General features: G+C 49.3%; 2 protein-coding genes across 4 annotated transcripts in view; both read left to right on the top strand.

Annotated features, from left to right (window-relative positions):
• Positions 1 to 19,086: 19,086 nt before the first annotated feature.
• Positions 19,087 to 49,901, top strand: APCDD1 (APC down-regulated 1). Of its 2 annotated transcripts, XM_068563473.1 has the most exons (5): positions 19,087 to 19,261; positions 30,872 to 31,055; positions 35,213 to 35,744; positions 47,627 to 47,948; positions 49,119 to 49,901. In XM_068563473.1, exons 1-5 carry the CDS (start codon positions 19,204 to 19,206, stop codon positions 49,568 to 49,570), a joined length of 1,548 nt encoding a protein of 515 aa, XP_068419574.1. In that variant the 5' UTR covers positions 19,087 to 19,203; the 3' UTR covers positions 49,571 to 49,901. The 2 variants fall into 2 exon arrangements, with proteins under 2 accessions (XP_068419574.1, XP_068419573.1); XM_068563472.1 differs by lacking the exon at positions 19,087 to 19,261 and having other exon boundaries at positions 30,722 to 31,055.
• Positions 49,902 to 69,334: 19,433 nt separating this feature from the next.
• NAPG (NSF attachment protein gamma) overlaps positions 69,335 to 71,025 on the top strand; it is a 13,851-nt gene continuing 12,160 nt past the window's right edge. The window contains exon 1 of one of the 2 annotated variants that reach the window (XM_068562483.1): positions 69,335 to 69,497. In XM_068562483.1, the coding sequence (XP_068418584.1) occupies positions 69,442 to 69,497 (56 nt within the window). In that variant the 5' untranslated portion in view covers positions 69,335 to 69,441. Of the gene's footprint in view, positions 69,498 to 69,650; positions 69,806 to 71,025 lie in introns of those variants that run through there. The other variant, XM_068562482.1, reaches the window with a different exon arrangement.

Genomic DNA, 71,025 nt, shown 5'->3' with positions numbered 1-71,025 from the left:
AAAATAAAGAAACAAGGAATAGAACAAGGAATAGTAAAAGAACTAACGGTGAGAAAGAAATCGTTTACAAAGAGAGCTACGCTCAACAACCCATGGTTACAACGTGAAATATAAATGTTCTAAAACTTAGAATCACGAAAGGACATAAAAGAGGAGGCAGGGGGACAGTAAAAGTATGCATGTCCCATTTTTCACAAAAGTGGATCTACCCTATCTAAAAATGAAACGTTCTTTATAACAACTAACGCCTCCTACCACAACGTTTTCCTGATCTTTTTCGTTAATTATGGAAGAATCTTTTGTGGAGAAAAAAACATTGATCTGAATTCCCGAAATCCCTTCATTTTACATAGGTTTCTGCTTAATTTAGGGAAAATTAAATTATTTTTTTAAAAGTAGGATGCACAGCACGATACCATGTTTATAAGACGATACTGTAAGTCGGCCTATGTTTTCATTAGTATCTATTCATGGAAAGATGGCTGGAAATGTATTCACATAATGATAATGACACCTAATTCTTTGTGACGAGGTTTGGGGTGATTTTTTCCATCTCTTTGTATTTTTCTGCATTGTGTGACTTTTTACAACAATTATCAATCATTTTCACAAAAAGTATAAAGTAGTTATTCTTAAAGGAAAAAAAATTGGCTTCAGGAGGTGAAAAATTGGTGGATCGGGAAGGAGAAGGCTGTATATTCTGATAGTCGGCTTAAAAGCTGCTCCCACAGGCACAGGACTAGACCCACAGACAAGCAGACATGGTGAGATTTGAAGGACACAAAAAGCTACCTGCTTGTCCAAAATTGTCGTCCCTTTGAATTATCAACTACGGTTACATCCACTTGGATTCATTTATCAAATCTTCTTTCAAATTGCTGGTGGCTGAAATACCAAGCCCAGAGGGATGGCAGAGGTGGGCTGGCAACCTGTACTGCGCCAGGGGCAGCAGTACCGAGGTCGGAGGAGCCTGGGGCCGGGGACACTGGGAAGATGAGAATGCGAGGGAGCAGAGATGGGGGTGGAAGCAGCATTGGCCAGAGAGCAGGTCTTTGCAAACTGGAGGCCCCAAAGGTTGAGTATCACACAAAAGGAGGTCAGTTTGAGAACAGATGTCAATGAAGACCTAAAGGGGCAGAGGATAACCAACAAGGACCTACTGTAAAGCACAGGGAACTCTACTCAGTGCTCTGTGATAACCTATGTGACAAAAGAATCTGAAAAAGAATGGATATATGTATACGTATAACTGAATCACTTTGCTGTACACCTGAAACTAACACAACATTGTAAATCAACTATACTCCAATAAAATTAAAATAAAGAAAAGAACTAAGGGACAGAGGGATGGAAGGATAAGGTGGAGATGGGGACTCTACAAGTAATTTCCTTCAGGTGAGAATTTTTTGCCAGACACTCCTCTGAAAGGCCCCTGGCTCACGTCATAGGCTCAACTCACCGATTTTGGCCCCTGAGGAGTGTAGTGATAAGGCTGAAATATCAGGCATGTCTGAGGTGGGCTAGCGTGGGTGGGCTCCCATCGTAGCCTGGGAGAAGCAGGAGGCGTCTGTCTCCACCGGGGTGGGGAGCAGCGTGGCCTTGAAAAGAGAGGGGCAGAGGGTAATTAAGCCCCAAAGATCAACCTACCAATCTCCACCCTTTGCCCAATCTCCAGCAGCCTTTTCCCAGGGAAACTGCAGGACACACCTCTTGCAATAAGCTAGGCAAAGGTGCCCAAGAGCCACTGGAAATGTCTCTTTGGGTAGCAAGTGTCTGGTCTCCTCTTGATGAGGGGAAGCGGCTGTCCCCTTGCTGGTCACCCTGCGCACAGCCATTTCCAAGACACTCACCTCTTCCTGAGTTTTAAACCTGTTAACCCTAGAGAAAAGTCAAAAGCCTGCTTGGCCCCTGTTTGCACAGCAGTCGTTTAGAAATGGCACTGAGCTCCTATCGGGCTGGCTGATTCATGCTGAAACTTGGGAATTATGCCCAATCAGCCGAGAAGCTTAGGAGAAGATGCGATGCTCCTCATCCTGCCTGGAAACCGCCCCCCCCCCCGCCCCCCGGGTCAGCACGGTTCACAGAGATGGAGTTTGGAGGCGCTCTCACTCGCTGGAGCCAAAAATGGAGAAGGGATTAATTTCGAGCGACAGACATTCATTTAAAAACCATAATTAGTCACTGTAGTGTACCCCCGAAGACGGGCAGAGGCCAGGAATGCAGCTGGCCTTACTGATGCGGAATCCGGAGCAAAGACCAGAGAGAACGGGCGTGCCCAGGACCAGGGAGGGGAGAAAGCCATGAACGAAATAGAACAGATCATGTTCGACCCCTGACACGAGGCAGGATGTTCCCTCCTTGAGGGAAGTCGGGGACCAAACAGATGCTCTGGGCACAGCTGCTGCAAACAGCTTCTCATCAAGGCCCCTACAAAGACCGCAGCACACGCACTGCTGCCCACCAGCAATGAGGACGTTAAGAAACACCATATCAAGCATTTGAGAATTTCTTCAGGGTCACTGGGTCTGACGAACTCTGTCTCTTAGCACACGTGCATCTTTTCCTCCTCACGCATCACACCGCAAACACCTTGCCTTTCTCCCTGAATTCATTGAATCCCCCGCCTGCGTTTCTCCCTCTTCTTGTCTGTCATCCACACGACTTTCAGAGTCATTTTCCTAAAACGTAACCTTATTAATGCTCCTCCTCTGCTGAAGCCCCTCTGACAGCTGCTCGTGGCTTCCTGGTCAGTTACAGCCTCTTGACCAGGAGTGAATGACGCCCACCTCTCTGGCCGCATCCCCTGCGCTTCCCAGGTGAACAACCTGTCAGGATCGCCCAGGACTGTCTTGTTTTAGTCGTGTTTCCTGGGAAACTTTCAGTCCCTGGAAAACCAGGACGACTGGTGTCCCCACCACTATGTACAGCTCCCCGAAAACTCCCTCGGGGCTGTCACCGCTCGTATTGTATGAGCTGAGAATGGTCCTCTCTTTCTCCTCCTACAAAACCCAGCCCACATCTCATCCCCTGGGATGGCAGGTGGGCACCGTCTCAAAGGGTGGGCTCCAACCAGCAGCTTTAGCATCCCCTGGGACCTTGTCAGAAATGGGACTCCTTGGACCCCACCCCAGACCTACTGATTCAGAAATCTGTGTTATGACAAGTCCCCCAGGGATTCCGATGTACCTGAAGGGTGAGAACCAGTGCCCCAGAAACCCTCCCTGAGCAGGGACCCCTCCCCAGCAGCCTCGCCAACCCCCTGCGATGTCTGCATTACTGTGAGCCTGGCCGCGTTTTTTTGTTTTTTTTTTTAATGTTATTTTTTAATTAATTAATTTATTTATTTATTTTTGGCTGCGTTGGGTCTTCGTTGCTGCACGCGGGCTTTCTCTAGTTGCGGCGAGCGGGGGTTACTCTTTGTTGTGGTGCACAGGCTTCTCATTGCGGTAGTTTCTCTGTTGCGGAGCACAGGCTCTAGGCATGCGGACTTCAGTAGTTGTGGCACACACGCTCAGTAGTTGTGGCTCACGGCCTCTAGAGCGCAGGCTCAGTAGTTGTGGCGCATGGGCTTATTTGCTCGGTGGCATGTGGGATCTTCCCGGACCAGGGATCGAACCCGTGTCCCCTGCGTTGGCAGGCGGATTCTTAACCACTGTGCCACCGGGGAAGTCCCTGGCCGCGTTTTTAATATCAACTCATGACACTCGAGTGCGCTTATTGGCAGACAATCTACCTCCCCATCCGACAAGTTCTTTGAAGACAGCATTGTCACTTTCTGCTACTCTCCAGGTAATATAAGTTTATATTTATAAATCCTTGGCAGTTTTATTAACTCTTTTATTAAGGCAGCAGACTTATTAAGTTATATTTAGTTCCCTAAGTCAAACCACGTTGCAGAGAAGTGTGTAATCCCTGGGGAAAGAATGTGGGAAAATGACAAAGGAGCAGGTGTCCACACGTTGCCCGGAAGCGTCTGTAAGAGTGAATTTTGCCCTAATTCTCATTAAAAGCCATGGGTCTTATCTCCCCTCATTTAATCATAATGATAGACATTCTTTTTGTGATCAAAGGATTATCACTACTTTTCACAATATCTTATCCCTTGAGCTCTAAGGCTACACATTGAAGTTTTAGACATTAAAAAAAAAAAACCCTCTAGGGGACTGAAAATTGATTTTGAATATTTTACAGCCTCTGAGCCCGCACTGTCTTTGTATACTTTTGGTCTCAATTAAAACCACCGCCACATGCCTGCTATTAATAATGACAGCAATTTACTTCTGTTGAAATTGAAAGCCTTCAGTTCTCTTTGAAAAACCTAAATGCGTTTCACATGGTTTACAGACATGTTTCAAAGCTTTCTTCTCCTTTATAGTTTTCTTTTCTTTTTGTTTTTTTGAAATAGACTTAATCTTCAAAGTTTATGATTGCCGTCGGGTGCCTGAAGACAGAGATCTGAGCGTACACAGCTGTACACATGTGTGTGTGTGTGTGTGTGTGTGCATTTACATGGATACCGGTATGTATATGTTGTGGTGAAATCATTCTGCCTTCCGAGACAACTTGTTATTGTTCATGTGAATGTAATTTAACTGATTTTTTTCCTAGAATTTTTCCTTGACATTTTAAGAGTCAGTGAAACTATGGAAAAAGAAAAAAACTTCCAATGAAGAAACATAATTGTTTTCAGCAAGCCACATGTGACATTTCAGATGTATGTTTTATACAGTATTGTCTTGAAAGAGTGTGCATTTGGGAAGCTTTCTTAAAGTAAATCATTGGAAGAAAACCTAAAACAAATCATTAACGTTCATCAGATACATAAGAAGAGATGGGATTTGGACCACGTCAAATGCCCAAATTTTCGTAGTCCAGTTTCATACCCTGAATATTGGAAAAACAAATTCTGATTCAAAAAGGATTACGCCCCGCCCAAAAGAAGTGCACATGTTGGCGAGTTGCTGGTGTGAGTGAGGGAAGACGTCTGGAAGCAATTGGGGCAAGACGTCCCTGACACTCAGTAGGAAGCAGACCCCATGCCAGGGCCCTGGGATTCTGAAGGACTCGCAAAATTTAGAGTCAAAATTAAGTAGAAGGGTTTTAAGTCAATAAGTAGGAAATTGCATTTTTAAATTATCTTCAAGCCATTAATAATGAAGTTTGGGGTTTTGTTTGGAACCCGTTCACTGTAACCGATCTTTGTTGATCATATTTGTTGAAATAGCTGTTCTGTGCCATTTTGCTGGATAGACACAAAATAAACCCATATACAATCAAGTGATTACCTACACTATAGTTCATGCAGAAAATGTTCTATATTTACAATGCATCAAATGAGCAATTTCACTTATTCATTTACTTATTTGTTCATTACTGAAACAGTGGTGGGTTCATTACAGATGATTGGATGTTTCAGGAATTGTTCAGGAACAACTGTAAATTACTGTATTATCTTGCATTGCATTCCTTTTTAATTTAACTTTGTGCGGGGGAGTTGAACAGACCAGATATTTCATGCCTCTCCAGTTCAGCTACATTCAGAGTCATGATGTGAAAAGAGCATATCGATATGGGTGGTGATTCACGAAAAACTAGCTGGAAGTGACAATGTGTTGATGGATCAAAAGTGAGCAGGTAAATAGGCAAAAGACCCAAATGCTGCTGTATCACTGGCTCCATAGGATTCTTTATTTAAAATCAAGTAAAACGTTACTCATAAAGGGCTAAATTAAAATAACTAGATTTCACTGATCATGTAGAATACATGAATCTTTGTGATAAAGTTAATGTGGCATAAACATTCCCCAAACTTCCACTTTAGAGCATCTGATTTATAGGAATCCTTACAAAAAAAAAAAGCTCCGACATTATTTAGTAAACCCTTATGGAAAATGTATCCAAATTAGAAGCTGAAAATGAGTCATTTAAGAGACATAGAAACTAAATGAAACAGGCTAGAATTCCTTTTACTATATTCAATTGGTCAACAGTTTCTGTTTCATAATTATTAATTTACTGCTACCAGCTATTTTTGACACCTGCTTTTCAGGTAATGTTTTTTAAAAAATTAATAATCAATATATTTATAGAGAGTTCAACAGGTGACATTATACACACTTTCTCTAGTTAATACTCTAACCTTTGTCCTTAACTTTTTATTTGAGACAAAATTAGCAAAGTTCAGTAATCCCCTCGAGGTTTTAAATTTAGCTTTATATGGTGCAAAGAAAGCAGCCTCTACCCTATGGAGAGAGGTTCATCTTCCATTTTCCTTGCCTGAAGGAAGGGATCCAATTTCTTCCAATTTTATGAAACATCTAGAGCTGAGGGCTCAACATTTTTGATCACATACCCCTTATTGGTTAAAAAAAAAAATCACTCTACTCTATCCTTAATAAAACATACACAAAGACTATGATTTTTAAAAGGATGAAGAGAGGATAAACTAAACAATCCTGAACATTATTAATGGCATAAACAGTATCTTTTTGCTTCATGATGGACGATGCTTCTTTGAAAATCTAACATATGAATAAAAGTAGGCAGAAATGCCGCTGTTTTCTTCCTGTCCCCCGAGGGCAATGGGGGGGCACACGTACCCTCTGAGTGTTTTTCCCAACCGTGTTCATGTGTCCATCCTCCTGTCTCCGATCTCAGGTCTGGGGAGAGGCATCGCCACGCGGTGGGATGCAAAATCCACACGTGCAAGTTACACCCGAGACTGTTGAGGTTGGAAACTCTTTCCTCTGTGCGTCACGGGCCCGGGGACAGGCAAAGTGCTTGGCTTTTCTGGGCCTCCCTGGGCTTCTGCAGGAGCAGACATTCCATGAGCACGGGAGGCGGGGGGTGGTGGCACGAGGGGTTTCCTCAACCCTCAGCAGCCCCCAAGGTCGGGGCCTAGGGTTGCTGGAGCCACGGGACCGGGACCACGTGTTCTGAGCTGACCTCCCAGCGACCAGGCTGCCAGCCCCACTCGGGATGAAGGCAGTTCTCCCGGGATCCTCTCTCCCCAGCACCCAGGGGCGTCTTCCATGTTCACACCCCACATGGCTTTCCATTCCCAATGTGTGTTTCCTCGTTTAACCCCCAGCTGCCTCTGCAAGGAGACCCCCCACACACACCCACCCACACACCCAGTTCCGGGAAGGCGGAGACCGAAGGCGGAGATCGGCCAGAATATCCAGAGTCCAGCCACCCGCGGTCCTCAAACACTCCTTCTCCTTGAGCCCCAGATCCCGGTGCTGGAATCCTCTGATCCCTGATCCCCGGGGCAGAATCGTAGCAGACACGCCCATCCTTCCCCAAAGAGGAAGTTCAAGAGTCTCAAGGACGCCAAGCCAACCCACCCACCCTGGGTTTGTAGCTGCAGCACCTGGTGACAAGGGTCCCCTGGGAGAGCGCTGTGGCGTGGTGGGGCCGCAGGGCTGGCAGTCCCCCATCAGGGATGTCGGGCAGCTGCTCCAGCGGCCGTCCCCGGAGTCCAGTGTCCTGGCGTCCACAGGGCCGTCTACGCTGTCTGGTCCCGCGACAGCAAGTGGCCATGACTTTACCAGACTGGTCCGTGCTTTCTGTTGAAATCAGCTAAAGTTGGTCTGTGTGGCTTCCCAGCTGAGAACCCTCGCTCGTACAATTAGTTCAAATAGGTGATTTCAAGGTCAAGGCGAACGGTTACCGTCGGCCCTGAGGACTGGCCTTAAGTAAGAGAAGAGAAGCCGGTTTCCACCCTTCGGGTCTGTGGGGCTCTCCCCCAGGAGCGTGTGGTGACTAAGGCCACCGGCATCTTATCTCAGGAATGCTCACCAGGAGACACTCAGAATCCTCCTCAGCGTCTGGTCAACAGCCTCCCGGCCAGTCCAGTCCACATCGGTGCTACCTAATGCAGCATGTCACTTGTCATCTGTCTCGAGGCTGGGCGATGCCACCGTGGAGTTGGGACACAGAAGATCAGGGCACTGAAAGCTCATTCAGCGCAGACACCAGCCCCAATCCTGCCTCCCTGGCCCTGGGCTTGTCCAGCACATGGTTGGGTTTGGTTTTACAGAACCGTGTTGTCTAACCAATGACACCGTCTACACTTCATAACGCTAGCTGGTTCTGCACGATATGGTTTTAATATTTTCCCTCTTTGTATGAATGTTAGTGTCAGAATGCTCCAGGAAGACTGTCAGCTGGCTGGCAGTATTCACTTGGCCCAGTACTGGCTTGTTTTTCCCCACTTTGTTCATATTACCGTGTGTATTCTGTGAATGTGGGAAGCAGGCAACACACACACACACACACACACACACAGCTTGGTTGTTTAGCAGCTGCCTGAGGATGACTTCATTGTGTAGTAAGTACTATGGTGTTTAATACTGTTATTATTTTTCTTTGTGTGTAATTGCAGGCTGGTTTTTAGCCATTTGGTATATTTGATGAACTGTAAGTTAAACTACACGCCCCCCAAAGGCAAATGCGTTAAAGCTAAACTATTTCATTTCTCCTTTGTAACAACTTCTGTCTCCACTTGAAATAAAATTAACTGAATAAGTTGAAGACCCCGCATCTTCATATTATGAGAGGAAGTTGTTCTACTTTGAAAGAAGAAGATAAACAAAGGGAATATCTTAAATAAACATGGATTAGCCTACCTCTCGTAGGACTAAACTTTTCTTTGCATTTCCTATTTCTTAAGGAGTCACAAAGCTTACTGCAGCCCAGGGAAATGTTTTTAGTTTTACAGTTTGTTTTCTGTCCTTTTATTTCTATTTATTTTAGCTTCAAAGAGTTTTGTATCCAAAAGGAATAGAAATTGGGAAAGATCACTTTGGAACTCTGGTGAGAAAATGCCTCTGCTTTCACCTGCCAACAGCAAACCTCTTCCCATCAGGGAAAGAAGCTATCGTAAGGTGTCTGTTAGACTCTGTCCTATTTGTGTATTTATTTAAGCCAGGTACACTGATTTTCATAATGAGCTATAAATAAGTTTGTGATAGCTGACACATCATACCAAGTCCCAGATGTAGAAATAGACTCCTATTTTCCTTAGGTAGTACTGAAGCAGAGTAATTTTCTTCAGTCTTGGGCCTCCATACCCACGTGCAGTGTGGTTGCCCCACCTTGAGAACCGCCTGCCAAGTCCATCTTGACCCAAAGTGCCACTGCTAAGTGGCATCAGCATTTTCCCACTTCATGGAGTGTCCTTGGACAACACAAAGGCCGTCAGTGCATTCAATTATGGGATCATGGACCACCTCTTGAAATGCATCAACTTCCCATGTATTATAGGAGGCCTCATGGGTGAGGCCACTGACCAGTAGCGAAGAGAGACCAGGAGTCCCAGGTCCCCAGCTTGCTGACGATGGAGAAATTGCCACCAGGAAACGGAAGGTACGACAAGAGGCCAAAGCACGGAATGAAAAGCAGGCAGAGCTTTTGGTGGCTGCCCTGTCCATCAGGTCTGTTCCCCAGCGGGACCTCGTAGAAGATAAAGTGGCAGCTCGTGTGAGAAGTCACCATCCCACGAATCTAAAGACCTGAGCCATGTCCCTCTCTTCCTCTGCTTTCATGTGGGAAAGGGGAGGGTTTTGCAACCTGATTCATGGCTCAGGTAATTCAGGTGCTGAATTTCTATTACATAAGATGGAGAACAGAACAGAACTAGATAACCTTGACAAGTCAGACCAGAACCCAAAGACGACACTCCCGTTGGTGTTACCAAATTCTCCACCCCCAGCTAAAAATCCTAAATAAAACAACCGGAGCCATAACATAAATGAAAGAGAAATCTGGCTTCCCCAGATTTCAAAATAAACACAGCAAAGCCAAGTCCCGCCACCCCGTCGCCCGCACCCCCGTGGGGAGCGAGCGGCCCCGCCCACACAAGCACAGAGGCTCACGAGGTGCCCTGGGCTCTGGGTGGTTGCTTCCAACCCAGCCCGGAAATTCTGCCTTTCTCGTTTCCATCCAGCGCTGGGTGTCAACTGCACCTTAAATGCTAGCTCTTTAGCCTTGTTATTTATGGTCTAGTATGAATGCTTTTGTGAGATCAAGTCTTGTTTGGTAAGGACGAAGGACAGAGGACAGGAGGGTCTTCGAGGAGGGGGTGAAAGAAGGAAGCCCAGTCAGATGGGAGCTGAGCAGGGCAGCCCCGGGGAGAGGGAGGCGGGAAATGAATCTTCATGAGGATCCCTCACCTAATCTGGCGCTCGTCTGTGTTTTTCTGGTGAAAATAGTGGTGCACTTGTGTAGACAGTGCCTGAAACAACGTGGGTTCTAAATAAATGCATATTAATGAATAAATGACTTAAAGTGGACACGAAGGCTGTCCCTTGGCCTGTGGGTTCTGTTCCCAGCAATAGTCATAGCAGGAGGCCCAGAACTCGGGGGATGTAAAGGAGGAAACCCAAGCTGCAACCCCTCAGGCCCCCTCCAGCTTCCTAGCCCTTAACATCCATTAGGGTCCTCCCAGGGCTCGTGCTTCACCTAATTCACACCCCTAATCCACCCTCCAGCCCCAGGAGGTAACAATTTCACTATTATGACCAATTCACAGATGAGAAGCCTGAGGCTGGGGCTGCCCAAGGACTCACAGACAGTAGGTGGTGGAGTCAGAAGTTAAATCTGCTCCGACAGAACCTGAGGCTTTTGCTCCAAACACAAGGCCACGCTGCCTCTGTCATTGTTGAGAAAGTGAAAATCATTAGCAGTGATCCCTGTGGATCTTTCTCCTCTCACCACGCTCGTTCAGAAAGGTCCTGGATAGAGCTGAGTGGACCCTCCTGGGAAATTTTAGGAAACCAGGAGGGTATCTGCCAGCCATCACTCCTATACACGTTTGATTATACTTGTAACTGCAGAGATTTTAATTTTCAGAAATATTCTCAAAGCTGCATATACTTGGAGTGTGTGTGTGCATGTGTGGGGCATGTGTGTGGCTGTCTGTGTGTGAGGAGGGCAGCAGAAAGAGCCAAGGCCCCGTGCCTTTGGGACCACGCGTGTCTCATCTGTGACTCCCCTCCCTTGCACTGTGCGTTCACAACACGTGGGAGAATCTCGGGGCGCTGGAGGCCAACCCACAGTGTGACCACTGTTCTCCCGGGTGTCCGGTAGTGGCCACCTGTTTCCACACACCTCATCTCCTGTGGGCGCTGCTGGTCCTTGCTGCCCTGCTAGCAGGTGTGTATGTACCGCATCTCCTGGAAGAGCACACCTGTCAAAGGCTCCTGTCCTCCGAGGCCCCGCCCCTCTCACACCCCCGTGACGAGGCTCTCCCCTCTCCCCGCTTATTCTCTGCATCACTAGTTGAGCCCAGCACAGGGCATAGTCGGGAGCATAGGATCTGGAATCAGGAACGCCTGGATCTGGATCCTGGGTCAGCCTCTCTGCCGCCTCCCAGCCTGGCCAGTTAACACCCGTGGTACTCATTTTCCTTGCGGGGCAGGTGGGGATGCTTAACAGCTCGCCGCTCACCAGTTATAAGACGTGGGTGAGTTAATTCAGTGCAGCTGGAGCTCAGCACTCAGAGGAACGAGAAGGACAGGGACAGAGGGGGGTCCCAGACCTTAGCCTGATGTCGACTGAAGTCTCCCCGCCCTCCTCTCTGCCAGGACACTGGGAAGTGGGGTGTTTGGGCTGGTCAAATTTCCACCCCAAATAAAAGGTTGCTGAAGCCAAATCAAAAGCAGGATAGGCATTAAACAAGCAACCAACCACTGTCGTCTTGGGTTATACATTTTCCATAGCTCATGGGCATGCCCTAGCTGTGGACGTCCTTGATTCTGAACTGAAAGAGGCTGAATTAAGATGTCATTCCCTCGTGCCAAAGGAGGGGAAAACTAATAAAGTGATTGTAAACCAGGAGCCTGCTGTCAAGTAGAAAATATTTGGATACAAGGGCAGGAGAACCTAACGTATCTCCAGAAGCAGCAAGGGCAGAAGTGATGCAATGAAGGAAAGTAGTGATGCAGAATATAAATTTAAGAGGAAAGCCAAACTACAATTAATTTAACAAACATAATGCCTTGTAAGTCCTGCTTTCCGAGTTTTGAATCACTCCGAGAGAGGAAGCACGGTTCTGAAGCACAGAGTGGAAGTGAGGATACTCTGAAATGAGGTGGGGGACCTGGGATCTTGTCCCCAGCTCTTGGGAACTTGGGAAAGTCTGACTTCAAGGGGCCTCGGTCTCCTCATAGCTCTGAACCCATCAGGGGTAGACGCCACCCCCCCGGGGGTAAGAGGACCCGCCTGGCATTTCTCCCACCCGCTTTATGGTCAGTCGTTTCACTTCTGACAGCTTTGGAGTTGTCCGCCCTGCTTGCGTTCCAAGATGAGAGAAGCGAGGTCTGGCCTAGATGCTGACAGCCCCACCACACGCCCGACCCCCTGCTTCATCTCGGGAGCACCTGCAGATGCTCGTGTCACGGTGACCTTGCAGCTGTCCTCGAGGTGCCGCAATTCTGCCCCGCAGCCCTAAGTCCACCCCCACTGATGAAGGGTCAGCCAACCTGTTGGCGTCAGGCTCTTACACCCGGAGAATCGTCCTAAACATGCCTGCCCCTTTGTTCTGGGTGAGTTTATCATCACGTTGGCTTCTTGTTCTGTGAGCCTAGTTGGTACACTTGAGTCTGTCTGTTTTCCACCCTGACTTGCCGGAGTATTGGAGGATCTTCACGGAACTCTAGGAGTCCTTTACAGTAGAACGTTTTGTTTCATCCCATCAATTGGGAGTCAGTGAAGAGCTACTAACTGGGCTGAAGCAGATGAAAAATCTAGAGACAAAATCTGAGAAAACAAACTATATACACAGGTAGTTTTCCTAGGTGGATATGGTTAATTTATTTTCGACTGAACTCTGGGGCTTTGTGAACGCTTGTGTCTGTTTATAAAAGTTTCCCCCCTGCTGTCTTTGTAAGGATAGAGGCAGCAAAGACACTAAAATCTGTACAAGAAAAGAAAACAGACTTGAAGTTAGGGCCTGATGTGCTCCAACATGAATAAAATACACAGTGTCCATGTGCAGAGAGGTAACATTGCTGAGTGTTGAGTGTCAGTGGGAGATATCAGCACAGACATGGTAAACCTCTCCAATTTCCAGTTCACGTGTCTAAGTCAGAACAGCCCTGGCTGTCCTCTGGCCTTCACAAAACTGCATGAAGATCAAAAGGAGACTGTGCCTTTGAAAGTCTTTTGAGAATTACAACGTGTTACACAAATGTGGAGATTAAGCATCACCGTGGACTTGGCGATGCTGAACTTGGGGGCCACAGGACTGTTTTGTTTCAGCTCAGCCCTGCCTTGGAGAGCTGGGTTTCAGGTAGATGGAATGTGATTGCGTGTGGCCAGGCCTACGCAGCTCGTCACTCTGACACACACAACCAAAGCCACGACAACACAGATATGCGCCTTCTACATTTGGAGACTCATAGTGGCGGGCAGCATTTCAGTGACCATCTGGTCAACCCGCCTGTTTTACACATTGCAACAATCTGTTCTAAAAACTACGACGTTTGGATATTTTACACATAAAACAGTAAACTGCAGACCCAAGCACCCAGATACCAACTGCAATAAATGTCCAGATAGCCTGTCTAGCCTTACCTTTGAGTTTGAATGTCTCAGAACTCATAGAAATAATTCTTCTACTTCTGAGAGGTAAAATGTATGTATGTATGTATGTATGTATTTATTTATTTATGGCACAGGCTTAGAGCTGAAAACAGCACCTTCCTGGGAATTAGAAAACCTACTGACTCTACCCCTATAAAGTTGTGTGACTTTTAGGCAAACGACTGAATTTCTTTGGCCTTAGTTTTCCCCTCTGTAAAAAGAGATTAGTAATAGCTGAAGTATTTAAATCAAAGATAAACAACATTGAATGTGATGTTATGATGATGTAACCAGATGGGAAAAGACCACTCCAGATGGCCAGTTGAAATGAAATATATTTGGTTCATATAATCAAAACATACCCAGTGAATTAAAGAAATGAAGTTATTGTACATGTTTGATATATGATTAATTATAATAGGAGTCATCTTATAATTTATTGTTTTCACACAGTGTTTCTCAAACTTTTTCTCATTGTTGCCCCCCAGGGGCTTTCTTAGACATTTATTCCTAATTGCCCCCGCCTCCCCCATTAAGTTGTAGGTAATGTGGATATACAGTTCACCTGTGATACACATTTCACCCTTTGGAGGGCCACAAGCCATTGTAGTAGCTGAGTCTTTTTCACACCCTCCCCCACCAAAAACAGATTTTGGGGGGCAGTTGTGCCGGGTGGTCCAGCCCACAGTGCTCGGTGTCGGAGGGTTATTTTTGGGGCACGCTTACACAGCGCTGGACTGTGTGCGGGTTCATGCTCCTATTACTCCCATCTCACAGCCGTGTTAAGTAGCTCGCCCAAGTTCCTGTAGGGATTTGACCAGAGCACCATCCTGTCTCTCATTTGTCGAGCGTGTCTGAGCATTGCTACGAGCGCACTGACAACCTCAGGCATGCCGGGGTTGAATGCCAGCCCTTCCGTGTCCTCCTGTCTCTGTCGTTGTGTGCTGCAGTGGCGGAGGGTGGTGTCAGCCTCATAGAGACTCTTTCTTGATGCTCTGATCTTATCCTGCCTCATGGACCAGCCCAACAAATGCCCTTTATGGAAAGACTTGTGAAGGGGTCGGGGGAGGAGATGTAACATAATACCCAATTTTCTTCCTGCCCTCAAAGAGCCAAATGATCTAGTGAAGCAGATAAAGCAGTTGGACATACAAGGCAAGCAGCCCTACAGGAAAGAATATTATAAGAGGACATAAAAGTACAGACAAAAACGCGACTGAAGTCATTTATTGTCTCCTGCCCCTGGGTGAGCTCGTATTTTCTTTCAGTGGGAAGGGCTCTCAGTCTTGTCACCAGCTCCCCAAACAATCTTGTGACACAGGATGAAGGGATGGTTAGACTGAATCACCCTCATCCACATCTGTCCCTATTTTCAGACATTGTACATAAGTATCCACTTGGCAGTTGGTTAGTACGTGTTGATGGATGGATGGATGGATGGATGGATGGAGCAATGAACAGACACTAAGCTCACAAACATTTGACTGGTTTTCTCTGATAACCACCATGAGTATAAAATGGAATGTAACCTTTAATTTCTTAAGCTCAGAAGACCGTGCCACTCCCAGATGCATCTAAACTGCATGTTATTTTCAAAATAGAGTTTGTTCTAATTAACGTATTTTAAAAATATAACCCAGAAGGACATCCCTTTCTAAGGACTCCTCAGGATAATTTTATTAGCTCTGCCTCTGAGGAAGCTGTATAGGATTTTTCAAATTTAATGTCTTTATCATTTACTTAAGCCCTGCTGTGAGCAAAATACTGGAAGCACTGGGTCAGGTGCTGAAAGCAGTAGAGAGGTGACCCAGCACCATTCCTGTCCTGCAGACACTTACCATCCCAAGGAATCACCATGGTGTCACGGGCTTGGAGCTGACATCTACCAAGTTTTGAGAAAAGTCTACTCCTGGTGCCATTGCCCATCCTCTGAGGACACAGAGGCAGGATAATGCTTTCAACCATATTCACAGTTGGACACATTTTGGAATTGATGTTTTAATTCCTCTGACCCTTCTTAAAACTATCATTTTGTTCACGAACCAAAAGGCCTGGGATCTCTGAAATTCCAAATGGCTTGCAGGATTGCACGCCTTTAGATCAATTTCACAGGCTGCATTAGGAAACCAGATTGCAGCACAGGTTTTAAAGGACTTTGGTCCTTGTGTCTCTCAAGATAATGGTGAAATCGAGCTGTCTACTGCTCTGTGCTCTCTAAAAATCAAGACACCCTTCCAAGAAAATCAAGCCAAGGTGACCACCCAAGCTCTGTGCCCAGCACAGTACATCCCAGAAAATTTCCTCATGATCCAGAGTTACTGGGGGAGAGCAAAGGACTGGTTCTTAAAGACTGAGCCAATTATAGAGGCTCTTAGGATCTGCAGTGTTCATGGGAAAAGACAACTTGGTAACCATGTGAGCAGCCTTGTGAGCTGGTGACTGAACAATCATGGGGTTCCAAGTGTGCCTCTGATTTGCTTTGTGGCTGGGAATCAGCCCCTTTGTGTTTCTCCTTCCCGATCAACATGACAGAAGTTGTTTACAAGTAGCTCCAAATAGTCTAGCATGCTTGCTGATGCTGCTAAGGGTATCTTGTCCAGCTGTCCCTGCCTGGGACTCTCCCATCATCACCAGGACCTGCTCAAGGCTTGGTCCTTACAAGTGGCCCAGGGAAGTTCCTTGTGCTGGTTTCAGGGGGCCAGATTCTGAGCTGCAGCTCATAACCACCATACTTCCTGCCTGGGAATGCCCTCCTCCCAATTCTGCTACTCTAAGCATGTATCCACATGTAATCACTCTAAGACAAACTTAAACAGTTTTTTTTTGTTTTTCACTATTCTCTTCCAGAAGTGAGTACACTAACAGCAAACATAAAAAGTAATGCAGAAAGTGAAACCTATATTGAGGACAAGTCTCCCCTTCCAGACAGGCACAAGGCAGTGAGGGTATTTCTGGGAGCAGCAACTCTGGCTGGATGTTGAGGGTCGAGCATTTAAAGCTATGACACCACGTGTGGAAAATAAACTGGCAAAACAAATTTCAAACTGGTGACATCATTCTGGCTCTGTTTCTACCACACCAGTAAAACCAGTTGGAAAAACAAAAACGGAATCAACTTAATTGTCAAGCTGACAGCAAATTGTGGCAGGCCTGTTGGTTTTCTTCTTCTTCTTTTAAATAACAAGATCAAATAATCGTTTATGTAAGTGTATTACCTAATTGTTCTGCTAACATGTGATGAACGACCTTCACATTTCAGTGACGATCGGCCCAGTTGCTTGCACATAAACACACCACCCCTAACACTCTCTCGTCATTTGCTTGTTTCAATTATTCCCTGATAGACTAAAAGTCATCCAATGACGAAACGCATAGAAAAGTAGACATCACCCACTATATGCTCTTGGTGACAAGGCTAAGTTCTGTTTAAGCAGCCAAATATGCTGTTTACATCATTCCCAACTGCCCAGCATTCACGAGGAAATCAAGTTCCTGCTTTAAACCCAACTGAACCTTGGGCAACATTCAAATCCCACAGGTCATAATCTGATACCCAAACCTAGTAACAGAGGCAAGCATGTGATTGGGAAGAGTTGGTCCAGAGAGATGCTGCACAGCAAGCCCAACTCAGATACTCTCCTGCTCCCAGGTTTTATGACACCAACCGTCCCTTCTTTCACACACGGCGTCTTTCATCTTCCAGATTTGCAAACATCAGCACGTAATCCTCACAACATCCTTGTGAGGTAGGCAGGTGGTGCATGTTGCAATCCCTCATATTAAAGATGGAAAGATGATACTGACGGTGATAAAAACTAAAGCACATCGAACAGTATCAGCACCATCACATCAAAAGACCTGTGGCTTTCTCAGGAAAAAAAAAAAAAGGGAAACTGTCACATGTATCCTCATCCATTTTACTGTTTTACACAGATGCTAATGTCCAGCTAGTTTTGAAAGTCTACAGCACAAAGAGTTGAATTACTACATTGTTCAAAGGGGCAGAAAACTCTCTTGGAAATTAGGCATTCTTTTTCAAGTATTTTATTTATGAAAAACACCAGCAGAGTACAGAAATGTTCTCCTGATTCCATGTGGTCCCTGGCTGCTCCTCAGCCAGCGTGAGGAGGTGACATTCAGCCTCCCCTACTGACAAACCCTCCTGGAGGAGAGCCCTCCAGCATCAGAGCGCGCCGGGCACGTCCGTCAGCAGGGGAGGCGCCTTGACTGAAACCAGCGCCTGGAATGGACTGAAGGAGACTGTCCCTGCCTTTGGGTCTTCAAAGTCCATGTAAAACTGAACTCCCCAAGACCCACAAACCTTAAACAGAACCAAGCTTTGGGCTGGGAGGGAGGAGGGATCAGGGAAGGGGACCTCTGAGATTTCTTCCGTGTCCCAACGAGTCCTGCCTCCTGGAAGGGGAGGGTGGAGGGGGCCCTGCGTCCCTTCCCGGGTCAGCTGGGCCCTGCGGCCGGGCTCCTCCTGCGCTCGGGACCCTGGCGTCAGGACGCGGCGCTCCGCATCCCCACCCGTGCGGTGGAAACCTCTTCTCTTTTCTGCCATCTCTTTTCTCCTCTCCTTTCCCTCGTTCTCACGTGCGCGCGGGCCACACACACGCCACGCCCCAAGCTTGGCACGCGGACCTCTCTCCGACCCGCTAGAGACCTGGGCCTTGCAGCGTCCCCAACCCTTTTGGAACGCCTTTCACAAGTGGGGAATCCTCCCCTGTGAGTGGAGGGAAGACAGGGGTCCAGAGCTGCCCCGGGTGGGCGCAGGGAGGGTGAGGGGCACTTTTTCCTCCTTTGGCGGGAGGGGAGCCCGGGCCTAGGTCTGTGAGCCCCTCGCAGGAGGAGCTGTCCTAGAGTGAGCGGCCGAGGAGGAGGGGAGGAAGGAGGCCGGGGAGCCGGAGGCTAAGAGGGGATGAGGCTTGGGGAGGGCGGGGCAGGGCAGCGAGGGGAGTGGAAGGAGAAGCGAGCGGAGGCACCGGAGGGGGAGGGGAGGGCCAGGGGGCGAAGAAGTGGAGAGGGCGGCGGAGCAGGGGCGGCGGTGCCCAGCGCCCTTCGAGTCCTGCGCCGGGTCCCGGGAGGATCCCCTACCCGGCCCAGGCCCCGCCCACGCCCATATCGCCCCGCCCTCCCCGCCCCCATCCAGGCCTCGCCCCGCCCGATCCAGGCCGCGCCCCCCCCCACATAGCCCCGCCCACCATCCAGGCCCTGTCCCGCCCCAGTCCAGGCCACGGCCCGGCCCGCCCCACATCGCTCCGCCCCGTCCAGGCCCCGCCCCCGCCCGCCCCTTTCCCGCGGCGGCGCCCTGGAAATATGAAGAGGAGCTGCGGCGGCTGCGGCGGCGGCGGCGGCCAGTGCAGCGCGGAGCGGCGGCGGCGGCCGAGCGAGCACGGGGCGGCCGGGCGCGCAGGGCCGGGCGCGGGACGGGAGGCCGGGAGCGGAGGGGCCGGGCCGGGCATGGGGCGCGCCGCGGCCGCCTGAAGCGCGGGCCTGGCCTTGTCCCCGCGCGGCCGGGCCGCGCCGCCCGGGCTGCAGGCGGGTCCCGGGAAGCTGGGTCCCCGGACGGCGGGCGGTGCGGCGCGCGCGGGCGGCCCCGGAGGAGGCCTGGAGATGTCCTGTGTGCGCCGCCTCCTGCTCACATCCCTGTTCCCGGCCCTCCTGCTTCACGGTGAGTCCGGGGGGGCCGGGACCCAAGTGGACACCCCGGAACCGAGGGGACCGCGCGGCCGGGCGCAGCCCCCTCCTGGGCGCCCTGGAAGAGGCTCGCCTTCCCGGGCGCCGGCCGCGCTCTCTCTGGAAGGGCGCGCACACAGACTTTATGTCCAAGTCCCGGGACACTTGTGTCCACTCTGCAGGGTTTCAGACTACAGGCGGTCATGGAACCGCAGGCTATGCGACCCTTTACAGAGTGTCAGAGCGCAGGCAAGGCTCTTGCTGGGGTCCTAGCTTTGGGGGCACTGTGCAGAGAACTGTGACCATTTCAGGGAAAAAGCAGCTCGGGGTGTTTGTGTTCGCCCCTCGGAGGACGAGTGTGCTGAGGGGCTGGGGAGGGGTCTCTCCCAGGTGGACCGGTAGGTTCTCTGGACGGACGTTCAGGGAGCAGGGGCCTCCTCGCAGCCAAGGTGCAGTAATTAAAACCAGTCCCCTAAGTTCTCGGGGACCTGAGCTTGTTTCCTCCCGCTCTTCTGGGTCGTTTTGTTTCTGTTTCATGTGTCACATGTCGTCAGCAGCTCTAGTAAACCCTCAGCCAGAGAACAGCAGGCTTTAAAAGAGTTCCAGGAATTGCACTGAGGAAAAGACGATAGCACTGCACCGGGGGTGGGAAGGCAGATTTTGTGCGAGATCCGTGGCGATCGTGGGGACAGGTGGCTGCAGAACACGTGCTGATCCAGATGTCCTGGGCCAGCTTTTCCTAACGGTGGACACCTGACTGTCCAGCAGAGTGTCCACCAGGAGCAGGGCTCTCCTGCCTCCACACCCACCACGGGCACCCCAAACCTCTGCACACTGGGTCATCAGGTCAGCACCCTCATGGCCTCTAGGTTTCCAATCCAGCTTCAGAAGGCATTTGGCCGGCGCTGAAGGTCAGGGGTTACTCCCAGACCATCTAGGAAGGGGAAGAGACAGCAACCCGGGAGCCCTGCGCTGCTGTATTCTTTGTCACCCTGCTGGGGCCGGCACTATGGGCAGCGCAGGTCCACAGGCCCTGCGAACAAGTTGGGCTGGGCCAGACCTGCCTGATTGCCAAGGTGTGCCCGGAGCCCCAGTGATCCCAGACTTTCACAGTCAGGATGGAAGGCTGGCAGTTCGAGGGCCAGAAAGAGAAGGTGTAATTACAGGGTTGTACTCCTAGGCCCATCTGCTTAGAATTACAGAGCCGTTTTCATCTTTGGCTGAAACATGAAACACATCAGAGCCAATGGGCAGATCAAACAGCAGCTGCCACCCACACCAGAAACAAGAGGCAGAGAGAGAGAGAGGACACAGGGGAGAGTGTCACCTAAAAAACTCTTGTCGTATCTGTGCAGGAAAATGGTCATATGGGCAAATGCCTTTAAAATGAAAAAGTACTTGACAATTTGGCGTGAACAGAATTTTTTTTTCATAAAGCCATTTGCCTTTTGGACTACAAAAGCCATGCTCAGAAACGCAGCCTGGGCCAACCCATCCTGAACTTTTCCTCCTTGTTTTGAGAGCTGGAAGTTGTAACCACACTTCCTGCACCACAGTGTGGTAACGGCTGGTAAGGGGAGCCCAAGTATATCCTCAGTGAGGTTCAGGTATAGCCCCAGATCTCCAAATTCCAGCTGGAGTCAGCCTGAGCTCCTTGCTGTCAGGGGTTCACCCAGATCCACAGTGTGCAGGGAGGGAGTAAGGAAGGGGGGAATAAGCCAGTGGGGCCAGACCCTGTGCATGTGTGCACGTGTGTGTGCACATGTGCATATGACGAAGAGTATGTAAAATAAAAAAGGAGGTTTGCCAAGTTTAATGGGATGACGGGGATAACCCTACAAAAAGTCATCCCATTTCAAAGTGAACCTGCAGTGGCAGAGTTATTCACACTGATGTTGCCCACAGAGCAACTGCGCTCGTGCAGGGCGCCTGGGACTCCAGCACAGAGGAGAAACCGAGGGAGTGGTCCTTCTGGGTATAAATCTCTGTGACTTAAGAGAGGCTTGTCACGATTCCTTAGGATAATGTAAAGCACCAAGAAAAAATTGGGTATTCTCCGTTTCCCCCTTTTCTGCCTGATTTTTACTTGATTGAAGTAGTTTTAATGGGAAATGGGTATTAATCAACCTAACCCAAGGGAATGGCTTGAGAGTGTGTCCTACTCGGTAGTTAGGGGTTTTGCAAGTATTTAAAAATTCTGTAGTAACAGATGGAGCTTGCTTATGTATCTTAATAGAAGTCATCAGTCTGAAGGAAATTACCTGTACTCTTTTAGAATGGCTTACTGATTTTTTTCCTGATACAGAGGCATTTTTATTTTGCTACTTGTGTATTTATGACAGCAGTTAGGTAGGTAAAAACATATTTTCTATGGTTATGAATGTACTTGGGACCAACTTTATGAAATTTAATTCCAGACATCATTTATAGATTATCTGTTACACCAACAAGTCTCATTAATAAGATTAACAAGTGCACAAGGCCTTCAGGAAGATTCTGGGTGAAGATGCTGTAGAAACTCTTTATTGTGTTTGGCATCCGATCTTTGTTCAATTTTTTTGGTTACTTTTATTTCAACTCAGGCAAGTTATAAATCACCCCTAGGTCCTATTGGTGAGTAAATTAGGGTCTGGAAAGACTGGAGTCCACTGTTTATTTTTTGCTGTGTTTTAAAACTGTAAATGTATTGGGAGACCCAAGTTCAAAATGTGACGGCATAAAAGTATACATGTTGGTCTTACTTTCCTGTCCTCCAACATCTGAGAACAATTGCGTTTCTTAATCCAAGTAAAACCTATTGAATGTCATGAAGGTATGCAGCTGGGGTATGTCCCTTGTCACTGTTTTATTTGCTTAGATGAAAAGCCACGAAAATCATTCAGTTCCAGAAACCAGATTAACATGAGATATTTCAGAAAAAGCGGTGCTTTAATGTGCCCCAAAGTGCTCATTCTCCTTATTAATGGAAACACTTGACTTTAAGTTTTGGAGCCGTTGTTGGAGAGATGTTCTCCTTCCATCGCCATTTACTTTTGTAGAATTCATCGACTTTTCTGAAATGGGAAGACACTTTTGAGCTATTACCTTTCACTTGAGTGTATTCTATTAAAACTGAAAAAAAAAAAACCCAAAACTGTGTGGATTACCGAATGACAGCCTAACCAACAAAATGTGAGGAAACATTACAATAGGGTAAAATAGAATCTTTGAAATATCGTTTTACTGGAGACAGTTTTTGTGACCAAGAAAACATTGCCTTTCCTGCACCTTTTCCCCCTTAGTCATAAAATGTAATATTGAAAAGAAATATTACTCATCTGCTCATAGCAGGGAGCAAGGGTCTTAGACAGATGGTAAATATTCTCTTTTGAGAGAAACTGACTATCTTCAAGCACGTGGCTGAGCCGTCCCGTCATAGCCGTGGTCCTTCTTTTTCTCCCTAAATGAGTAAAGAACACAACACCAGCGGATGATAGGACTGTGTAAATACCTACCGTTTAGGGACAGACTGATGACAATTTGATAGAATCAGTTAAAGGGAAGCATAAAACATTTAGGACTGGAAATATGAAAGGACTCGTTAGTGATCTTGTACACCTGTGGAAAGCTTACATGGCAGCATGTGGCCTGTGCGCGGCATTGAAGTGATCCCAAGGAAAAGCTCAGGAAAAACCTGCCACCATCTGAGCATGAGCTCTTGCTGTGTCCAGATGTTATGTGCACAGGCCATTTAGTTCTTTTCAATTTGGGTTCATATTGGGAATAAAGTTATTTTGGAATGTCGTGTGATAGGGATCTAGGCTAGAGTAAGGATGTGGTGTCACCCTGTAGTTACTGAGGCTCTTCTGTTCTCGAAGGGTTTTGTAGCTTCATTCCTTCAGCCAACCATTCGGTCAACAGGTACATTAAGAGGGCCTCCTGCGTGCCTGTGTCACTGCCGGCTGGGGACAGGGCTGTGAGGGGGGGCAGCCGCCCTTCCTGAAGAGTCCTGAGAATACCTGGCAGGATGAGAAGAGCTTACTGGAGAGCCCAGAGGTGGGAGACTGGCACACTGCCCTTGACTGTGGTGTTTTTCCCTGCTGGGAATCCCAGCACTCCACACACACACACACCCCCCACACACACCCACACACACCCCACACACATCATGCACACACCAGACACCCCACACAGACACACACACCATGCACACACACATACACATACACACACACACACACACACACACGACTGTATGAAGAGCACGGCTGTGGTGGCAGCCGTCAGCTCCAGGCCCAGCAGGAAAGCCACGCTGTCTGTGGTTGGACCCCAGTGTCTGGCCCGGGGACCATGGCCTTAGAAGAAATCGACTTAGAAAATTACATTTTCATCAAAAGTTAAATGAAACCAGGAATTTGAAATCTTGACTTTACTATGTTTCTCATAAAGGGAAAATGCTTTCAGATAAGGTTTAAAGATTGGCAAAAGCAGCTCTCTCAGCTTTGACCTCCAACAACATGGAAATAAAAACAAGCGCTTGGTGAGTGTAGGTGCCCACCTGGGAGTGAACGGCAGCTTTTGTTCCCAAAACATGGAAGCTGTGCAGGCGGTCATGTAGCCGCCTCGACTTCACAGCCCACATTACAGTGATGATGGCTCTTTTACTGGGGCTGGGCGATTTCACGGCAAAGTAATCACCTGCATTTTCCCTCATCGCTCCAGTTTTCTCTGCTGTGTGTTTTTCTGCATCGCACCAGTTCCACTGTGAGATGCTTCCTCACTCTGGTGTGGGAGTTACGCAGGTCACGTTGTATCAGGGACAGAAAAGGGCCTTTCAGAGACCCTCTCAGAGACCACCATTGTGAATGTCTTGACATTATATTTATTTGGCCGTTTTGATTTTATTTTTTTAAGCATTGAAGTACCTATGCAGTGACTAACCAGATCAAAGGTGAGTTCAGTCCCAAGTGTGCCTGAAAAGTGTCTCCTTCCCAACTCATTTCACATTTTATTGTGTGTAAAGTGGTTTGGTGCTTTGGGTTCTCGATCTAGATAGACAGGTGAAAAGCTGCTGAGTATATCAAGAGGATTCTCCCGGGGACTTGGCCACACGCCGCGTTCCTCCCTCACTTTTCCCTTCACGTGTCAGCGACAGGGCAGGCCTTGGAGACAACCTCGCATGCAGTAGGCCCTTAGCCACCTGCTGAAGGGACGACTCAGGGTCTCTGCTCCATCCCCCGCCCCATGCCCTTTGCCCTCTGCCTGGTCCCTGTCGGTGGGTGGCCTGGCTCCCTCTTGGAGAACAACACGGAGAACAACACGGGCTCAGGAATAAGCGTTGCTGCAGGCGACAGAGAAATACTGCATTTGTTCCCTTTGAAGCCTGTGCTCAGGGCTGCTTTCTGTGTGCAGAGTCTGGTGACTTGGGTGATGCCAACAGTCACCTGGCCTCACGGGCCTTGAACTTAGGGTACAGATGCCCATGTAAATGGTTAATCCTGTGCTCCCTCTGTTTGGGGAAATGTGGTTTTTTATTTGCTATCTCTGGGAGTTTTCACTCTGAACGGTAGACTGGCAATCGTGGTAGTAGTAAAGATCATTCTGGAGTCATTTAGGATTTCTATTGTGAGTGATTTCATCCGTGGAAGTGGAAAACCCTTACATACACACACACCCGTGCATGCGATACACCCTCCAGAGCCCAAGGAGCTCGTGTAGTTCTCTGCAAATGGTCATCTATAAAATTGTCCTCTAAAGCCTTCGGGAATTAATTTGTTTTCAACAGGAGAACAGTTTCCTTCCAGGGTCTACATTTTTCTCCCACCCGTACTTGAAAGAAGCTGCCCCCTTGTCATAATCATTTGATCTGGGCCCAGGCCATGGGACCCCGGATGTTGGAGACCATTTTGTAGTGAAGTCACTTTGATAACCTGCTTCATCAGAATGCCACTGGTCGGGGCGGTGCTGTGGTGGCTCCCGCTGGCGCTGGTATCAGGGCCTGGCTGTTCGTAGAACCCTTGACATTGAAGGCTGGCTCTCCACCCACTCCTTTCTGTTCCCGTGTAGTAACTGGAATTTGATGAATGAGATAATATAGGCGTGAAGTGAGTCTTCGAGTGTTTTACAAACATTAGTTATTATCCCCATTACTGTAATTTTCACTTTGTACAGGGGAACGAAAGGCACCTATCCGATGAGTTAGCCAAAGTCACCTTGAAGCCTGAAAACTCAGTCCCTTTCTTACTGCACTGATGTTGTTTAACCCTTCGAGATGCTCTTTTCCTTGGATTCATTTACAGCAAAAATCTTAATGACTGGAGCCCAATGAACTAGTCTTCGCAACTGACCAAAATATCTAGAATCCTCAGTTCATCAAAGTCTTGATGTTATTTGTGTGTGCCCTCCTACACGTGTGCTTCCTCACTCGTATGAGAAACACAAGGGGGAAAACGCTCTCTTGGACTCAATAGGGTTGTCACCTGTCCACCCCACTACCTCTGTATCCAAAGCAACATCCCACAGGCACTGATGTCCCTAACGATGACCTCACTGTGATCTGCCTTAAGAGCCTGAAAGATCATGTCAACTGCACTCAACGTTCAATGGCAGAATTATCAACAACCAAATATTGTGCTTAGTCAACACTTCTCATTACACAGATAATCCAATCAAGTGGAGGTTTTAAAGTTATTATATATGATAAGCACATTTATTATTATAGCTAATAAGTACACTCAGGCAGGAACTATTATTACAGCTAGTCACCACCCTTAAGTTGGATGTTGATTTATACAATTGAAGATGTATGAAAGTGGACACATAAGTATTTTGCAAAAGTTTTTTTCCAGATGTAGCGCTAAATTAGTACAGACTCTTACTTTCCTCTCTCCGTCTTTCCCTCCCTCCCTTCCTCCTTTCCTCTCTTTTCAAATAACTTTTTGGTAATACTTTTTCCCACAACATGCCAAAGATGGTCAGTGCCTCTCCGGGACCACCAAAAAGATTTACTGCTTTGTTGAAAGCAATTCCCTTCTCTTATCTTTCTCATTTATTCAGGCAAAAATGATGCCTGAATGGACTGAACCATGGCAGAAGCTTCATAATTGATCTTCCTGCTTCTTAGCCCTCCAAAAAAAGGGAAAAGCAGTCTTTTCAAAATGGAATCCTGCGTTACATTGCGTACAGACTTTGGGTGGTTCCTCTTCCCTGTTTCAGCCGAGTCCACGCTCAGGATGACGCACTCACAGCTCTTGATCACAGCCCGGCCTCTGTTTTGCCACTGTTCCCTCCTGGGCCACCCTGCAATCTCCCCTCCCTAAGGCCTCTTCATCCCCCCTGCACGAATCTCCCGTCCCCTCCTTATGTTGGGCATGTGCTATAAACTCTGCCTGGACCACTTCTGTTCAGTCTTCAAGGCATAGCTGCCTGCTCCCTCCGTCTTTCTGAGTCCCTTTATAAGTCCATTGGGGTTCTGATTTCTTCCCCAACTGAGGATTCTTTGGGGCATAATGTTTGTAGCTTCTGTGCCTACACAGTGCCTGGCCCTGCAGAGAGTCCTTTCTGATTGTTTGAATGAGTGAGTTGCTAGTTTCAGTGTCAGATTTGGAGCTGACATAGTTCTGGCGATGCAGGAACACGGGGGTCCCTGGGTTGACCAGAAGTCTAAGGCTGGTCTCCTTGGACGGCACCCATGGCTGATGCTGAGAAGGAAGTCATGGGATGTAAGGTGAGAGCGTTCCACATGGCCTCCCCTGTGGCTGAACTAGGTGCTTCAAGTGGCCTTTTCATTCCCAGCCATTTACTAGAAGGAGGCCTCACTTGGGGGCGGGGAGGGGGGGAAGGTAATCCACGTCCCACACCCAACGAGCCAAGTAAGTGTTGGTGACCCCTGTCCATACCTGACCCTAAGAGACGGCTTCTCCTGCCTGACAGCAATGCCTGCAGTCACTTGACCCTTTTAATTTTGCTCCCTAAGGGTCATCGAGGTGGTGGGTATTTCAAAGGAAAAAGATAAAAAGGGAATAAATTCCAAGCCTATTTTCCCATCCTAAAAATTCAGTCCCACCCTTGCGAGCGAGCCCTCAGCCACTGTGTCCTGGGGAGGGGCTGGCTGTCGAGTCCTCCACCTGGCCTCGTGGGCCGACGGCCTTGCCAGGTCCCTGACGTTGGCTCCTGTCTGACAGGAGCAGTAGCAAGAGGGAGCTTGGTCTCTGGAAACCCTGAGGGACTTAATCTTCTGCCTGCTTTCTAATGATGTGCAAATTGGTGGTTCTGGGATTTTATGTCTTCCCCGCCCCCTGGTTAAAAAGCTGACTGTCGGCTCCAGCCTCCTGCACAACCGCGCAGGTCCTGAGCATCACGGCCCCTCCCTTTGCCTCTGAACCCACCTCCTGCCCAGACCCCGCCATCCCACCCTTGTCCTTGGACGTGCAGTCCAAGTGAGACGTTAAGAGCCTCCGGGTCAGAAAAACCTATCTTCAATCTTCTTTATGCTTCCAGCCCCTAAGCTACACAGAGTGGCAGCGTGTAGTTATTTGTTAAACTGAGTAGAGCTTGTCACCACCCCTGCTCTCCATCCGGGTCACCAGTTAGTTGGCTGCCAGGAGCCCGGGCCTCGCTCTCAGCACACTGTCCCTCCAGAGCGCAGAGTGAGCTGGGCTCCAGGAGACTCTTAGCATTATTCCAGCCATTCTGTTAGTTAGGAAGGCCTTTCTCAGGACCCCCAAGAGCCTATTCATCATTTAAAATAATAGCAACTAACGCCTAATAAGAACCGTGAACCACGTGCTAAAGGAAATGATCTCAGTGAATCCTGAGACCCGCTCCGAGTGACGGCAGTGCTGTCACCCCCTCCGTACAGGTGAGCACACTAAGGCTTGGGGGAGTTAAGTGACTTGTTTATGGTCACAGTGCTGATCATGTGTTTCACCAATTGTAGGATTTACAGTGTTTCATGTATAAGGGCTGGGCAGTGGGTGTGCATGTTCGGTGGGTGGGGCCTCTGGCCCCTGTGAGCCTGCAGGGGGCAGTCATGCGGCAGACCTGTCATCGCCTGTGTGAACCTGGACCCATACTGTCCCCATGTCACTTCCTCTGTGTGTGTCCTTGTTGCTCTCCATCTATGGTTTAGTTGCCAATAGGTTGGTTTTGGAAATAGAGTAAACACTGCAGCCAAGTGTTAGAATTCACTTGTAAACTCCACTCTCAGCGCTGAAAAGAAAAACAGTGTGGAAATCAGGCAGCCCAGTGACAGAGCCAGGGGTGTCCGTGTAACATCAGTGGGGCGAGAATTTATCACGGTGAGGGGGGTAGTAACTGCACTTACATATTTTCTCACCGAGAAACAGTTATTTGGAAAGGAAGATGCCACAAAAAGATAAGGCTGTGTTTGAGCCTTGTTGTCAAGATTCGTGCAGAGCAAACTGATTACCTGTCCTGAGTGAAGCGTTGCAGCTGAAGGCCAGACACGGTGCCAGATCTCTTTGGAGAGATAAAGTAGTCAGATGCCCTGTGCATGCTCCAAGGGTGTTGGGACTGCTGCTAAGGCAGGTGTCATCGTTTAAATGCAAGTGTTTTTGTCGCTGGTTATAAAATAATGATGCATCTTAATCATTGAAGTCTTGGATTTGACGAAATCCTTTAAGTGGCTGATCTAGTTTCAAACCCAAGCAGCCCAGCTCCAGAATTTCACCGATATCCACTCCCCTCCCAGCTTTCCTTAGCTTTACGGGAAAACATTTGTAGGGTGTAAAGGGGTTTATAAATCAATTTTTAGAACATAGCTTTGTTGATCGTGAGAGCATGACATCTTTACTGAATGCTGGGTGTCATATTTAAAGAAGACTCTTCCACAACCCCAGTGCTCTGTGACTTGAGCTAAAATATGTATTTTTGCCACGTTACAATTTATCATCCAATTGACCCACCAAATGGCAAGTTGTACTGTTTGATTTCATTCCTGACGGGGAATTCAGGAAGTGCTTCCTATCAACAAGATGACCACAACTCTTGGGGTTGGTGGAGGTACCCCCCCATCCTCTGGTTCAAAGCTAACTGAGAGAGATCAGCACAGGTGCCAGACGCATGGGGATTAAAATGCTGGAATTGGGATAAATACCCCATCAGAAGTCACAGTACAGGTGGATGTCCATGTAGGATTGCCAACAGGTCACCCCTGAATTTTCCAGACTTTCCACCTGGCTCAGTGCCACAGCCCAACCACTGAAGGGTCCTTACTATGGGGGTGGGAGGGGGCTGATCAAAATGCATGTATTTTATGTATTTTGAAAACAGGCTGGTTTTGCAAAGAAGCAGAGAAAAATAGACCAGTTAGCAGGCTCGTTTCCTTCTTCTCTCTGGGGAGGGTCAGGGACAGAGCACCCAGGGCCAACATTTCAGTGGAAGTGCCTTCCCTGGGATGGGAGCTCGAGGCCACGGAGGGGGTCCTCGCTTAACAGCCCTGAGCATTAATGTCTACTCCACCTGACACAGATTTCTGAGTTTTAGTGTCGCCTTTGTTCTAGCTCAGGTGTGACTCACCTGGTTTGGCTGAATGGGGTTGCTGGTGAGGTTGCATTTAACATTCATTGCAAAACGATTACCACAGTTTCATTAACATCCTTTTTTTATTGTTGTACATTTGTCTAACTAGTGTCGTTTTTTGTTTTTTGTGTTTTTTTTTTGCTACCACAGTGCTGAATTCCTAGTAGGTCCACAATAAAGACCTCTCAGATTGTGAGTCACTTCAGGAGTGAATCTCAGAGGAAACAGTGGGCTCTCAGATGATAACTCCATCTGTTTTCCTTGCCTTTTTCTGAACACGAGGCTGGTGGTACTTTTGCATGTGTAAATTTTGGCCAACCTGGACGACGTGAAGATAAACTTAGTCTTAGTGTCCCTTTACCCATGGAAAATACAGATGTGCAATCAAAACCCTGTAACATATGTTTGTTTGTCACCAACTCCGAGGGGCAGCCTTGGAAGATCACTGGGGGAAATGCCACACCTGAGCCCTTATAGGGCGGGCCTAGGACTTGCACCCCCTCTAGAGGGCGTCCGTTTGGGGACTGAGAGACCCCGAGGTGCATGAGGTGGTGCGGGCAGAAGGGAGTCCCCACTGTGGGGCGCCTCCTAGCTGTTCCCTGCGCCTTTCTGCCCGTCTCCGTTCACCCTTCACTGAAGCTGCCGGCTCTCTGCCTTCCCGTCCGTGTGTCGCTGCACCTGTCCACCCTTCCTGACTACCTTTTCTACCTGTCCCCTCAGCCCCATCTCCAGCCTTGATGACTCTGGAGCACGCAGTTCTGTCCCCTGCAGCCTTGCACAGCTGCTCGTGGGATGCGCGGCCTTGTTTGCAGTTTCGTGGACCTGGGTTTGAGCTCAGGCTTTGCCAGGAAACTCGCCAAGCGACCTCTTGCAAGTCACGTTCGTTATCTCCACAGACCCCAGTTTTCTCACCTGGGAGAGGATCTCCTGGGACACTGTAGAATGTGAATTCTAGGAGAGCAAAGACAGTGATAAAACCTGGCGTTCCCCACCTGTGGGATGTCCCCGCCTCGGGGACAGCGCCTCAGCTGGCTTCACGTCTCTGCGGCTCCCCTGACACCTGCCTTGCATGTATCTGTTTCAGGGCTGGGAGAGGGCTCTGCCCTCCTTCATCCGGACAGCAGGTCGCACCCCAGGTCCTTGGAGAAAAGTGCCTGGAGGGCTTTCAAGGAATCCCAGTGTCACCACATGCTCAAACATCTCCACAATGGTGCCAGGATCACTGTGCAGATGCCGCCTGCCATCGAGGGCCACTGGGTGTCCACTGGGTAAGAGGCTGGGGCGGGGGTCCTGGGAGGTCCTGGAGAGCGCACTGCTATGGAGAGCCTTCTTAGGGTTTCTCAGGTGCGCAGAGACTTTCTAGAATCTACAGTGATCAATGTTCTGGGGTTGTCTGAGTTCTAACTCACAGCCAAGCGACGCTTTGAAACTCGGGTTGGTGAAGAAACAGAGCTCAGTCCTGTTGAAATCTTAGCCTCAGCAGCGGTGATACGGTACCACTGTGAACCCACTTGGGAGTGAATATGTCCTTGTTTATTGAACCCCGTAGGACCACTCCTGTATAAAAAGAAACCATTAGCAAGTGAAATTAGGAGTCTGTGTTTCACCAACCCTGAAACACGACTTGCAAGCTTCTGATGGTCTGAATATTCTAGCCATATTCTGGTAATTTAATATACAGCTTCAGGGTCTGAGAGTAAGTTAAAAGGTACCCATGCTACCTCAACCAGCCAGGGTGCAGCTCTTGGCTTCTTTTCCAGGCTGTGGAGCTGAGATCTATCCCAGTTTGAGCTCTGGCTTATCTTCCATTAGAGCTTTTAAAAATAGCCTAGAGGCAGACCTGCAATCTCTTCCCTGCGCATTAAATTGTTGCAAATTCACAAGGCTAACGGTGGGATCTGATCACTTCTGTGCAGACCGCTCCTCCAGGTACCTTGGGGAGGGATCACAGGCATCCAGAGAAGAGAAAAGAGAAATCTTATGAGGAAGACCCAGAGGGTTTTGGGTTTTGTTTTTTCCCTAAAAATGGGGTTTCTCAAAATAACCGCATGGTCAGTATTGGCACAAACAATCTTAACGCGACGTACTTTTAAATAATTTATCATTTCGTTCAACAAATATTTCTGGAGCTCACAAATATTTACTGCACGCGAGCACTGTTCTCGATTTTGTGTGTATAGCAGCGAACCAGACAGACATGGCCCCTGTCTTCAGGAATTTTACAAAGAAGTGGTACGAAGAGGGAAGAAACAGGTGCTCAAGGAGAATACCAGGGCCCCTATTTTAGGACAGGGTGGGGTAGGAAGGGCTACCAAGAAGAGGACACTTGAGCTGAGATGTCCTTGGCTGTGCAAGACCAGGGAAGAGCTTTCCCCGTGGTAGGAGTGGCAGAGGCTGGACCGGAGAAGCACGGACAGGAGCCCTTGTTCCGCGGGTGGGGAACAGCCCCAGGGAGGTCAAGAAGGAGACGGGGCCAGCCCCCAGGGCCCCCCCTGCATGCCATGTCTCTGTGAGTTTGGCTTTTTTTTTTAAAGGCTAATTTCTTTTTTTTAAATTTTATTTATTTATTTATTTATTTTTGGCTGTGTTGGGTCTTCGTTTCTGTGCGAGGGCTTCTCTAGTTGTGGCGAGCTGGGGCCACTCTTTGTCGTGGTGTGCGGGCCTCTCACTGTCGCGGCCTCTCTTGTTGCGGAGCACAAGCTCCAAACGCGCAGGCTCAGTAGTTGTGGCTCACGGGCCTAGTTGCTCCGTGGCATGTGGGATCTTCCCAGACCAGGGCTCGAACCCGTGTCCCCTGCATTGGCAGGCAGACTCTCAACCACTGCGCCACCAGGGAAGCCCTGGCTTTTAATCTAAGAGAACTGGGACGTCATTGAAGAGATTTCAGCAAGGGCTGTGCTCAAACCTGATTCAGCTTGACTGAAGGGCGCTCTGGCTGCACGTGGGTGGTGGGAAGAGTGACTTGGGGACAACCAGGGTTCTTGGCCTCCTTAGTCAATAGAAATTGATACGAGGCCAGACAAGGAATTCAGGCCAGGCTTTATTGGGGCCCCTGCTGCAGCAAGGGGGAGCGAGAACAAACAACAGGTTCCCTTGCTTGCTTCCCAAGGAAGGGTGAGCTGGTTCCTTGTATGGGTTGAGGGTAGGGGCAGGTCCAGGGGTGGGGCCGGAGGCGTGGCTTAGGCGATCTGCCCACCCCTTGGTGGTATTGAGTGCAGGGGGCAGGTGCAGTACCCTGCTTTGCTCCTGACTCTTCAGAAGTGGCAGTTGGCTATTTGGTCTTTTCGTATCTTGTTATCCATAATTTGCCCCAACTGCGCATGCACGCAGTTATTTTTAGTCTCTTATAGTTTCTTTGTATTTTGTTGCCCGAGGAGACGTGTGTCCAGGTGCAAGCACTGCAGCAAAAGGGTCCCAGGTCCCAGATTGTTTCAACTTGGGGATGACCTATTAAAAGACTCAACAGTTCCAGCTGGAGATGACCAAGGCCTGGGTGAGGGGCGTCGGGGGTGGGGCAATGGAGAAGTGAGTGGGCTTGAGCTTGGGACCAAATCAACAGATTCTCAAGCTGAGATGAAGTGTTAGAAGTCGGCGATCCTCCTGTCTGAACTACAACAGGCGTGAATCGCTGCTCACACGGAAGAACTCCTCTGTCCCTGGGAAGGAACATGGGCTTCCTGCCCCTCCTCTGTCACAGAGACGGATGCTCAGAGCACCACTGGCTGCTGTCTGGCGGTATCTGCGGCAGGTGACAGTCTCTACTAAGCTAATGGGACCCACTTCTAAGTGGCCCATTCATCAGTTTGTAAACTAACAGTAGTTTTGAGAACCACTGGGCTTTGGGATTTCAGCCCCACCGCTTGATTTCACCACTCAGCTCAAACCAGAACTGTTGTATCTAATAAGTTTATATATAAGTAATAGACACAAGCAGGGTAAAAAGGCCAAGACTGATAAGACTGAAGTCTCAATGTCACTGAGACTAGGATCTGGCTAAAGGTGATGAGTGGACAGATTCTTTGCCCAATGCAAGGAAGGAAACCCCCTTGTTTCCTGGTGTGGGCCGTGCTGCAGGTGTAAAAATTGATTACAGTTAGACCAGATGAGGAAGGTCCCATCCAGGTGTTTCTGGCCTAGGCATCCAGCCTTTACCCGATGCCACAGCAGAAAACATTTTGCAGACTTCCCTGGTGGCACAGGGGTTAAGAATCCGCCTGCCAACGCAGGGAACACGGGTTCGATCCCTGGTCCGGGAAGATCCCACATGCCGCGGAGCAACTAAGCCCGTGCGCCACAACTACTGAGCCTGCGCTCTACAGCCCGCAAGCCACAACTGCTGAGCCCACGTGCCACAACTACTGAAGCCCGCACGCCTAGAGCCCGTGCTCTGCAACAACAGAAGCCACCGCAATGAGAAGCCCGCGCACCGCAACAAAGAGTAGCCCCCGCTCACCGCAACTAGAGAAAGCCCGCATGCAACAACGAAGATGCAACCAAAACTAGATAAATAAATTAAGTAATTATATTTTTAAAAGATATTAATATTAAAAAAAAGAGAAAACATTCTGCCACTGTTGGCAGCACAACCGAAGGAGCCCTACCTGCCTCTTTATTTTCTGCTAGAGGGAAAACTAATTTTGACTGGACGGGGTAAGGGATGAATTTTCAATGGCCTCCAAGGGGTGCCTCCCTGAGACTAGATTCCGTTCCAGGACGACAGACACCTGGCACCTGGCTGCTGTGGACACGGTCTAGACAACGGAAGTGGTCAGGAAATCAACATCTCTAACAACACAGGGAGCATCTTTCCTAGGCCAGCCCCGCACCCTCCTTCCTCCTTCCCGCCTGGGAGTGAGGCCGAGCGGGGCGCTGAGGACGGCAGGTTCCTGCCCTTCTGTCTTGTCCATAAAGTGAAAGGAGGACAACCCCGGCGTAGAGCGAGCGGGAGCACAGGTGCTGGGCCAGGCTTCCCCGGGCTCACATCTGGCTCCGATGCTGGCTGGTGAGGGGACCTTGGACACATTTCCTCAGCTCTTGTGCCTCAGTTTCCCCATCTGTAAAACAGGACAGTAATAATACCCACCCTTATAGCACAGGGAACTATACTCAGTATCTTGTAATAACCTATAGTGGAAAAGAATCTGAAAAAGAACAAAACTGAATCACTCTGCTACACACCTGAAACATTGCAAATCAACTATACTTCGACAACAACAAAAAAATAAATAAAGAATAAAATGATCCTTGGGATGTAAATAAAAATAATAATAATACCCCCCACCCCCCAGCTCATAGGTTGCTGTGCGGATTCCGTGAACTGCCCGGAGTACCATCCTGTTATCATTACCGTGATCTCCTCGCACTGTGATGTGCCTCCTCCTCGTGGCTTTGGGCTCACAAGCGTCTTCCTCCCCCTTTTCTGCAGCTGTGAGGTGCGGTCGGGCCCTGAGTTCATCACCAGGTCCTACCGGTTCTACCACAACAACACGTTCAAGGCCTACCAGTTCTACTACGGCGGCAACCGCTGCACCAGCCCCATCTACACGCTGGTGGTCCGTGGCAAGATCCGCCTGCGCCAGGCCTCCTGGATCATCCGCGGCGGCACCGAGGCTGACTACCAGCTGCACCGCGTGCAGGTCGTGTGCCACTCAGAGGCCGTGGCGGAGCGGCTCGGCCAGCTGGTCAACCGCACGTGCCCTGGCTTCGTGCCCGCCAGGGGTCCCTGGGTGCAGGACGTGCCCTACGACCTGTGGCGGGAGGAGGGCGGCCGCGAGTGCACCCGGGCCGTGAACTTTGCCATGCACGAGCTGCAGCTGGTCCGCGTGGAGAAGCAGTACCTGCAGCACAACCTGGACCGCCTGGTGGAGGAGCTCTTCCTGGGTGACATCCACACTGACGCCTCCCAGAGGATGTTCTACAGGCCGTCCAGCTACCAGCCCCCGCTGCAGAACGCGAAGGTACCCCGCACCACCCTGCATAGCCCCTGGGAGGGGCGGGGCTCTGCATCATGGAGGGGCTGCTGGGGGGGATGGGGGACGGGAGGGCTGCAGGTTGGGTGGGGGGACACGTAGCCCAGTCAGGAGGCCCGGGTGGGCCACGACCTTGCTCTGTGATGGGACCTTGGTTTTCCTACTTGATGAGGGTGGTGGTCCTGGGACTGGTGGTGCAGAACAGCCTTGGCGGTCGTCCTCGAAAATTCCTAAGGCTCCCTTCTGCTCTGACCCTCTGGGAACTTCTTCTGTGAGTCTAAGAGGAAAGCTTGCAGGAAACGTGGAGATGTTCTAACCCTACCTGGGAAGATGCCCAGCCCAGCAGGGATCCTGGCCCTGGGGGCGGGGGCAGGGACAGTGCTGCTGGCCTGGGGCTGTGGACCCTTAGAACCTCCTGTTCCGTCTCCACGACGACCCTGTGAGGCAGTGACGACCACCCTCTTAGCAGAAGAGGGGGTAGCTGAGGTGTGAGGGGTGGTCTCCTGCCCAAGGTCACCGGTTGGTGACTTTCAGGGCTGGAACTTGCACCCAAACCTTTCCCCAGACCCCACTGGACTAGTTCCCCAGATCCCACACTCTTCCCATTGGACTAAGTGAGAAATCACTGTGACCCGAGGGGAGGATGGAGGGGGCAGGAAACAATTAAAACCTTCTAATGTTCTTTTCTTAAATGATAGTCCCCGTAATTACACTTGGAATTCACCAGGCATTTCCTTCCCACGGGCTCAGTGTCCGTGTCTGCATGTAACAGGGTCATTTCCACCGCAGAAGCTGGGGAGGCAGGAAGGGGGCCTGGGGGGCAGCGGCTTTCTCCCCAGTGGCCCCCACCATCAGACCGGCTTTTCTGGAATCCTTTCTAGAACAGCAACTCTCCAGTTGCAGGGCTTGTCCAACTTTTGTTTGGTGGTTTATTTGTTTTTAAAGCATCTGTTTTCTTCTCAGTCCTTGGAGCGCGCTCATGCCTAGTGAGGGTACTGCTGGTACTGCCCCCGCTGGACCACTCGGTTGTCTTCTTTCTGTCTGTTACCGTGAGCTTGTGTCACGAAAGTCGCCTTTATGATGACTGTGGGGGGTCTGCCAGGAGGCCGAGCGGGTGGGGCGGCTTCCTCTGGATGCACATCTCGGGGACATCCCCTCCCCGTGCCGAGGGGACCCTGGGCTCCGCGCAGACCCCGGCCAGGTCCGCTGTGCTGTGCTCTGCGAGTTCTACAGGCACCAGGTGAGGCGGGGCTGCGAGGGAGAGGGCGGCCCTCCTGCCCCGGGGACCCCAGGCGTCCTCGCAGGGAGAGGGCGGGCAGTGGACTCTGCCTGCTCCACAGCCGATGCAGAGGCACCAGGACGGGACTCTGCCTAGGAGGCACCAGGGCGAGGGCCCGGCTTCTGGGAAACGGAGGAACCGTCGAGGGACCTTTGCAGGTGGCCGCCTTATCCAGACGCTGCAGATTAACGACACTTCTCTCCAAACTCCTGGTGTCAGGTGGCAGCGGGAACGGGATTTTCAGACGTGCATCTGGCTTTCTTTGAGCACAGTCGAGCCAACGTTCACATTATCTCCGGGAGTAAGGGTGTCGTGAGTGAAAACGGTCTGCAGCTCATCCAGAAACCCCCTGGGAGCCAGAGCCCTGACCCAGCCTGACCTGAGCCTGTGGGAGGATCCTCCCAGGAGCAGGGCCTTCATCCCTGCTCACCTTCCAGCGAGGATGCTGGTGAGTAGGGCGGCCAGGGCCCAGGAAGGAGAGAGGAGGCTGGATGGAGGCCCCCTGCCCAGAGGAGGCAGCAGACAGCCTGGACCAGCCGGCTTCCACTCTGAGCCTGACCTTGGGCTGTTGGTGCACGTTGTCGGGTCCAGACTCCGTTTCCTCACCTGCGGATGCCCACGTGGGCTTTTTGATCTCTTGAGCTCTCCTTAGGCCTGGAAAAGAAAGGAGTACCCACAACCGCCTTTCTCGTCTTACCTCCGTCTCTGCCCCTCCTCTCACTCCCATTTTCTCTTCCCTCCTCTGCAGGGGCAGTTGTGGGACCGTCTCCCAGATTCTTAAGAAGTAAATTCTTTAAACCCTAGGCTACAATCCCTCATTTAAGGAATATTAAGGGTGGAAAGAACCTTGGATCTTGGAGATTATCCAGGACACACTGTTAAGCTTTTTTTTTTTTTTTTTTTTAGGAAGGTACAGAATAGCATGAACAGTGTGATACCATGTGTAAAGCTAGTAATAAAAGAAGAAGGTAAGCTGATCAAGGAGCCAGTGTTTCTGCAGTGGAACAGTGATGGCCTCAGAGGAGGGGGACAGTGTGGCCGGGGGGAAAGATACTCGTCACCGTGAACGTTTTTGTACCTGCTGCGATTTGTGCCGTGATCTTATACTACCCAAACTCCATCACCACACTCAAAACAGATTCCAGAAAGGCAGGATTCTGAGGCTCGGAGGAACGCTGTGGGCACAGATGAAGCCGGTGAAGGGGCTGGGCGGACGCAGGCCGGCGTCCAGGACCTGGCCTGCGCTCTCCCCCGAAGGCCGGCCCAGGTCCACGTGGCTCTGGGAGCTGAAAGGGCCCGTTCTTCTCCTGTTGTCCCTGGCATGTGCATCCTAGCCTGCAGTGAGCAAGCAGTCAGGAAGTTTTGAGGTCCCTCCCCAGGCCGGCCAGGAGAAGGGATCAGCGGACTTGGCCGCTGGTGCCTTTCCAAAGCCCCAGGTGCTGCCTGCCCGCTGGGCTCCCACAGACCCGCCCACCAGCCCCCTGGGAAGGAGGAGGGCTGGGGGCACATCCGGACAGACCACAGGCCTCGCCCCCCACCTCTGAACCCTTCATCTTCCCTAATCGCCGGTCCGAAGAGACCTGGCTGAAAATTAGTTTAAATGCTAAGTTGAGTTTAAAACCACTAGTCTCAGCCCCTCTGGAAACGGGACACCATGTAAAAATAGAGATTTTAAATCAACTTGATTTTCTAAGCTTTATACAGCTTTGCTGTGAGGTTCAGAGCCCTTCGGCAAAAAAATGATGTTTGAAGAGAATCAGGTGAGCCGGGAGGATTCTTTCAGGATGAAGTTGGCTACTGTTCATTAAAAAAACAGGACCCCCTAAAATAACCCTGAAAGAAGATGCTGTGCTTGAATCGAGTTTAGCATCAGGGCAGCCCTTACCCTCTGCCTGGATTCCTGTGTGGTGGAGGCTTAGCCAGGTGCCCTCTTTCCTTGGCAGAATCAAAAGTAATTAAGAGCAAATGATTGCTGGGGTCATTGGAAATGCCAGGGCCTCAGGATCATACTTGCAAAGCAAGCAGAATTGGTCTTTTTCCAAAACCCTGCACTGATGAGGCCACAGGGTCGTAAATCAAAGGGCTTGCCTGCAAACCAGACCACTCTCCCCAAGCCACGTTTCTGAAATAGCCTGCCTGGAACGCTGATAGTGGGGCTGCCCGTCGGAGGCGGAAACACAGCAGAGTGTTTTGGGGGTGCCGGACCGCTGGGAGGAAGCAGGGGTACTCGTGTGCTTTCTCTCCTGAGTTCCCTGCAGGCCTCTGGACTGCGAGTAGTCATTTGTTTTTGAGGGAGCTTGTCTTCCCAAGCCTCCTCAGAGCATGTGAGCTACACAGATTTATGGTGACATCTGTGACATGCTAGGGACTTTGGACCGCGTGGCTGTGGACATCGGAGTTTCCGCCCAGCTCCAGGAGGCAGCTCTGCAGCAGGAAGGGGTCTCTCCTCAGGCATGTGGTTGGCGTGGCTCCCGGCGGGGTGGGTAAGTGGGTGTCACAGGTGCACGAGTAGAAGGATCCAGAAGCTCACGGAGGAATCACTGCCCCTGCTCTTTCGGTCAGCGCAGGGCAAAGAGAAGAGGGTTTTGCAGAGGTGATGGTAGTCAGAAGAGGTGGTAGAAGACCAGGGCATTCAAGGAGTCATGACCGAGACAGTGTCAGAAGCCCACCTTATGTTCAATCAGGATGCCCCTTACAGAAAACCGTGACCCTGCCCCCAGGGCCGGGTGTTCACTGCCAGGCCGCACATGCCGCCCACAGGATGAAAAAAGAGCCGGCGATGGGGGTCGGATGATGGGTTCTGGCCTCCGAAAGGCTTGCTCATGTGGACATTTTATTTGGGTCGAAATGTGAAGAGTCACACGATTGCCACACTGCACAGCTACTGGCCTCTGCTGTGAGTGCAGAAACAGTTCATGATTTTTCTTGATTCCTGAGTGCAAGATTTTTATTTAAGGAGTCAGCAGACCAGGAAGTCGTTGTTGTCAGGGACAATGCAAGGGGTAAACATTTCATCCCTTAAAAGTCCAGGAAGCTGAGAGGACGGCGTGAACGCCTGGGCTGCAGGAAATCGACCATTGGAGAGTCTGGGTCCAGTCCTGTGTGCGGGGCATTGGCCGAGCACTGTGGGCAGAGGGCAGGGGAGAAGGGGGCCAAACGTGGGGTCCGCTGCCTTTACAGCCGATGTGATTATGAAGATGAGTCTCCTTCAACTCTTTAAATGCGTTTAAATTAATAGGAGGGGAAGAAACAATCAAACAAGTAAAATTTAATCAGCATTTTCTTCTGAAACCATTCTTATAGTCATTTGTATTGAAGAACCATCTTCTTATGGTCCTTTTATCGAGCTCTGGGCTCTGTGCAAAGTGTGTATGTACAGGCAAGGTGGAGATGAAATTATCTTTTGTGGGATTTACAGGAAAGGCCTTTGGGAGCTCACATCTCAGAGTCTAAACTTCTTGGAAATCCCATTTCTAGAAAATGCAGTACTGCTCCCGGGCACCCACTGATGTTCCTTCTTCCCTCCAGGACGCAGTGTTCTGTCGGTTCCGCTCACGGAAGACCCGGCAGCCAAACGCAGGCCCTGAGGAACCGGCCGTGCCTCTCTTACCCTTTTCCGTCGTCCTTCCAGCCCGGGCCCCTCTGTGGTGGTTGCATCACAGCTACAGGGTTGCTGTGCAGAGTCCTTGTGAGGCTAAGTCCTTCTGTCCTCAACGCCTGCCACCTGCCCCTGGCAGGCGGTGACCAGGCTGAGGGGGTCCGAGCGTTGCCGTGTGCATGTGGCATTGGCTGCCCCGGCCTGGCCAGACAGACTGCCAGCCTCCGGGTGTGGCCCTAAGGCTACAGTTACAGAGACCCAACCTGTGTGGCCACGGCCGTTTCCCCTACTTTCTTCTGAAAGAGGAATCATCACGGCTCCTTTGGGAGGTCAGAATGAGCCCGAGTCCACAACATCCTAGGATCCCAGCTCTGAAAGGCACCCCAAGAGGCCCCTCCCACAAGGCGGGCAGCGCTCACGGTTGTGATGAATGCTGGCTGCTCTGTTCATCTTGTTACGTATCCGAGGACAACTTTCTAACCATCCATCAGCCCCTGAGCCACGAACCTGTATCACACCTACTGCATTCTCCTAGGTGTCGTGGGACATAGGAAAACGGGAGGGCGCTGGTCTTGGCCTCAAATACCTACCATGTCACGGAGAGGAGCCGGGAAGGATGTCCGCGTAGGAAGACCCACCGTAGGGCGCCTGCAGTTCAGTCACACGCGTGGTGAATGGCACTCGGGAAGACAGCTTTCAGCATCATCCTCGGCCATCCGTGGAGGTTTCTTCCTGAGAAACGTGACCCGGGGGAGCAAAACTCTAGGAGGGGGCATTTCATCATCTATCCCCATTTCTCCTCCTCCTCAAACGAAACATTTAGCCCAAGAAATGTCTTATGCAGGCCGCTTCTCTAGTTGACTTATTCACGACAAGATCACGTCAAGTAACTTTTTCCATTCTGGGAAGATGCTGGGAAACAAGTGGATCCGTCAGCAAATGCTGACGAACAAGCTCTCCAGAAATAAATGTTGGCAGGGAACAGGGCAAAGCCTAGAGAACTGTGTCAGTCATCGGCCAGAGCGGACCTTTTCAAGGGACCAGAGCCCTTGGTAGGGAGACGTGTGTTCCTTGCAGACCCCAGCCTAAGGGGCAGCCTGGGGCCAGAAGGGAGCGCTCGGCAAGCCCCACAGCCGAGTTCCGTCCCAGATCCCTCCGAGCCATGTCATTCTCTCTCTCTGTGCTTCGATGGCCTCATCTGTGACGTGTACTGTGGTCTCTTTGGGAGACTGAGAAGCGTAAGGAGATGATGTACTTGAACTTTCCCGGCATCAAACGCCCTGTACGTGCAAACTGTGTTATTTAACTGTTCCCAGGGCCGGGCCAGGATCAGGAAGCACAGTGGGAAAACCCCCCTCTGCCTAGGACATTGCTCGCTGATAAAATGTGATGTTACATTTTTGTTTTTAGAATAAGCTTGATTTCTTTCTTAAGAGATTAATGGTATAGGGATGCCCCCCCAACCCCCGCCCAGGAATGAAAGCTTTTTATAGTTGGTGTAAAGAATAACAGCAAGGAACACGTTCTGGTCCCTCGGCTCTAGCCCTCAGCTTCTGTGTGCACAGGAACCCTGACGTTAAAATAGCCTGTCTGAGATGCGAGGGAGGGAGTGATGTGAAGCCTAACGGGAGAGCCTGGGAAAGACAGCTTCTCAGATGAGACTCATGGATCAGAGCATGGACCAAACAAAGAGTAACTTCATGAAGCAAATGAGATTTCATGGTACAAATCACTCTTCATGTTGAAAAACTCTTCCCCTTTAGTCATTGTGAATGGCTGCTGTTTAAGAAAAGCATCTTGGAAAAGAGAAACTTTAGAGCCGGTACGATATCTAGGCCTTAATTTCTGCTTCTCCATGGTTGTTCCTGTAGGTCTTTTGGATTTTATTCAAGCCAAGGATAGTGGTAATTAAGAGCACAAATCAGATTTTAAAAATATCTGTCCACAAAACGAAAGGTGTTCCCTTTATCCGACCTTGGCTGAAACTGTCCCCTTGTTGACAGCATCCACAGAGAGGCCAAAACTCCCACACTCATTTATGACATCTTTGGTTTCTTAATGCCAGCTAAAGAGTTGGTTAAAACGGTAACTAGTCAACTCAACAACAACAACAAAAAGCAACCCGATTAAAAAATGGGCAAAGGACTTGAATAGACATTTCTCCAAAGAAGATGTACAAATAGCCCATAAGCACATGAAAAGATGCTCAACATTTCTAATCATGAGGGAAATGCAAATCAAAACTACGGTGAGATAGCACATCACACATATTAGGATGGCTGTTATCAAAAAAAAAAAAAAAAGAGAGAGAAAATAACAACTGCTGGTGAGGGTGTAGAGAAATTGGAACCGTCGTGCTTTGCTGGTGAGAATGTACAATGGTGCAGCTGCTGTGGAAAACAATATGGCAGATTCTCAAAAAATATTGAACGTAGAATCACCATATAATCCAGCAATTCCACTTCTAGGTATATACCCAAAAGAATTGAAAGCATGTTCTCAAATAGATTGGACACCCATGTTCACGGCAGCATTATTCACAATAGCCAAAAAGTGAAAGCAACCCAGGTGTCCATTGACAGATGAATGGATAAACAAAATGTGGTCCATCCATACCGTGGAATACTATTCAGCCTTAAAAAGGAGGGAAATTCTGACACGTGCTACAACATGAATGAACCTTGAGGACGTTACGTTAAGTGAAATAAGCCAGTTATAAGAAGGACAAATACTGTATGATCCCACTTATATGCGGGACCTCGAGTAGTCAGATCCATAGACACAGAAAGTAGGATGGTGGTTGTCAAGGGCTATGATGGGGGGTGGGATGGAGTGTTGTATTTAATTGGGACAGAGTTTCAATTGGGGAAGATGAAAAAGTTCTGGAGATGATGGTGGGGATGGTTGCACGACAGTGTGAATTACTTAGATGGGAAGTTTTATGTTATGTTATGTTTGACCACAATGAAGTAAAGTAGCTAGTTCAGGAATTTGGTAAGACCGATACCCAAGGGGCAGCTTCCTCCCACTCCTTCCCAACCGATGGGTGACAAGCTTCCCTGAAACTACCTGGCCTGCCTTTCTCTGCTGCCGACCAGAAACGCTTCAGCCAGGACCATCTCTCGCCTGAAGGACCACAGCCCAGCCAGATACTCATCTCGGAGCTCAGGACCCGTGCCCTGTCGTTCTTAAAGAAAAACACCAAACGCCAGCGAGTTGGGCATGGAACATCCTGGGCCCCACGTTGCTGCCCCCTCCCCTCCTAGCCGGTTCCTTTTCTGAAGAGCAGTTGATCCCTGGTGTCGTCCGAGCAGTGGCTCTTGCAAGAACTGAGACCCCTTGTTCCTGCCTCGCCTGCTCAATCTAAGAAGCTTTCTGGGCACTTCCTGAATGATATTGGTATTTGAGGAAACAAACAAATCTTTTCAGGGATTGAGACTCATGTCTTCCTAGAATGGCCAGAAATGAAGTGGTCACAACTGATGTTTTTAAATTCCCAAATCACGGATAGCAAACCGAGTGGTGGGGAACAGGAAGAAGGGGTTGGAGGCTGGGTCGGCGTGTAGGGACCTGCAGTGCACGTGGGCTGCATAGGATCTGCTCAGTGAGCGGGTATTGGGGGAGGGCGGTCAGCAAGGTTCCAGCTGGCGAGCTCCCAGTGGAGTAAGCTGAGCCATCGCTCCTCGTGGGTGTTTTGGAAGCTGCCTGGCATGTGTTCTCAGAGGGTCCTCTCTCTTTCCAGGGCCGCCTTCTGCACCACTCAGTGTGCTGGCTAACGGGTACCAGCACCAGATTTCCCCCCTCCCCCGTCCTGTCTGTGAAATCTCAGAGGCTTGAGTCTGAGTACAGGGCTGGTCTCACACAGACCATGTGGGGCTGGGGCACGGGAGCAGGGGCAGCAGGTACAGTTTGATCAAGGTGCTGATCATGATAACGCTTGTTAGCCATTAAGGAAGGGGCTACTTCCTGGGTGCGGGAGTTAATATGATGTTACAGAAATCATATTAACTTTCCATCCCAGACTTTGAGTAAAAACCCCCTTTTGGGGTAAAAAAATTGGAACCTTCGCTTCTTAGTAGTTTACAAGAAAATACATAGTGGCAAAACTACTGAATTCAGTGATGCTTTCTTTTAACTAAATTTGTGTCTTTTTCACCCTGTCATGCGTTTGAAAGATAGTGGCACATATAGCAGGAGATGTGCCGTTTGTTTGGTCTTCCCACCAAGTGCCGTGCACGCATGCAACCCCACGCCGAGAAACTTCTCCTCGTAGTGGTTCTGGGAGCCCGGAGTGGGACCCACCTTAGTCTAATCCTCATTTCTTATGGCATTTAGGCAGGTGTAACAGTGCTCATTTTATGCATGGGGACATTGAAACGGAGAGATCAGTAACTTGCCCAGGGTCCCCAGCTGCAGTCGCTGGCCCGTGGATCTCCTGCCAAGGCCGGAACCATCTCTTTCTGTGCAGCTAAGTGCAGGCCTCGTGGGCTGTGTACACGTGTCCTTCCTGTCCGTTTCCTTGCTGTAGCTTGCAGACGGCTCACTGCTGACCACAGGCTGCAGGGCACTTTCTCCCGTGTGTTCCAGAGGCCTTGGTAGGAAACCGTAGGCCCACAGACGCATGGGCCCCGGGCCAGCGAGGCCTCTGCACTGCCTGTTTGAGCTCATTGTCCGCAGGCCCCAAGCAAACCTCCTCTCCCGTAAATGACAACTCCAGGCTCAGCTGATGAGCACAGGGACCGTCAGCGGGCGCTGAGCTGTCCTGGGAGGAGAGTGTGGAAGGGGCGGCTGGGGAGCCCTGGTCCCCTGCAATTCTCACCTACTCTCCCAGGCAACCCAGCCTTCAACCACCGCAAGCCCCGCGTGGAGTCAGTGCCGGGGATGGAAAGGCCTGGAGGTTTGGATTTCTGCCCAGAAAACAAGTGCCTGCCTGCCCAAGTGGCCACCTGTCAGTCCCTGTCTACAGGCCAGGAGTTGCTGGACCAGAAGCTGCTGCACGGTGGGCCCCGGGCAGGGGGCAGGGCCAGTGTCGCCCTCCTGCCACAACACCGGGCGCATTCACGTGGGCCTCTAGCGTGGCTGGTGTCTGGCAGCCCAGGAGGCTTTACAGACCTGCGTGGGAGGGAGAGTAGTGGAGAGGGTGCCCCATCTGGGGAGGCAGCCCTGGCCCATGGGCCTCCGGTGACTTGGGTCCAACAGCGGATGGCAGTCTGTCTGGTCAAGGAGCCGGCTCCTGTGTCTCCAGACCTTGGCTTTTTGTGTGAGCCCTGAGCCCTCCAGGCAAACAGCATCTACGTGGCTGACAGTCTCGGGCCCCCCTACTCTACTCGTAAGAGGTTTCCTAAGTGGCAACCCTAGACAGCCCTTGTGCCAGGTCCATGTTGGTGCTATAAGCAGGCCCGGCCAGAGAGGCGCTCCCGAAAGACGGGGCAGCCACTCTCTTGCACTGATTAAATGGCGTGAAGCTATAAAGCAGGAAGCATTCAGAGCCCATAAACCATCCAGACCTCAGGCCAGCAGACGCAGGTAGGGACAGGAGTGCCCACGGCCTCTCCGGGCCTCTGCTTTTGCCTCCTTTGGGGCTGTGTCCTTCACGCCTCCTTCATGGGGACCTCTGCCCTCACTACACAGCGCCCTGTGTCACCCACGGCAACTGGAACGCTGTCCTTTTTTTTTCTTTTGTGTCTCATAATTATTATCATTTTTTAATTTATTTATTTTTGGCTGTGTTGGGTCTTCGTTTCTGTGCGAGGGCTTTCTCTAGTTGCGGCAAGCGGGAGCCGCTCTTCATCGCGGTGCGCGGGCCTCTCACTATCGCGGCCTCTCTTATTGCGGAGCACAGGCTCCAGACGCGCAGGCTCAGTAGTTGTGGCTCACGGGCCCAGTTGCTCCACGGCATGTGGGATCTTCCCAGACCAGGGCTCGAACCCGTGTTCCCTGCACCGGCAGGCAGATTCTCAACCACTGCGCCACCAGGGAAGCCCTCATAATTATTTTTAATGGAAGAATCTAGTTGTAAAATACGCGTCACATAAAATTTACCATCTTAGCCATGTTTAGGTGTCAGTTCAGTGACATCAAGGACATTCACATTGTCATACGATCTTCATCTCCATCCGGCCACGAACTCCCCACCCCCACCCCAGCCCCTGGTAACTCTATTCTGCTTTCCGTCTCCATGGATTTGATGACTTGAGGTCCCTCCTATAAGTGGGATCGCACAGAATTTGTCCTTCTGTGACCGGCTTATTTCACTCAGCATGATGCCCTCACGGTTCATCCTTGTAACAACATGCGTGTGTCAGGATTCCCGTCCTTTTTTAAGGCTGAATCATAGTCATTGTGTGTCTAGACCACGTTTTGTTTATCCATTCAGCCATTGATGTACATTGTGTTGTTTCCGTTTTTAGGTTATTGCAAATCGTGCTGCTGTGAACGTGGGTGAACAAATACCTCTTTGAGACCCTGATTTCAGTTCTTTGGGGTATAAACCAGAAGAGGGGTTGCTGGGTCCTAAGGTGATCCTTTTCCACAGCAGCTGCACCCCTTTACGTTCCTACCAGCGGTGCACGAGAGTTCCAGTTTCTCCATGGCCCCGCCAATGCTCTCATTTTTTGCTCGTTCTGATAGTAGCCATCCTAATTAGGGTGAGGCGATGCCAGCTTTTCTTTTTGAAATCAAGTGTCCAGGGCACATGGTCTGAAAATGTAACAGGATTCGAAAGGGGGTCCAGATCACAGCAAGTATGTAGGCAAGGCTCTACCGTTAGCCAAACACACTTACGTACTTGTGAGCACACGCAGGCACACACACCCTGTCTGCGGCTCCAGTTACCCCTGGGGTACCCAGGTTACAGGTGGCGGTGCCTCAGGGGCTGCCGGCGCCTGTGCCGTGAGCCCCGTCGAAGGCAGCGCATGCGCACTGCTCTCATGGAGCCGTTTTGGTTTTTTTTTCCTTCCCCCCCCGCCCCCCGTGTTTGTGTTTTGGCTCCAGAACCACGACCACGCCTGCATCGCCTGCCGCATCATCCACCGGTCGGACGAGCACCGGCCGCCCCTGCTGCCCCCCAAGGCGGACCTGACGGTGGGCCTGCACGGCGAGTGGGTGAGCCAGCGGTGCGAGGTGCGGCCCGAGGTCCTCTTCCTCACGCGCCACTTCATCTTCCACGACAACAACCACACCTGGGAGGGGCACTACTACCACTACTCCGACCCCGTGTGCAAGCATCCCACCTTCACCATCTACGCCAAGGGCCGCTACAGCCGCGGCGTGCACTCCGCCAGGGTCATGGGCGGCACGGAGTTTGTGTTCAAAGGTAGGGCTCCTGCCCGACGCCCCACACCCCACACCCCGAGGTCACGGCAGCAGTCTGGGGACGTGTTTGTGGAGGCGGAGCCAGGGGCAAAGGGCATCTTCTCTGCTAGGGATGTTGGGGAGCGGACTGCCTGCCTGCATCATTCTCTGCAGCCTCGGAGCTGGCGTTAGTGACGCCCGGGTGCTCAGAGTGTGCCCGTCGTGCCCTTGAGAAGATGCCACGTGCTTGCAGGTGGGCGGGCGGTATGCCTAGTGATCACCTAAGTAAGGCAGGTAAAGGGTGACATTCTTCAGGCTGCAAGGCTGTGAGCAAGGGGTGGGGGGGCCTTGTGATCTCTATTTCTAGACTGTTTTTAAGCTTGTGCATCTTTTTAGGAAGGCGTCAACCCTGTCATGGACAAATAAGAGGGCTGGCCTAGATACCCCTCCCAGGATAGCATGCTGTGATTCAGTCCATTTAATATGAAGTATTTCTGCCAACCCAGATAAGCCCTGGGGCATTTTACTGCCCCCCCGCCCCCACCTTAGGGAGGAAGATTGGCTCTAGGGAGAATGGGCCTTTGGTAGCCGTAGCCCAGAGAACAGCCGTCTGGATCTGAGTCCCCTCCAAAGCTCTCACGTGTACGCAGGATATGGGCCCCCGGGAGAGCCTCAGAAGCGGTCCTCTACAAGGGCTGGGATTTCCACTGAAGAGATTTGAGCATATTTTTCTTGCTTGCCACCTAATTTATTTTAGTTGCCTGATTTACGGGCCAGTATAGACTGCTCACTAACATAGGTGTCTGACCCCAAAACTATTTAAAAACCTCAAAACCTATTCATAAAAACAATGCCAGTTTTTGTTGAATACTGTGTCCATCCCAAAAAGCAGTGTCCGCAGAGCCCACTCCTTGGGGACAGTCTGACTTCACAGGAACAGGCTTGGTCAGTTGTAGTCTGGGCTCAGCATTTACTGCCAGATGGGCTGGACTTTTCCTAGTGGCGCCTTCAGGGTGCTTGGTGTGGCCACCGGTCATGTCCAGGCATGGAACCTTTTCCACCTGAGGGTCTTTTCTGTGGGCTGTGGTCTGGCGGGTTGGTCTGCAGGGTGGGTTTGAGAGCAGAAGCCTGCCTGTGAGGCTTGGTGCCCCCAGCATCCTTGGGTCACGGAGCTGTCCTGTGTCCTTGGCAGTGAACCACATGAAGGTCACCCCCATGGACGCAGCCACGGCCTCGCTCCTCAATGTCTTCAACGGGAACGAGTGCGGGGCCGAGGGCTCCTGGCAGGTGGGTGTCCAGCAGGACGTGACCCGCACCAATGGCTGTGTGGCACTGGGCATCAAACTACCTCACACGGAATACGAGATCTTCAAGATGGAGCAGGATGCCTGCGGCCGCTACCTGCTCTTCAATGGCCAGAGGCCCAGCGACGGCTCCAGCCCGGACAGGCCCGAGAAGAGAGCCACAGCCTACCAGATGCCCTTGGTCCAGTGCGCCTCCTCGGCGCCCAGGGCTGAGGACTTCCCCGAGGACTCCGGGGGGCATCAGCACCGGAGCCGGGCACCCGGGAGAGGCCCGTGTCCCCTGCTGCTGGCCGGGCTCGCTGGCCTTTGGACTCTGCAGGCCTGGCCCAGCCTTGGATAGAAGCGCTTACAGAGTTTGATGTTTCCAAACCGGGCTGCCTTACAATTTACAGATTTTCTTTACGAAAAGAAAAGACACTTCTTCCTCGGATGCACTTGAGCGGCTGAGAACAGTCCTCCTCCCCGCCTGGCCCCCCCGCCCGCCCGGCCTGAGTCATGAGCCGTTTGAAGTTTCGGCTTTGAACTCCATCCAGTCGGATCCCGGGCCTGGGCGCCCTCACCATATAATTGCACTTTAAGACCGCAGAGAGTTTCAGGCAAGCGTGTTGGCGGAGGGAGCAGGGTGAGAGCTCCATCTTCTTCTTTTCTTCCTCTTCATTATTATTGCATTTCGGGGGGGTGGGGGGGGGGAACTGAGGAGAAACAAATATCCAGCTTCAGCTTTTCCTGCTGCTTCACTGCGGTTGCCTTCTGCTCCTTTGAGCCTGCTTCACTCTCCGAGTTTTCCAACCTGGAATGCAGTGCAGAGTTGGTTTGGGACTGCGATCCAGACACCTTTGATTAAATAAAGAAGAGACAGGGGTGCAGGAAAAGACACTGGTGTGACGGAACCACCTTGACAGCTTTATGCAAAAAGAGAGCAAATCCACACTTTCAAATGTTGAAAAGTATCTGTAATTAAAGTTTCAGAGTCATTTAAACGTTGGTTGTTTCAACTTGCTGGGAGGTGTTGGTGCTGGTCTCCGGGTGGCCGCAGGACGCACGCTGCTCTTACCTGCCCGGGGGACAGGGTGTGGAGTACGTGTCAGATGGAGGCTGTCCCGCTACCGACGGACAGGGGCAGCAGTGCAGGTAGGGTGACAGTGCGTGATGGTGACCCGAGTGACGCAGTGCCCATTCGGTCTGACCTCGTCTCCGTGGGACCCCATCCCGGCTCACGTCGTGTCTGGAGCTTCACTCTGCCATCTCTGTCATTTCAAAGACCAAGACTCAGAGGCCACGCGTGGGCACCATGGGCCTGGCTGTGCAGAGAAGGCGGTGGGGGGATCCTAGCCGGGTGCCCCACGAGACCATCCACCCTCCTCACGGGACGGGCCGGCCCGACCCGGCTCTGTCACTGCAGAGGGTCTCAGGGCACCTTCTACAGAGTCTGTGAGGGTGCGTGAGTCACGTCTGCATGTCACTTCGGATTATTACGAATGGTGGGCTCAGGACGCCAAAGGTGGTTGCCAGGGGAGACCGATGGAGGGAAATGGTGAGTAACCGACAGAAAGCCTGGACATAACTAAAAACCAGCGTGGAAACCGCGGTCAAGGTCTAGAGTCACACCTATATTTGAGAGTTACCTTTACGAGATGCTGTGATGTTAAGTTATAAGTGGGTCGTGGAGGACCACAGTGCTTTATCTCTAGATGACATTTTACCTTGTGGTTGAGGGGGTTTATTCAAATGAAAGTACTAACTTAATGTCTGCCAAGTTTAATAAACAGAGATGTCAAAAATACTCCCACAGTACACATTTTACCTGTGGATCTATTAATACTACTGCTGTCTTTAAAGAATATAATGAAATTATGTAAAAAGCGATGTTCACTGCTAGAGAATACTTCAGTGATTTACCATAAAAATGATAGGTTTATAGCCACGTAATTCACAGCCACTCACCTGGACTTAGCTATTCACACTGTTTAAACGTACACTCCATGTATGTATACACACACATGGGTACATATACCCAAATATATAGGCATTAACGTGTATACAGTGTGTGACTATATGTATATGTGTCTTAAGGATGACATGAAATTCACTTTCTGATCCACTACAGATCACTACAGAGCATGACCAGTATAGTTTATTCACAAATTATTGTCAATTGGATTTATGCCTGTTGCTTACCATCTCACCTACATACATCACGTCCTAAAACTAAATTGCCTGTGTAGCCTATGAAGATCGTCATTTTAAGTGGTTTCCCATCACCTTGAAGAAACATAATGACCAATCTTTAAGGTTTGAGAGTTGGAAATTTTAACTCAGGACCAAGATGCTATCTCTGAGGAAGGAATGGCTGACTCTAGAATGTTCCATAAGAAGCAGAAAATACTCCACGACAGGCACTCGGGCCCTGGCAAGTCTACCCCTAAGTTAGAAGTGGGTGGTTCCTGTAACTGCGAGATTTGGGGGAGGTAGGGAGTGAATACAGGACAACTCTCCTAGGTGTCGCTGGCCTCTGGGGACTAGACTTCTCATCCCCGGAAGCAGGCCGGTCAGGCACAGGGTCAGAAAGTTGAACCTTGGGCAACGATGCAATTTGGTTGTGATCTAGGCTTCAGACTCTGTAAAATCCAGTTGACCCTGGACTCAGGAAGGAGCTTCCTAGGGTCCCAGTGTCTCCTGTACAGAACGAAGGGAGTTTGTTCAGACAGGACAAGCCCGGCCGTCTGTCCTAGAGGAACATCGCCCATCACGTCCAGCATCTGGAACTGCCGGGCACCGTCCATCCTAAGTAGTCCGTCTCCAGGTTCCCGTGCTGTGCAGCCCGCCAGGGTGACTCTCTGCGCTGCTCAACACGAAGGATCCCTGTTAGAGGAGCTGGCAGCCCAGGGCATCCTTGATGGGGCCTCATACCCACACCTGATGGAAACAACTTGAGTGTGAGAGTCTTGTGGTTCCTGGTTGAAGGAAAAGCTTTATGACAGCAAGAGCGCTGTTCTCTAGTCCACCAACTCTTTAAATATATTCTTGAAAACAAAGATGGTGTTCACAGCCGTCCACACAAACATCACGATGTTTTATTTTAAATGGTACATCCCGTCCCTGTAACACATACTGGGGTCCCTGGCAGTGGACTACAGAAGCCAACAGACAGCATGTAATTAGGCATTTCAGGACACTGTCCTCAAAGGGAGAGGCTGGACCGCCTGAGGTGGGGCGGGGGAGAAGGGTGGTGGGTGGGACAGGGAGAGCAGGTCCTCTCTTTTTTCCCCCGCACAGACTTTTCTGGCCTTTATGAGACATCCGAGGGTTCATGAACCCAAATATCCTTCATTAGGATACAACTGCATCAAGAGCAAATAAAGGCAGCTGGATAATAAATGTTTCCCACTGATTTCTAGATTCTGGAGAAAATGCATAAGCATTCTTTTCATACCAGTAGGAGGATCACATGTCCTAAAATACAAATTGAATTATTCAAATCCCTATGATGATCCAAGAGTGTTTCTGGCTCACAGGGTAGACAATTGCTGATGTATTTGGAGCCCCTGTTTTATCACAACCCCACTTCCTTGGTGTCGTTAGGCAGAATTAACACTATCACAAGGAAGAATATTGGCAAAGGCATGACCTCCTACTTCTCATTGGCTAAGATGTGATGGAGCCGACACTTAATACGGCAACATCCCTGTGGGGGAGACTGAACTGACACCTAGCTGTCAGCCACGGGTGTGAGGCCGGACAAATACATCTTCTTTACTCAAGCTCACTGCCCACTGGAAAGCGAGTCTCAGGGTCTAACTAGTGCCGCTCATTCAAAGAGCAAGGCCATGGTTTCCATGGATGCATTTGGGTCTCTTAGTTTCTGACATTTGTTGTACAGCCACCTCTGTGGCCCCTGCGCCCTGGAGAACACCACCCAGAAATCCCATCCCCCTTCATTTAAGGAATCCCACCCCCTTTCATTTAAGGAATCCCATGTAGCTGTTAACATTGGAATTCAGAGGGGCAAGGGTTCGTGGGCTCGGAGAGCCACATGGTACAGTCTGTTGTGTGTGAGGGGTGACTGTGTGTGGGTTTTTTTGCTGTTGGGTTGTAGGAGTTCCTTCTACATTTTGGATATTAACCCTTTATTAGATACATGGTTTAAAAATGTTTTCTCCAATTCATAGGTTATCTTTTCATTATATGAATAATCTTAACTAAGGAAGTAAAAGACTTGTACGTTGAAAACTACAAAACACTGATGAAAGAAACTAAAGGAGGCACAAATAAACAGAAAGACATCCATGGTCATGGATTGGAAGAAATAACATTGTTAAAATGGCCATACTACCCGAAGAGATCTGCAGATTCAATGCAATTCCTGTCAAAATCTCAATGGCATTTTTTTCAGAAATAGAAAAAACAACCCTAAAATGTATGTGGAACCATAAAGGACCCTGAGTAGCCAAAGCTATCTTGAGAAAGAGCAAAACTGGAGGCATCACATTTCCTGATTTCAGAATTTATTGCAAACCCACAGTCCTGTGGGGTACTGACACAAAGCCAGACACACAGAGCAATGGAACAGAACAGAGAGCCCGGAAATGAACCCACACTTATACAGTCACCTGATCTCTGACAAGGGTGCCAGGAATACACAAGAAGAGTCTCTTCAACGAATGGTGTTGGAAAGACTGGATATTCACATGCAGAAGAGTGAAACTGGACCCTTACACCGTAGACAAAACAAAACAAAACAAAACACCAAGTCAAAATGGATTCAAGGCTTAAACATAAGACCCAAAACTGTTAAACTCCTAAGAAGAAGACGTAAGGGAAAAGTTTCATGACATTGGTCTTGGCAGTGATTTCATGGATATGATTCTAAAAGCATAGGCAACAAAAGCAAAAATAAACAAATGGATTATGTCAAACCAAACAGCTTCTGCACAACAAAGAAAAAAATCAACAGAGGGAAAAAGCAACCCATGGAATGAGAGAAAATATGGCAAACCATATATCTGATAAGGGTTAATCTCCAAAATACATAAGGAACTCCTACAACTCAATAGCAGCAGCAAAACAAAAAACAAAAAAAAAAAACCCAAATAACTTGCTTTAAAAAATGGTCAAAGGATTTGAATAGACATTTCTCAAAAAACAAAATTCTATTTTCTATTTTCTCTTCTCTGACTATTTTTGCTGTGGAAACAACCGGATGATGTCATAAATGAATGGTATAAACATGGAAGTGCAGCCTTCACAAAAGAGCTGGTCAAAGATGAGAAATACCTCTGATTTCCAAACAAGAGTCATTTCAATAGCCAAGGAAACAAAGTCCCTGGTACGATAAAATGCATTCTCTAAAGAACCTTCTTTGAGTGTGTTCCAGCACAAATGTCTACCTGCAGTATTCATAGCAAACTCCAGGCAACCTCTGCCTTTCCTTATTAGCTTGAAACTAAATGGCAGGAAACACCCAGGGGCACCAATAACACTTCAGAATCCTGTGCCAATTTCCAACTGGGAGACAGTCCTGTAGAGCTAGTCTGTTAGTACTTTGAAAAATTCCATTGAAATGAGAGATTACAGACTTGAAAGGCAAGTCCTTTTGTGCATCAATAAATAAAACATCAAAGTGGTGATTGATCCAGAGATAGGCAGAAGTCGCGTGTCATTTTCAGCATAATAAAGCAGAGAATATGAATTCAAATGAGCAGCCTGATTGGAAATAAAACAAACCATGCTTTCTATTTCCGGAGTAACCTTTCTCCCCAGGAGTGATGGAGGCCTTAACACCATGGTACTTCGCCCACTCGTTCACTGGTGCCTTGTGTCTCATCATTTTTCCAGACAGAGAGCCAGTAAGTTATCTTCTCCATTACAGTTCACTCAAAGAGCATCGGGATATTGGAGAAAGTGGTGGGGATAAAAGTTCACAGGAGCTCTGTGCAAAATTTGGCCACACGTGCAAACGTCTATGAGCAAACAAGTTTAAAAAGTTACTCATGCTGTACACCTGAAACTAACACAACATTGTTAATCAACTATGCTCCAATATAAAATAAAAAATAAAATAAAATAAAAACAGTTATTCAACCTGTTATTGTAAAGCCTGTGAAGTCCCAGCATCTTCCTCCAGGCCGATTACACAGCCCAGCTGCTTTTTACCAGGAGTCATGCTACACAGCACAGTGGTGCAGGCAGTTTAGCTAATCCTAGGTGGCATGACTTACATAAATCATTCTAAGGTTCAAATATTTATTTTGATTATTCTTCACTTATTTTAACATGACCAACATTAAGTAAACCAATTGTTGGACTATGCCCTTCCACCATCTAGGAATAACAATTATGTTGCAACAAATAGAGGATTTTACACTCAAAGAAAATTTGGATCTATCTAGTTCTATCACATACCCAATGCAGTGACCCCCTCGGTGCTGAAACTCATGAAGACATCCAGTGTCAGCTTGAACATTTCCAGAAACATTGCTGAAACCTCCAAGGCATGTCATTCCATTTCTGAGCACTTGTAATTCTTTAAAAATTCTCTCTAATATTGGGATGAATATTAGACCCTCGTTCCACCCAAGACCCTAGTTCTGTCAGAAAAAATTAGACTCTTTCTCCACTTGACAGGCTTCCAAATAACTGTTCTCCCCAATTCTGTTCTTTGGTAAAGTTTTTTCACACTTTCCTAATATACGATTTGCATCCAGTGCTGCAAATCACTGCTCCATTCTTTCTTATTTAGTTAAGCTTCAGTTTGGAAAATTAACAGTTCTCTTAAAATACTGAATAAAATATCATAGATATAGATGGACCAATGAAAATAATATTATTACCACTACTTCCCCTATTCTAGACCAACTCTGGTGGAATCAATAAATTATAGTTTTAAAAATAAGACATTCATTTTTGGCACTGGTGTCCTTAAATATTTAGAAGTTAAAATTTTATGTTGCATGGCATAGAAATGTCAGGACTCAACAAACCATTGCTAAAAGAAACTTGAGAAGAATCAGAGATTTTTTAATAAGGAAATAATTTATGTACGTATTGGTTGCATCTATCTAGAAGCTATTCCGATGCAACATCAGCTTTACCCGCCTTGTGTCTGGCATCCAAGGTATGCATCATATATAATCCACAAAATAACAGATGCTGCTTGAAGATACTTGTTAAAATATTTTACCTTTGACAGATTCAGTGCTTATCAAAACTTACAGAAGATACTTATTGCAATGAAAGAACCAGATCAGTCTGCAGGGCAAGATGTTAGGGCGTGTTTGGCATGACCACTGGGTTTTGTTTCCATGTGGAACAAAGAAGCTTCAAGAATTTGACATCTTTTCGGGGGGAAGATCAAATGGGGAACATCACCTTGGTCTGATAGCAAGTGGTTGTATTTAGCATAGAGGAGTGGTTCTAAACTTATATTTTGCTTATCAGTTCTTTATTGTTTATGCTTTTGAAAATGTATATTCTTGGCTTTGCTCTTACTGCATTAGTTTAGATCTTACTGCAGTAGTTTAGCATGGTGAAATTGTTTGAGTTTTTTAACTTGCAATCAATATTTCTTTATTTACTTATTTTTATCCCACTTTATTCCAAAAATGATTCAAGGCAGCTTACGGAAATACCTACAATTCAAGAGACCAAGTAGAATATAAAAATAGCTGAGTGCATCTGGGCAAACAAAATCAAAGGCTACAAAAATAAGAACAATCCAGCTGTGACCTGGGTGTTCTCAGGATGTGCTGGTAAACCTTAGCCCCTCCCTGGAGGGGAGCCATAGTTAATGTCAGGCTTTCTAGAAGCCGAAGAGGTAACATGACTTAAAATTTCATATGACTTGAACAAATTAATTGCTCAGGAAAAAGAACAACTATTTCTGAAAGCAGAGAGAGATTCTCCTTGGGAAACTTCTTCGGTAAAGAAGACTCCACCTACTTATTCCTCAGTTTGGCCAGCACACTCATTTCTATTCAGGAATTTGGACGCTCCACAGTCTTGCACGCTACCTGCTGAGCTGCGTGCTGTTGGGTGCCGTTCTGTGCATCTTTTAGAAGATGCATAATGGTGCCTGTGTTGCACCCACATCTAGTCCCACTATGGACATTTTCTCTTAAATTTGAAACCCTGGGTCCCTGGGTCCATCTGAAATTACCCTTCACTGGTCCAGGTATCTTTAGAAAACATAATTTTCTTATTGGTGTGCACCTTTGAAGTCTGTGGCTTTCATGTTCAATTAGTGCGTGAAACACAGGGATCTTCCTTCCTGGGCTTTGTGGAGCAACATTGGACTTTCATCCTTCAGTTAAATCGAATGAAGAAAAGGGACTGAAGGAATGGCCCATAAAAGTGAGATGTTATTACGTGCTAATGAAAGGCAGACTGTCTCCTAGTAACTCAAGTCGTAAACACAAGGTTGGTTCCCATCAAAGTCTTAATGATCTGTCCCCAGAGGGTTCCGTAATTATGGGATCCTATTATCAGGTATGTCAATAAACACCCAAACACGCAGTCTGCATGCGGAGTACGCTCTGCTAAGCTTATCCAAGTTCAAATCCCAAATCTTTAGAGCAAAACCACTTATCATACAACCTCGATGGGGAAGGGTCCCTGCTTGTTTTCATATATCCCGAGATGTTCTTGCTTAGAGCGCTGTGGAGGGGGGAGTGGAGTGGAGTGGCGATCAGGGAGTTCATCCCACTCTCCACACCAGTGGAGGGTCTGATGTGGCCAACCCGGAGGGTCTCCCCTCTCCACCCAAGTCAGTCCGCATCCTTCACCCCAGCTCTCTCATAAGATGGTGGGCAGTGGAGAATCTTCTTTTTTTCAGGATGCTTTCTACCTGGACAGTCCACCCCTGATCAATTACATCAGCCCTGGGTGGTGTTTCTTTCTGAAGAGTCCGCTGGCTCTCAGAGCCATGGTAGAAGATCAGAAACACCAAGGAGAGAATTTTTAGTTCACGTGGTCACAAATCACTCCCTTGTACCACCGTGTCATTGACAGCCTCCTGGATCTGACCCCGGGAGGTACCCTGTCTCTCCCAGCTTCTCCCTCTTTCTGCAATTCTTCCTTGTTTTCTTGCAGAGGGTTTTTTCAAGTCCTCCATGCAGGCCAATTTCTTCTCTGGGAAATCCCTGCTCTCCCTAAGAGACGTGTGTATGTGCTTGTGTGTGTGTGTGTGTGTGTGTGTGTGCATGTCTGTGTCTCTGTGTTTTGCATCACAAAGCTTTTTCTTTGTCTTACAAAGAAAAAGCTGGGCTTTTTGGGAGATTTGTCTTTCTCTGTCTGACTTACTTCACTTAGTATGATAATCTCTAGGTCCATCCATGTCCTGGACTTTACTGGGAGATTCCTTCTTGGCTGGGTCCCAGCCGGTTCCCAGACAGGAGAAGGCAGTGGGCTCTAAATGAGTTCAAAGTGAATTTAAAAGAGCACCTACGCGTCCTGCCCGCCTTCTGCACCTGCCTGAGCTGGGGCGGAGTTCATCACTAGCGGCAGGCATGGCACTGCAGGATGGGCCTCTTTGTTTTTCTGTAGTATTAGGAAGCATTCGGTCTTCCCTGGAATTGCTTACAGTCCGAGAGTTAACCCAGATTAGCCTCTTTCTCTATTTCCAGTCATCCCCCCCTCCATTTCCTTCTCCCAATAAAAGTGTTTCCTCGCTTCATCTTCGTACTTGCAAGAGCCGACCACTCTGTACACACACAAATCACCCAGCGTTCAAACACCAGTCTGAAGAACAAACTTCAAATGGGAAAAATACCAGTTACCTGAATGTTTCTTTCCTCCTAATTATTATTATATTGTTATTATTCCTCAACCTTTTCTGCTGACTTTTCGGGATTCAGATATAACCTGCACCATCCTGACGAAGCATCACCTGCTCAGTTGATGAACATCGAGTGCCTGGTCCACACCCACACCTGAAGCACAGGTGGAACTCACGGCACCGGGGTCCCCCGTCTCAGGAACTCCCTTACCCATTGATGTATCCTAGTCCTGAGGACCTCATCTCCCTAACGCTTTCCCGAGCTACTTGACATTACACCCACGCCCACACCCCCGTAACGCACCCTACACCCCACCCCTGGCAGGTTCTATCTCCTTGGTAGCACTTCCCATATTTGTAATTTTTTAAAGTGTTGTATAATAGCTGACACTTCTGCTACCAAGTGCTCCCCTCGAGGGAAGTGTCCGTGCCTTCCTAGCCCGTGCTGTGTCCACATCCGGGTTCCCAGTACTTTGCAAACACGTGCTGGATGAGGAAGTAAACATTGAATGTGCCATCTGGTTTCTCCCACCCACTGTAAAGCCTGGCTTTATTCAAAACTGCCCCAGACAGAATTCGAAGTTACAGAATATTACAAAGTTTGAACATTGAGTAAAGAGATTTCATCATAGCCCTGGCAATCAGCAGAACCCTGGCTTCAAAAATCTGTCTTTTGATTCAATTCAGAATGTTTGGTTCTGTACATACAACATCCACACTTTTTTTTCCCTAAGATGAATGTTACCCTCATTCTTGGTCTAAAACCGTTGCCAGGAGCAAAGTTAACTGTAAGTGCCCTGCTACACAAAGACATCCAGTGCTTGCCTGAGAAACAGAGAGGGAATCTTTCACCCAGGAGGCAGAAAAGAGAATCCTGTCTGGGAAGAAAATTACACACAGATAGTCCTAGCAACACGTGTGAAGATCTACGTCTTTTCTGGTGGGTGCCTGAAGAGCAGGGCGGCCACAGCTGGGCCCTGGGAGCTGAGAGCACCCACTCAGCCAAACTTGACCCGAGGCTAGTCCTGGGGTCAGGGTGAGGAGGGGTGGAGCGGGGGGAAGCCGGGACAGGGCAGGAGGGACGGGACAGGGCAGGACAGTTTATCAGTTGATAAACTGATAAAGGAAAAGCTAAAGTTGCTATATTTTTAAATAAATAAGTTACAGAAGATTATAAGTCAGTAAGAAGGTTGATTTGAGAGTCTATTTTGAATATCAAAGCCGTGCCCTGTAGTTTAAACTAGACGTTGCCTGCCGGTCGATGCTTAACTAAATTATAGGTCCCGTCTTGGACTTAAGAGTCAAAGCCACAAAATTAAAGTTCTACGACAGTACTTGCCGCAGCTTCTGAAGAGGGGCTCTGGAACCGAAGCGTCAGGGCTGATCCAAGGGGTCTGTCTGTTCAGGTACGTCCCTGGGGGCTTGTCACAGCACGCCTTGGGGGTGGGATCTTTCTGTGCTCACCTAGAATCAGCAGCAGGCCCTGGAAATGGGGGCAGAGTAAATCGTTGCTAATGTAGAAACTCTCCCTAGAACCGTCCACAAACACACTCCGTCCTCGCGATGGTCCCATCTGACCGTGTAGGCGCTCAGCACAGCCCACTGGATGGAATGGCCAGCTCACTTGTCCTTCTGTCCCCAGGACAATACTTGGTGGGTGGCAGAAAGCCAACCAAGGGCAAAAAGAGGCCACCCAGGGAGTGTCCTTGAAGAGGCAACGAGGCCAGCGGCGGGGTTGGGGTGGTGTAGTGGACAGAGCGGAGCTGGGCCTGGAAGCAGGTCAGCACCGAGGGCTGGGTCGGGCCTGTGGGGATGTCAGAGCTGTGGGCTGTGACCCTGAGGGAGGAGCTGGAAACAGGGAAACCGGAAGCATGGAAAACCAGAAAAGGGTGTGGGCGGAGCAGGAGCTGGGAGCTTGGTGTCCGAGCGGGGATGGAGGAGGCCCCGGGGCTCGTGGCGGCCCTGCCTGCACCTCCGGGAAGCAGAGGCGTTTGGAGGTGTCAGCACAAGAACTAAAGGGCCAGGTCCCAGCTTTGCAGGGGATCGTGGGAGTCGTGGTTGGAAGTCCCTCTCCTCCCTCTTTTTGCTCTTTTACTTTTGCTTTTACCTATTCCTCCCTTTTCCAAGAAGTTCCAAAGAACCATGGGGAAAGCACATCATCTAAAGTTACTTGTCCCAGTCGTGATGACTTTAACTGCTCTGGAGGTTCCCAGGTCAGGATCCAGAGGTGGATTGTGAGAAATGTGAAGTCCTCAAGCAAAAGACCCACCCCTCCCCTCCCTTCCCTTCCAGGCCGCGTTCCTCTGCTTTGTCCTCTGTGAGCTGGGATGAAGGTGCCATCCTCACCTTCATCCCCCCTCCTCCCGACGTCCCTTCCTCTCTGGGGTGGCAAAGCATCTGCCGAGCTATCAGCAGAGCAGGTGGGGGCAGACTCGGGACCTGGACCAGGCGGTGGGTTCCCAACCCCTGGAGTTGCTACATTTTCTTCTGCCAGGGGGGACCTGCTGAAGCCGTGGTAACCTCAGTGTTTTCCAAGGATTTGCAGCCCCAAAGCCTGAGGCTGCCCCCGCGGTTCGGCTGCGAGGGACTTCCACGTCCTCTGTGAGCTGGGAGAGGATTCTTGGCCCACGTTTCTGAAAAGCTGTGCGTGGAAAGAACCTAGAAACGACAGGAATGATGACGGCTGCTGTGTACTGAGCTCCGAGCCACGTGCTTTGGACAGTCACCTGTGAAATCGACAATGGCTCACAGGACAGGCACTCGGTGGGCTTATCTACCGCTGCTTAGCAAACAGTCCCGAAGCTTGGGGCTGAAAACAAAATGTCATGAATGTATCCTGAGACCGTGTGGACTGGACTTTGGATGGAGCACAGTCAGGGGCCCCGTGTCCGCTTCGTGATGGCTGGGACCTCCGATGCCGGAAGAGCTGGGCATCCTTCCCTCCACATACGCGGACCTCTCACCGTGAGCCTGGGCTTACTTTCGGGTTTATTTATTTATTTATGGCTGTGTTGGGTCTTCGTTTCTGTGCGAGGGCTTCCTCCAGTAGCGGCAAGCGGGGGCCCCTCTTCGTCGCGGTGCGCGGGCCTCTCAGTGTCGCAGCCTCTCTTGTTGCGGAGCACAGGCTCCAGACGCCGCAGGCTCAGTAACTGTGGCTCACGGGCCCAGTTGCTCCGCGGCACGTGGGACCCTCCCAGACCAGGACTCGAACCCGCGTCCCCTGCATTGGCAGGCAGACTCTCAACCACTGCGCCACCAAGGAAGCCCTGAGCTTGGGCTTAGACTGGTCAGGGTGCCCAGAGTGCCGGGAAGTGGGAGTCGCCTTGCCCGAAGGCCTGGGCCCTGGAACATCGCTTCCTCCAAGTTCTATTGTTCAAACAGTCACAGAACCACCCGGGTGCAAGGCAGGGGGCACAGACCCCACCTTTCAGTGGGACGGGCGGCTGAGATTTGACCACCACTCTCAATCCACCACGGTATTATTATCCCCATTTTATAGGAAAGGAAACCGAGGCTCAAGAGCCCAAATGATTTCTGTCTTATAAGAAACAGAGCTGAGGTCGGAAAGGATGATGAACCCTAAGCCTCTTCTTCCCAGGACACAGCCCTGCTCTCTCATCCTGTGAACATTTGGTTCCAGATGACACTTGGTGAGGGGCCAACTAGCTTTGCACAGGGTTTGGAATAAAGCACAGCAAGCACAGCAAATCATTTCGCCACCATCCTGTATACTGTGTGTCCCTCGCTGAAGAGGCCCCTTCCGTCTGATATTCAGCCGTAGAATCTAGGATTTCTGTTCTGTTTGAGAGGTTGTTCAAGGTAAAAGAGGAGGAAAAAACACAAATGAATAAAATCACCAATTTAGATGAGAGCTACCTGGCCTAGGGCAGGTTTCTTTCCCCAGAGGAGAGATGTGTATTTACATTATGAGACAAGCTGGGATCCAATGGGAACCCCTTGTTATTATTACATTTCCTCTTGAGAAGGATTTGTAAATGAAAACATAACTTGCTATCTTAGTATTTTGTTTTTCAGGGAAGAAAGACCCTTTGCAAAAACAAATTTAAAAGGAAAAACGTATCCACTCAAGCACTTGTTTATTTTCTTATTTGCCAGGCTAAAACCATCTTCTTTCATCTCTGATTTCATTGGGGGCTGGGAAGGATGGGGGTTTTCTTCCTTTTTCCGAATCTGGGAGGACTCTTCACATTCTAGCAGTACTGAATCCTTGCTCATCCATGGCCTTCCTGCTTCCTGGCCTCCCAGGAGGAGCTGCAGGCCAGGAGCGACGCTCAGCGGACATATGGGGAAAGGCAGGCCCGGGGAGCTGGCGGGGGAGCTTGGGGGATTGACATGGCCACGGTCCCTCTCTGGATCTTTTCTCTTTTTCTAGCACATGCCTTACCATAGTGCTGTTATTCTATCTCCTCAGCTACCGAGAATCTCGAGAAGAAGGGTCTTATAGCTGCTGTTGCAATCCCAGTGCAATTGTGGGCTTGAAATTTTCACATTTGAGTAAACTTCCTATCATACATAGACTATGAGTACTTTCTAAGCTTCTCTATTAACATGTATTAATTTCTAATCACACAAGCAGAAGGAAGTTATATTTAAGTGAGAGAGGTTTTCCTGAAGATTTTCAAGCATACTTCAAACTTTGCCTGATTCCAGACAGATCTTGACTCAGGAAGGTGTGTTGGCTCAGTGGCTCCTTGGGCTCCTGGAAGGGGCCAGGCACCCCGGCGCCACCAACATGCTGCCGCGCTTTGTCGCTTAATCAGCAGCGCTCGTGGGCCAGACAGACCCTGGCTCAGGCCTGCACTCGGGCAGGTCGTTACTCAACAGTCACCTGCGATCACCTGCCCAGGGAGGTAACTGCGCCCATCCCCACCGCCCACTGTCCCAGCCGCTCCTCTTGTTATTTTCCCCGAAGCAGGGATCCATCTAGCATCCCGTCTACACTGGTTTATTTAGCGTGTTTCCTGCCTGTCTCCTACTCCCTGACCGCACCCGTCCATCCCCGAGGGTGGGGTACAGCCTGGAGCAGTGCCTGGCATGGAGAACCCACTCCACAAAGATTTGCTGAGTAAATGCCTAAAGAGTGAACAAGATAAACCCAGGTCACACCTGCTTCTTCCCGACAGCTTCAAATTGTGCACTTCTGGAGGTATTTTTCGTTTGGAAGATGCATGTTATTTTTTAAAACTTCACAGAAAAGAGTCAAGCGTTCTTAATATTTTAAGTTGTATTTGAAATAATAATTAAATTATTACAATGTAAGGCTAAAGTTCTCTTTACAAATACATCTATGGGATATGGTTTTAAAAAGAGACCATTTGCAGTGTGGAAGTAGGTCATCTCCGAGCAGTGCAACAAAATACAGAGTAGGACTCCTCCAAGCCAAGTCAGTAGGTTGGTTTTATCTTTCATTCAAAGAGAATGAGCAACGTTCTACATCTTTTTCTCTGTCTTTTTTTTTTTTAACATCTTTATTGGAGTATAATTGCTTTACAATGGTGTGTTAGCTTCTGCTTTATAACAAAGTGAATCAGCTATACATATATCTCTGTCCTCTTAAAAGTGATGCTCATCAAGGCGATTGTGTTGGTTCAAGTTCATGTGAAACACACGTGCTGTTGAACATCAATGCTGCAGACCTTTCCAGCTCTACTGCACTCAGAGCCCTTGGGCGGCACTGTTTAACTTGCCAACAAAATAGTGAAGGGCATCGCTCTTATGTGGAAAGTACAGTATGAAAGCAAAACCGAACCTGACTGTAATCCAAAGTCATCACCACTCTTTGTTCGGATGCCTGGTGGCTATAAAAGTACATGCAGGTGGTGCCCCCTGGCGTTTGCGAGCGGAACTGCAGGACGCAGAGCCCACCGGCCCAGGGCTCCGGAGCCCCAGCGCCACACGTGGGAGGAACAGTCACCTGGCAGCTCACTTCGGTCACACGTAATAAACTCTCAACCCCAACTTTTAAATTATTAGTGAAATTTCAAATGAGTACCATATGCAGTAAAGTGCACTGTGATGTTTTTCTTTAAAAACATTTGGAAATCTATAATTGGTCCATGCACCTTAGCGGGGGTAATGTGTGAGTTGTTATTAAACTACAGTTGACCCTTGAACAACGCTGGTTTGAACTGTGTGGGGGTCCGCTTATATGCGGGTTTTTTAGTAAGTATATTGGAAAATTTGGGGGGATTTTCAACAATTTGAAAAACTCACAGATGAACCACAAAGCTGAGAAATATCGAAAAAAATTAAAATGTATGTCATGAATGCATAAGATATATGTAGATACTGGTCTCTCCTTACATAGGCATAAGGTGAGTGATATGTAACATAAAATTAATAATGTTAGTTTTCTAACTGTTTCATAACTTTACTTTCAAAGAATTACATTACTGTACAGTAGACCTCTCTCTCTTGTAATTAGAGAAATAGGCTGCCTATCAGCCTATCATCAACAGATAAGTGTTTTTTAAAAAGTGTAACAATGAGTCCAATACTGTATTATGAATATGACACAATACTGTGCGCCATAAAATTTTTATATATCGATTCACTCATGAGTATACAGGCTGGGCTACCAAGAAGCAACCGTATGGATGACACTAGGTGACCATAAAGCAATCATATTGCTGCTTCTTTGTTATCAATGCCTGAATCATTACACCTGTAAATAAATATGAATTTACATTTCACATTATCTTTTAATCTTTGACGTCTAGTGTTAGTAATACATATAACATCTACAGTGTTTTGTATCACATGAGACAATTTTGATGTAGGTACTGATGATTCATCTTGTGAACAGACCATGAAAAGTTATGATATCAATAAATACAGCACAGTACTGTAAGTGTATTTTCTCTTCCTTATGATTTTCTTAATAATATTTTCTTTTCTCTAGCTCACTTTATTGTAAGAATAGAATATATAGTACATACAACATACAAAATATGTGTTAATCCACAGTTTACGTTACTGGTAACGCCTCCAGTCAACAGTGAGTTATTAGTGGTTGAGTTTTGGGGGAGTCAAATGTTTCATGTGGATTTTTGAGTGCCTGTGGGGGCTGGGGCCCCTAACCACCACGTTGTTCGAGGGTCAACTTTACTACAAAACAGAGAAGATTTTTCAGTCCGTTATAGTGGCTCAAGTATAGATTTTGGAGTCAGATGGCTCTGGGTTCCCACTGATTGGCTGTGAGACCTCAGGCAAGTTTCTTAGCTTCTCTGAGCCCCTCAGTCCCCTCGTACGTGTTTGGGCAACAAGCAGGATGAGTTGCTATCAACCAGCGTGGGTGAGGAGGACCAGGTTTGGGGAACACAAGGAGTTCAGATTCCGATAGGTTATGTGTGACTCTTCAGACTTCTGAGCACACACTGGACCTACTAACTGGAGAAGTAATTCTCTATATCAATCTCACAGAGACTTAGAGATGATTTTTTTTATCACTAAGACTTTACCAAAAAAAAAAAAAAAAAATATATATATATATATATAGATCATAATGGCATCTATCATCTTCTCCCCAAAAAAAGCCAAGGATAATTTTCTAAAATCCTATTACAAGGAGACGGACCCATCAAATTATAACAGGATTTGTTCTAAAAGTTTACTCGCAAGGTTGGGTTTTTTTTGCAGCTCAGAATATATTTTCCTAGAGAAATGATTTTATGACTCATGGTTAAACTCTTGGGCCAATCTCAGAAGTGTATCTCATCTATAAGGTAGCAGTATACTTGGAAAAAAACAAAACAGTAGACGATAACACTGCCAAGGTACTGGGAATTAAACAAAACACACAAATTGATATAGGAGCTTCTGTATTTCCCCAGTTATGATCTGTGGGCTGAAATAGCCAGAGTTCATCAACCAGACTCTTTCCCCAAGTGACGACAAAGACCCTTCATTTCACTGAACATCAGCGGAGGGAGGTGGGTCCAGGAATCTTGCTTCCAGGCATCAGACCAGACTGGGGTGGGGCAAGTTTGTGGCTGCAAGGAGTCTGGGGACCCTGAGAACTCTCCCAGACGGCAGCCCACCCCTGGAGAGCCATTTGGGGTAGCGGTAGCAAGCTCTATTTTAAGCCTCGTTCAGACTCTGATGGGAATCCCTTTACACAGTCCCAAAACAATGGAGCACGTGGGGATGTAAATTTTCACTGAGGCAGGACAAAGAAGGAATCTTTAGAATGAGAAGGAAAGATGGGCTGAATGGGGTCACTTGGGCAGCAGCCAGCCTGAGGAGGGGACAGTAAGTGTCTGGAGGGGCTGGCTTAGGTTCTGGTAGCAGCTGCTGTGATGTCAGCAGCAGTGCTTGAGTTACGCCATCAGGTCTGGTTTGAAGAACTACACTTTTCGGTCTTTCCTCCCCAGTGTAAATTCCCCCCACTGCATCTTACTGCAGGAAGGGAAGGGAAAGAAGGAAGTGGGGTATTGTGTCACCCTTTACTGTCCCCATCTCCCTCCTCTTGCCCCCTTTCCTGTGACTGTGTGTTATAGGGCTCACGCAGTCCCTGGTCGAGGGTCTCTGAGAACCCAGAACCCTCAAACATCAGGGGGCTAGCATGGCTTTTATTTCTTTTTCATTCTGTGTTGATGCTCAAATAAAACTAGGTTTAATATTTGTGTCCGCTCATAGATCACACATTCCACGAGGGCAGGCATTATGTCCTGATGGGGTTCAGAACACGCAACCCCAAAATATGGCAACTTGGCATACTGAAGATATTAAGCTGAAGGAGTTTGAGAAACAGCCAGTGCAGGAAGGTCACTCTGATTTCTCCCTTCTCCCCCAAAGCAGCTCATGAGACCCTGTAGGGCTGGAGAACGTTCTCCTCGACCCTCGACCCTCTTAGCATCCCTGGCTGGGTCTGAACATGAAACAGACAACGACAGATCAACAGGAGAAAAGCATACAGATTCATTGAATAGACGTTTCAGGTGACATGGGAGTCCCATAAGGAGATGGGGACCAGACGGCACATCTGGTTCCATGCTCACCACTGTGTCCTGCGTGTGTAGCAACAGAGCCCGTTCAGAGTAGTTACAGGAAATACTCAATAAAGGAATGTGTGAACAAGGGCCAACGAGGAGGAGGCTACAGACTCTGAGTGTAAATCCCTTAGAAGAACTCTGCACCCTTTCACTTGGTTTTACAGGTTGACCACACTGGGTGGTTAGTTAAAGCGTGATTTCACTTAAAGATGTAAGGTTTTCTGTTTCTGGACAAAGATATCCGAGACGGTCCTCCTGTACTTCCCCAGTCACCACAGAGCGGCAGTGGACAGGCAGTCACGGCCACCACATTTCACAGCTCCTGTGTCCCCACCTCTTGAATCTGGACTTGCCTTGCGACTTGCTTTGACCAATAAAATGGTTAGAAGTGGAGTGGACTTGGTCCCGGGAGCCGAGGCCCAGCTTCCACTGGCCCCCCTAGGATTGCTGTGGCCAGAGGACAGGACGAAGGGAGGCCTCCTGCCAGGGTTTGACTCTACCCAAGAGCCTAAAGGACGTGAGGATGGACGGGGAAGGGCCGAGGCCACTTCACCCAGACACCAAAGGAACCGCAGCACATCTGCAAAAGATGCAGGTAGATTGGGAGACAGGGTGGTGGGCCCGAAAGGAAGATCGCTTCTAATTGCTATTTATTATTAAACAGGAAGAGTCGGCAGTCAGGCGGGGAGGCAGGGAGATTGTGTTGGAGTTCTGAAGGGAAGTGGGTGTGGACAGCCATCCCAGCGAGCGGGCGCGTTATCTGACCGGGAAAATGTACAGTCGCTCAGCAGCACAGAGGCCTCCTGGATGTTTGTGAGCATTAATTCGAGTAACGAGTCACGTCAGCAGCTGCTTTGTTTTCCTCCAGCCCCCTTCACCTGCTCTGAGCAGTTCCGGAGTCGGTGGAGAGCTGGGGTTTCCCTAAACAAGGGGAAAAGAGGCACGGAGAACCCGGGGGGTTTCGGGGACACGCATTTGAGAAGCTAAAGTGATGGAGCATGGAACCCACGCTGGGTGAAGAGGGACGGGAAAAGGCGGGAGTTCTGTTGAAGGTGAACAGTTATCGAATTATCGGAGCTAGGGTTCGGTCTGTCGCACTCCCTGCCGACCTGCCGGTGGTTAATACAACGCCTGACACATAGCACGTGCTCAACAAAACTGCGATGCACTGGCGAACGGAATCGCGAACCCCTTTCACTACCCACCGCACCTGCGCACTAAGTCATGCGTGCGGCCAGCCCGGGCGCTCTGCGCCTGCGCAATGTCTGCGCGGCGCCTGCGCGGCTCCTGGGCCGCTTTGCTGCACTAGGTTTGAGCCCTGCGGGCCCCGGTGGCGCGGCTGCAGCGCAGTCACGGCCTCCTCCTCGGCGTTCCCACGCCCATTCGGCGGGCTCTCAGCCTCCACGTCAGGGCCGCGCCGCGGAGATGGCGGCTCAGAAGATAAACGAGGGACTGGAGCACCTGGCCAAAGCAGAGAAATAGTGAGTGAGAGGCCCAGCGCGGCCCTGGGTAGGCGCCTGGACCGGGCCCCTCCGAGGCCGGTCTGAGTCAGCACCGGGTGGGGGGTGCTGGGGCGGGGCAGGGCCGGGCCGGGCGGGCGTGTTGGGGCCGCCGCGCCCCGGAAGCGCTGCCGTCGGACGCCGGAAGTCGTCTCGCCTCGGGCCGTGGGGGCGCCGCCGTTGTCCCGGGCAGGGCTCTCCGCGTCGGCAGTCGGGATGCTGGTGCTTCCCGGAGCGTTGGGCGGCTTCCCGGCCCAACTATATTTTAAAATTTCTAGCTTTTCCCATGTGTATGTAGCACATAAGACAATTGAGAGATTGTATCTTGTTTTTGGTGGTATTTTTAAAAATTATGTTTTGAGAGATTGTATCTTGTTTTTGGTGGTATTTTTAAAAATTATGTTAAGATACAGAATATAATGAGGGCTTTGGGGTAGAGGTGGTGGATTAGAATTTTGCTTTATTGCAGTACTTCCTCAGTTGGTGGATTCGAGTAGACAGGTTGCAATTTAAGGATTTTATTTTTCCGAACAATAATGTTTTTGGTAAGCTTGAGAATTGTTTACAAATTTGAACCTTACAACAGTATTACACAAACACAAATGTTAAATAAATTTAATTGGCAAAAAATTAAAGGGAACAAAATGAAGGGTGTACTTCTGCAGGCTCTGGGGCTTCCCTGTCTCTCAGTTAAGGTGCTCCCCTGATTCCTTGGAAGGTAACACTGTTATATGTAAGCAGGCTTTCACTAACTGAATTTAAATTTAGAATTTAAGATGGTGTTTATTTAGCAGTTCTTATGCGCACCCAAGTTTGACAATGTGAAATTGTCATAAAATTTTAAAAAGAGGTGTTTCAGAAAGGGCAAATTAGATAAGGACTCAGTTGATTGTCCTTTCGTGCGGCGTCTAAGATGCCGTGTGATCCTGGGGTCCTGGAAAGCAGTTTGTCGTGCTTTCCAGCCATCCTGTCTCTCTGGTTGTCCTTCCTGTTCACTGGTGGCTGACTGCAGCCTTTTTTGCTGATTCCCTGTGTCCCTCTGAGTGTTTGGTTCTGTAGTCTTTCTGGCCTCTCTCTCCAGTCTCCCTGCAGGTCTTCTCCCTGCGGGTGTGACACGTGCTGATGACTCTGGTAATCTCCGGCCTCTCCTGAGCTTCAGTCTCGCGGGTCCACCTGCTTATTGCTGTGCTTCAGCCCACCTCAAGCTTTAGTGCGTCTCAGGGCTTGTTACACCCTGGATTGCTGCTGCTGGCCCTCCCGGGGTTCTGGTTCAGCAGGGCTGGGATGGGGCTCAGCACTTCATACATTTCTAGCACACTTCTGTGTGATGCTGCTCATCTGCGGATCAGGCCTAGAGAACCTCCACTCCCCTTGGATGCTATACAGACATTTCAAAAGGGGGAAACCATGTCTGTGACAGTGGGAGGGAAAGTGCTGAGGTTGTTTGTAATTGTCAGTAAGTTTGGATGGAGGTGGGCGAGATGGGAACTGTGTACCTGATGGTCCCCCC

The sequence above is a fragment of the Eschrichtius robustus genome, chromosome 14, assembly GCF_028021215.1.
Source record: "Eschrichtius robustus isolate mEscRob2 chromosome 14, mEscRob2.pri, whole genome shotgun sequence".
Classification (NCBI taxonomy): domain Eukaryota; kingdom Metazoa; phylum Chordata; class Mammalia; order Artiodactyla; family Eschrichtiidae; genus Eschrichtius; species Eschrichtius robustus.
The sequence above is the reverse complement of the archived record's forward strand: the minus strand, read 5'-3'. Positions and strand labels throughout refer to the sequence as shown.

Coding starts and splice junctions, on each gene's coding strand:
- APCDD1 (XM_068563472.1), top strand. CDS start 30,787: ATGTCCCCGCCTCGGGGACAGCGCCTCAGCTGGCTTCACGTCTCTGCG. Junction 35,745..47,626: donor CCCCGCTGCAGAACGCGAAG/GTACCCCGCACC, acceptor TTTTGGCTCCAG/AACCACGACCACGCCTGCAT. Junction 47,949..49,118: donor CACGGAGTTTGTGTTCAAAG/GTAGGGCTCCTG, acceptor TGTCCTTGGCAG/TGAACCACATGAAGGTCACC.